The sequence below is a fragment of the Symphalangus syndactylus genome, chromosome 15, assembly GCF_028878055.3.
Source record: "Symphalangus syndactylus isolate Jambi chromosome 15, NHGRI_mSymSyn1-v2.1_pri, whole genome shotgun sequence".
NCBI lineage: Eukaryota > Metazoa > Chordata > Mammalia > Primates > Hylobatidae > Symphalangus > Symphalangus syndactylus.
In genome coordinates, this window is record NC_072437.2 from 68,907,908 (window position 1) to 68,968,855 (window position 60,948).

The 60,948-nt window shown below is 46.9% G+C and overlaps 1 protein-coding gene and 1 pseudogene across 1 annotated transcript; one reads left to right on the forward strand and one right to left on the reverse strand.

Annotated features, from left to right (window-relative positions):
* The first annotated feature begins 30,207 nt into the window (after positions 1–30,207).
* On the forward strand, positions 30,208–60,629 carry ATP12A (ATPase H+/K+ transporting non-gastric alpha2 subunit). Its single transcript, XM_055244323.2, has 23 exons — positions 30,208–30,556; positions 31,329–31,487; positions 34,631–34,690; positions 37,477–37,680; positions 38,421–38,534; positions 39,500–39,634; positions 39,766–39,883; positions 40,144–40,412; positions 41,592–41,790; positions 41,950–42,059; positions 43,924–44,058; positions 47,802–47,994; positions 49,893–50,068; positions 51,053–51,189; positions 55,238–55,388; positions 55,948–56,116; positions 56,205–56,359; positions 58,218–58,341; positions 58,542–58,687; positions 59,316–59,449; positions 59,648–59,749; positions 60,174–60,265; positions 60,350–60,629. The coding sequence occupies exons 1-23, from the start codon at positions 30,548–30,550 to the stop codon at positions 60,376–60,378; spliced, it is 3,120 nt and encodes a 1,039-aa protein (XP_055100298.2). The 5' UTR covers positions 30,208–30,547; the 3' UTR covers positions 60,379–60,629.
* LOC134732677 (UPF0764 protein C16orf89-like) lies at positions 35,017–36,597 on the reverse strand (annotated as a pseudogene).
* Positions 60,630–60,948: the final 319 nt, after the last annotated feature.

Here is a 60,948-nt window from a genome sequence, read left to right on the forward strand (position 1 = left end):
AAATAACATTTCCTAGAAGAGCAGATTTACATGCCCTCAGTTTTATAGTACTAGGGAAAGGAAAACGTTCCCCAGTTAGACATAGTACCCATTTTCATAAGACATTTAGGTAAAAGGGGTTACAACTACCTTACATAAAGCTTGTTTAAACATCATAAATTGTATAATTCCATTAAACTCTATGTTTTTATGTTCGGGTCCCAGGAACCCTTTTTCACCCCCAGTCTATTTTACCTTTCCTAGTGAAAAGAGTTTGGGTTCCCAGCAGGGAGTTGCGTCCTGTTTCTATTGATTGTTTGCAACCAGCTTTTGCTGCAACTGTTACTGCTGATTAATATCTTGCTAATCATAGGTTATGGATAGACTCTGTTTTAAGGCTCTGTTAGAAATTGCTGATGCACACACTATATTGTAAATTCTTATCGCTGTATACTGTACTTCTGCATACTGATGTTATGTTAAAGAATTACTTCATCCCCATGTGACCATCTCACCTCATAATCAAACAACCCTAAATCCCTCACTAACCGACCCCACCCTCACTAAACTTAGTAATAAATGCTGGTATATCCAGTGCATTGGCGGCATTGCAGGACCAGAAGGCAGTGACCCCCCTGGACCCAGCTTTCACTATCCCGTGTGTGTCTTTTATTTCTCAACCTGCCACTCTGCCTGGGAACAAAGAAACAGCCCCATTGCACTGTGGGCTGCTAGCCAGATCCTGCAATATCCTGTAGTTTTAATAAATGTATTTTAATGTTTTAGACTTTTTGTGCCCAAGTACATGAGTCTTCAAAGCTGGCACACTTTCCCAGGTCCGGAAAGTCTTGACAGTCCAGCTGTGGAAGTAGTTGTGGTACATCACCCTGGAAGCGCAAACCGTAAACTCCATCTGCTCCTGCAGCCCGCGTCAGCCCAAGCCTGACAGCTGACCTGGACACTCCATGCAGAAAGCTGCTAATGCAACCATAAAGAAACCAAATTTGAAGAAAATCCAGGTGATTTTTAACAATTTTTGGCTGGTCTTGAACTCCTGGCTTCAAGCGATCTGCCTGCCTCAGCCTCCCAAAGTGCTGGAATTACAGGTATGAGCCACCGTGTCCAGACAACCCAAGTGATTTTTATGAAAGGCTTCCATTTCCTCCTTCACTTGCTTAGCCCATTCCCAGCATTATGCCAGCCTAGCAAAGCCAACAGATCTGTGTTGCCTTCCACCTTCCGGCCGCTTCCACATTCTGCAGGAGACCCTATCAAAAGAAACAGCAGGAATCAAGGAGGAAACCCAGGAGGGAAACAAGGGCTGGATGGTCTGTGTGCTGGCATGTCAGCCCTGAAGACCAGGAAGCCACCACAGGCAAAGCCCTGGATGGAGCGCCTCTCCCCACAGCCTGCCCACCAACCAGGCGAGGGGGCATGGCTCCATGAGGAAACCAGGCGGGACTCACAGCTGCCATTTGGCAGCTTTCTGGTTCTTTATCCAGAGTTCTTTTCCCTATGCTGGACTACCCCTTGGGCAAGCATGCCTGATTCCAGGCAACTATTTTCCTAACTGAGCAGTATAAAGATGCCTATTGAGAGAGAGAGATTCCTCAGTCCCCATTCAACCACTGACACCAAGGCCATTGGAGGAAGTCACCATCCTACATTGTCCTTCTCATTGCCTATTTCTTGGGTGAAATGGGTCTCCATGAGCACGGATCCCAGGAGTCTGGGTCTCAGTCGATACAGGATGAGGTGCACCACCAAAATAAGGAGTTGGACAAAACACAGATAATTATAAATGGACTAAATCTACCTATTAAAACACTGAAACACCTGTAATCCCAGTGCTTTGGGAGGCCGAGGAGAGAGGATCACTTGAAGCCAAGAGTTTGAGACAAGCCTAGGCAACATAGCAAAACCCCATCTCAAAAAAAAAAAAAAAAAAAAAAAATTAGCTGGGTGTGGTGGCACACTCCTGTAGTCCCAGTAACTTGGAAGGATGGCTTGAGCCCAGGAGTTGGAGGCTGCAGTGAGCTATGATCACACTACTGCAATCTAGCCTGGATGACAGAGACTGTCTCAAAACAACAACAACAACAAAAACCCTTTGGTTTGTGTTGTTTTTCAAATCCACCTGTAAATTACTTACAAAAGGCAAACCTTAAAATAAACCATCATGGAAAGATTGAAAATAAATTAATGGAAAGCTATCACATACGAACCAAAAGAAAGTATATGTCACTATACCAATACCAGAAAAATAGAAGATAGGACAAAAAAAATTATTAAGAGAGTTAGAGAGACACTGCCTAATAATAACAGAAGAAACCCATCAGGGTGACCTAATGACATAATATATCAAATTATAGAGCCTCGAAACCAGAAAGCAAAAGCTAACATCAATTACAAGAAGAAATTCACAAATCCATGATTATAACGAGAGATTTTAAGATGCCCTAAATGAGAAACTAAAAGATCAAATGTATAATAATTAAATTATAGAATGATGGAACAATGGCATTCAGAGCCAATCCAAAGGTTCCCAAACTCTACACTGAGGCACCCCAGAGTGCCAAATTGGAGTCATGGGAAGCTGCCAGAGACTTCAGCTGCAGAAGACTTTAAGTTTCCAGGGAAAGAGCTGCACAAAACATCTGGTCAGGAACCACGCAAGCTTTGAGTTTGAGAGCTCATAGGTTCAACATCAGATCACACTACATTCTTTTCATAATTTCATATCTTTGTGAAGCTGGGTTTTCAGCCATTGCTGTGATAAACAGTAGCCTGGGAAAATCTCAATGGAACAAGAAACGAGTGTGGCAGGAGCCTCCAATCTGCTTCCAAGAGTTGAGAAGTGGTACAGTACCCAACACACACATACACCTCATGAAGAGGCAATTGTAGTTACGTAAGAAGCTAAAAATATTTTTTCTTTCAATTACTGTACATGTATTATTTTTTCAAACAGCTACAAGTTGTTAGGAGGCAAATACTAATTAAGTCACTTGGATCTAACTACTTAATAAACAAAACCATTAGGTATTTCTTTTGGTCTGGGGTACCACACAAATAATTGCTGGGTCACTAAGGGTGACGTGAGCAGAGAAAGTTTGGGAATCTCTGGCCTAATCGAATAATGTGTATAGAAACATACACTCCAAAACTGAAAATACCCAGCACTTTGGGAGCCAAGACCAGGGGATTGCTTCAGCCCAGGAGTTTGAGACCAGCCTGGGCAACATAGCAAGACCTTGCCTCTACCAAGAATTACAAAAAAAAAAAAAAAAAGCAAAAACACACACAAAAACTAGCCAGGCATGATGGTGTGCACCTATAGACCCAGCTACTTGGGATGGAGGGGGCTGAAGTGGGAGGATTGCTTGAGCCCAGGAGGTCGAGGCTGCAGTGAGCCATGACCACGCCACTGCACTCCAGCCTAGGTGACAGAGTGAGACCCTGGCTCAAAAAATAAAAAAAGAAAAAACAAAATTGGAAATACACATTATTTTCAAGCATACAGGAAACTTTTTAGAAAATTTTAGAAAAGGCCAGGCGTGGTGGCTCACGCCTGTAATCCCAGCACTTTGGGAGGCCGAAGCAGGCAGATCACGAGGTCAGGAGATCGAGACCATCTTGGCTAACACAGTGAAACCCCATCTCTACTAAAAATACAAAAAATTAGCTGGGTGTGGTGGCGGGCACCTGTAGTCCCAGCTACTCGGGAGGCTGAGGCAGGAGAATGCCATGAACCCAGGAGGCAGAGCTTGCAGTGCGAGATTGCGCCACTGCACTCCAGCGTGGGCGACAGAGCCAGACTCCGTCTCCAAAAAAAAAAAGAAAAAGAAAATTTTAGAAAATTTGATACCTAATAAGGTCACAAAGTCCTCACCTAGTTCAAAAAGAAATACAAACCATGACATCTGATCATAACATTTTAAAATTAGGAATCAATAATAAAGATTTGTTTTTGAAACACATATGTCTAGAAATGTAAACTCATACTGCTAAATATTATTGACTCAACAGAGACACACAATGAAAGTTTTGAAATATTTCTAACTTAACAACAAAAACTGCATCTTTTTTCTTTTTCAGCTTTTAGAATCAAGGGTTTGTTACAAAGGTGCATTGTGTGATGCTGAGGCTTGGCTTAGGCCTGCTCATCACCCCCGAAATAAGCATGGTACCCAGTAGTAGTTTTCAGCCCTTGCCCTCCTTCCTCTCTCTCCCCTCTAGCAGTCCCTAGTGTCTGTGGTTCCCATCTTTATGGCCAAGAGTACCCAAAGTTTAGCTGCCATTTGTAAATGAAAACATGCAGTATTTGGTTTTCTGTTTCTGCATTAGTTCACTTAGGATAATGGCCTCCAACTCCATCTGTGTTGCTGCAAAGGACATAATTCCATTCTTTTTATGGCTGCATAGTATTCCATGGTGTATATGTACCACATTTTCCTTATCCGGTGTAGTAAAGGATGGTGGGTTTGATAAAGAAAATGTGGTACACATACACCATGGAATGGGCTGAGTCAATGAAAAACTGCATTTTTTTAAACCTGTGGAAAACACTAATGGGATATAGAGGGAATTTATACTTTATGGAATTTATGTGAAAATATGAAACAGTGCAAGTAAACCCTATAAACTAGGGAAAGGACAACACAACAGAACAAACCCCAAAGAAAGTAGGAGGAATAAAATTAGATTAGAGCAAACAGTAATGAAATAAACAAACAATAGAGACAATCAACCAAACCAAAGCTAGTTCTTCACAGGAACTATTAAAATAAGCTAATCAGGCTGGGTGTAGTGGCTCATGCCTGTAATCCCAGCACTGTGGAAAGCTGAGGCAGGCAGATCACCTGAGGTCAGGAGTTCCAGGGTAGCATGGCCAACATGGCGAAACCCTGTCTCTACCAAAAATTAAAAAATTAGCCAGGAGTGGTGGTGGGCTCCTGTAGTCCCAGCTACTCTGGAGGCTGAGGCAGGAGAATCGCTTGAACCCAGGAGACTGAGGTTGCAGTGAGCTGAGATTGCACCACTGCACTCCAGCCTGGGCGACAGGGTAAGACTCTGTCGTAAATAAATAAATAGACAATAAAACAAAATAGATTAACCCCACTCCACCCTCCTACAAGATTGAGCAGCAAAAATGAAAGACAAGTTACAAATAAGCAAACAAGCAAATTTAGAATGAGAAGGGGGCATGTTTGCATACTCAGTAGAGATTTTTAGATTGGTAAGGGAATGCTACAAACAAGTTTTATGTCAATAAATTTGGAATCTTTAATGAAATAGAAAAATTCCTAGTAAAATATAACTTGCCAAATTTGGTCAAAGAATGAATAGAAAGAGTAGAAGAATAGAAAGAAATGGATTCCACACTGAAAAATATCCCACCTTAAAAAAAATCAGGGAATAACGAATAAATCAGGAAAATACATGAATCTCCCATGCAAAAGAATTCCAGATAATTTATGTAGCCCCTTTGCCCTCAGGAAAATGAAGCGTAACTTCCCACTCCATAGACGTGGCTTTCTTTCAAAGAGTGCAGTACAGATTAGAGCGACCTCACGGTGGAGAAACTGACAAACACTACCTCAGCCAGATGTTCAAGGCCAGCATTGATGGTGATAAGTCATATGGATACTACCTGCCCTGATATAGTGTGATGAGAACAGCACTTCACCTCTGTGGCCTTCTTCCCCAAAACCCATAAACCAGGTCTAATAATGAGGGAAGAAAACACCAATCCCAGTTGAGGGGCATTCTACAAAATACCTGATCAGTACTCCTTACAACTGCAGAGGTCATTAAAAACAAAGTTGGAGAAACTGTCACAGCCAAGAGGAGCCAAAGGGGACATGACAATGAAAGGTGATGTGGCATTCTGTAGAACACTCTGGGACAGAAAAAGGGCGTTAGGGAAAAACAAAGTAAATCCAATAAAGTATGGACTTTAGTGAATAATAATGTCTCAATATTCATTCATTAATTGTGACAAATGTACCCATGCTAATATAAAGTGTTAATAATAGGGGAAAGTGTATGTTGGGGGGAGGAGAAGATGGAAATGCTCTGTATTCTCTATCTGCTCACTTTCTCTGTAAATCTAAAACTTCTAAAAAATAGCCTAGTAATTAAAAAGCCATGATTGCTTCATGCAGATGCAAAAACTAATTAAAATCCAACAATTGTTCATTATTTGTAAAATAGTAGGTTCTATTGATTAACTTTATTATTGAATAAATACATTAATTATTTTTAAAAAGCTCTTGGCAGGCCGAGCACAGTGGCTCATGCTTGTAATCCCAGCACTTTGGAAGGCCAAGGCAGAGGGATTGCTTGAGCCCAGGAGTTCAAGACCAGCCTGGGCAAGAGAGTAAAACCCCACCTCTACAAAAAATACAAAAATTGGCCAGGTGTGGTGGTGCATGACTGTAGTCGCAGCTGCTGTGTAGGCTGAGGCCAGAGGATCACTGGAGCTCAGGAGGTCAAGGCTGCAGCGAGCTGAGATCACACCACTGCACCCCAGCCTGGGTGACACAGTGAGACCCTGTCTTAAAAAATAAATAAATAGGCCACGCGCGGTGGCTCACGCCTGTAATCCCAGCACTTTGGGAGGTCGAGGCAGGGGCATCACGAGGTCAGGAGATCGAGACCATCCTGGCTAACACGGTGAAACCCCATCTCTACTAAAAAATACAAAAAATCAGCTGGGCATGGTGGCAAGCACCTGTAGTCCCAGTTACTTGGGAGGCTGAGGCAGGAGAATGGCGTGAACCCGGGAGGCAGAGCTTGCAGTGAGCCGAGATTGCGCCACTGCACTCCAGCCTGGGCAATAGAGCGAGACTCCAACTCAAAAAAAATAAATAAAAATAAAAATAAATAAATAAGTAAATAAAATAAATAATAAAAGCTCTTAGCAAACATGGAATTAAAAAGAATTTCCCTAACCTGATAAAGGATATCTACCAAAACCATCAAACTTAATTGTGAAACATTGTAAGTATTCCATTTAAAGTCAGCAGCAAGACACGGGTGCCTGCTCTCACCACCTGATTCAACATTATACTGAAGGTTAACTCAGTGCAATAAGATAAAGAAGAAAAATATGTTAGGATTGGAGACAAGTGGGGAAAAGTCATTATTTACAAATGACACGCTTGTTTACCAACTAAAGCAAAGCGAACCCACAGAGTAGCTATGGATTGCAACTCCACTGCCTGCCTCTGGCCTCAAAAGAATAGAGGCTACGGCTCAGGTCCTTCTTTACAGTTTCTCAAGCCATCTCCTTCTACTGCTTTTCCTTCTCCTTTCTACCAAGGGGATCCTCCGCCTGCCTCTCCACTGTAGAGGAGAAGGGAAGCGGAGAATTCAGCAGGTCCTTCTGCAAGTTCCTTAGGATGCACTGGCTCCGCAGTTTGGAGAGAAGAACTGAAAGGTTTGTGTCATTCACAACCCAAACCAAACTTCATGACATACAGTACCAAACAATCCAGTAGTGCGATTGTGCCCGTCAGCTCTGTATTCCCCAAACCCCCAATGCCCCATGTCCTGTAGTTAGGGCTTCCTTCCCCCACATCACACCCACAGCAGCTTTGTCCCTCTGGGGGACAGAAAATTCTGGAAAAAGGTCTCTCCCAAGACACCTTGAATCCCATAACTCCCCCTGTACCACCCAGTCCCAATACTAAGGAAAGCTGCGGTGACACCCAATATACCAACCAATACAGACTTTCTACCATCTAGCAAATGGATTTTGAAATAGAAATTAAACATAGTTATTCAAAAAATAAAGAAAGTTCTACTTTTCACGCACCCAAGCTTGTGGTCTGAGTCTCATCCTTGCTACTTGAAGACTATAAACATTCAGGATTCATGACCCTTAACTTAAGCCCCGGGCTTCACAGCCTGGACGATCTCCATAAGTGATGACCCTCCCCAGCAAGCTGACGGCTTCTTAGAGCAAGGATGGTGGGAGGGGAGGTAGAAACTTTCATGTTTACATTATACAGTACTAGATTGCGTTTGTAATTTAAATTTTTATCAAAAAAAAAAACTCTTATCATCCCTGGCTTTTGACCCCAGATGAAAAGATTACATAAGGAAACCAAATCTTGTGTGCAACACACACACTTTAGACATCTGGCCTTGAAGATGTAAAAATTTACAACCTATATTAGAATCCATATTTATGCAGACTTTATGAGAAGACAAATAAAAATCTATTTTAAGGATATGGTAAACTCATAAAGAAAATACAAAGTTCAAATCTCAGTGGATATATTTCTGAGGAACTTTCTCTTCCTCCTTATACCCAGGAGTTTTATCTGGTTAGGGAGGAGCCATGCCTCCGACCTAGAAAGCTTTTTTAAATTGATACAGAATACTCACACATACTTATGGGATGTGTGCGATATTTTGATACATGCATACAATGTGTAATGATCAAAGCAACGTAATTAGGATCTCCCTATCACCACAAACTTTTAGTTCTTTGTGTTGGAAATATTTCAAATCTTCTCTTGTTGCTATTTAAAAATATACCATAAACTGTGGATAGCTATAGTCACTCTACTATGCTACCAGACACTAGAACTTATTCTTTCTATCTGTTTGTTTGTACCAATTAATCAAGCTCTCTCCATCCTCTACACCCTTCCCAGCCCCTAATAACCACCACTCTACTCTCTACCTCCATGAGGTGAACTTTTTTAGCTTCCACATATGAGTGAGAATATGTGATTTGTCTTTCTGTGCCTCGCTTATTTTACTTAACATACTGTCCTCTAAGCTCATCCACATTGCCACAAATGACAGGATTTCATTCTTTTTTTTATGGAGGAATAATATTCCTTTGTGTATATATATATAATGCACATACATATAAATATATATATATATGCACATATATATATATCACATTATATATATATTTTTTGAGACGGAGTCTTGCTCTTTTTCCCAGGCTGGGGTGCAGTGGTGTGATCTTGGCCCACTGCAAGCTCCACCTCCCAAGTTCATGCCATTCTCCTGCCTCAGCCTCCTGAGTAGCTGGGACTACAGGCACCTGCCACCATGCCCGGCTAATTTTTTGTATTTTTTTAGTAAAGACGGGGTTTCACCATGTTAGCCAGGATGGTCTCGATCTCCTGACCTTGTGATCTGCCTGCCTCGGCCTCCCAAAGTGCTGGGATTACAGGCGTGAGCCATTGCCCCCGGCCATATATCACATTTTCTTTATCCATTCATCCCTTCATGGGCACTTAGGTTGATTCCATACCTTAGTTATTGTGAATAGTGCTGGGATAAACATGGAAGTGCAGAGACTTCCTCAATATACTAGCTTCCTTTCTTTTGGATACATACTCAGTCATGGGATTGTTGGGTCATATGGTAGTTCTATTTTTCGTTTTTTGAGAAACACTCCTAGTGTTTTCCATAATGGCTGTACTACTTTGTATTCCTACCAACAGTGTAGAGAGTTCCTTTTTCTCTGCAATCTTGCCAGCATATGTTACTTTTTGTCTTTTTGAAAGCAGCCTGGGGTGAGCTATCTCACTGTGGTTTTGATTTGCATTTCCCCGATGAAGATTGATGTTAAGCATTTTTTCATATACCTGTTGGCCATTTGTATGTCTTCTTTTGAGAAATATCTATTCAGATCATTTGCCATTTTTAACTCAGATTATTTAGGTTCATTTGCTGTTGAGTTGTTTGAGTTCTGCTTATTAACTGTTTGTTGGATGAATCGTTTGTGAATGATTTCTTCTGTTCTGTAGGTTGTCTCTCACTCTGCCGGTTGTTTCCTTTGCTGTGCAGAAGCTCTTTAGCTTGATGTGATCTCATTTGTCTATTTTTTAGAATGACAAATTTTGTACTTCATTACTTACTAACTCATTTTTCCTGGAAGGAGCTTTCCAAGACCTTCTAATTCATCTCCCTATCTCCAGAGTTGATTAACTGAGTTTTCCAGGCTTCCAAGAAAAGCATGTTGCATGTCACCTGTCTGAAAGTGTTCTACCATCTACCTTCACCTTGTCTGCTTTGTTATCTCCAGCCCAGTCATACACTTGGACTGTGGGACTGAAATTTCCCTATAACTAGGAGATGGGAATTACGTTCACTCAGCTATAATTGCCACTTCCTGATAAACCCTTTCTCTCTCCTCTTCTTGGGGCACTGCCAGCCAAGTTTCCCATCCCTGAGCCCTCAGTGGGGCTACCTGCCATCTATCTTCAGCTCCAGGTCACCAACACCAGCACTTTATCTGTGAGCAGCAATAAAATGAATTCATCTCCTATAATGATTTTAAAGGGCCTGTGCTATTCTTGGAGTGTGGAGAAGGGAGAGGCTGGGCAAATAGTTCTTTAGGATCTCAAACAAAGGCTTCTTGCTTCTATTAGTTCTCATAAAAGTTTTCGTGGAACTTTATAAAGAATATTGAACAAATCCTCCCTTCCCTTTTGCCCAGAGTCAGGCTATGGAGCAGACTGAACTCCAGGTTGCAGGCCTGGAATTTGTCCTTGTGTTGTCACTCGCTTGTTCTGAGATATTGTATAAAGCCACTCCACCCCGCTGAATTTCCATTTTCCCATCTGTAAAGCACATAGAGCAATTGTATCTGTCAGAGTGCAACCAGAGAAAAGAACCAAGGGAGATAGACAGTTACGGACTGACTGCAAGGAATTGGCTAATACAGTTATGGGGGCTGCCAGGGGCAGGCTGGAGCTCAGGGCGTGAGCCCAGGCTGCCGTAACAGTGGCAGTTGTGCCGTCTTCATCAGGAAGCCTCAGCTCTGCTCTTACAGGTTTTCACCTGTTTGGATCAGGCCCACCCAGGTCAGCCAGGACAATCTCCTTTGCCTAAGGTCAACTGATTATGGACATTAGTCACATTGTCAAAATACCTCACAGCAACATCTATGACTATTTCGTTGAATAACCTGGGACTGTAGCCTCACCAGATGGATGCATCAAGGTTACCCTCACAACAATGTTTGTTCCTGCCAACCCCGAATAATGGGAAGTGATACTTGGGAGGTTTTAAACATGCGTTTTTAGAAGCTTCAGAAATTGATGAAAACAACCTAAGAATATTAATTTCTAAACTGAGAACATTCAAATGCTCCCATATTAGTTAGCATACATACACATAATTTCACATAGTTGCAATCAGTGTTCGCAGCACATAACTTTCTGCTCTTTTCCCCTAACTTTATTTGGTGTAAGCATGTCCTGGCATTGATATTTTCTACATATTGAGGTCACTTTTCCCAATTATTTTATAGCATTTATTCATGTTAATGTACTATAGTTTTAAGCACTCGCCCCTCTTTTGGCCATTTGAACAGTTCTAAATGTCTGCAATTTAAAAAGCACTATTGTGAACATATTTACACAATCAGTATTTAACTTTTGAGTCATTTCACTAACGTATAATTGGTCCCAAATGTGGAATTACTGGACCAAAAGCTGTAAAGAAGCTTGTAGCCACCATTATGTGCAGCTGGATTGCTTTACAGAAGGACAGGACTGATTGATGATGCACCTAAAAATGCATAAGAACATTTGTTATCCTAAAGCTCTGCTATCATTTCAATGGCTCTTTCCCTAAAATTTATTTAATTTGAAAAAGCACATGTTGATCTTAAAAGATGCAGCCCCTTAACCATCAGAAAGCATCTTTTCCCAAATACCGTCATGTGCCACATAATGTTTCAGTCAATGACGGTGGTCTCATGAGATTTTAATGGAGCTGAAAAATTCCTATTGTCTAGTGAGGTCACTCTCATAACATCATAGCATTAAAACACATCACTCGTGCCGGGCGCGGTGGCTCACACCTATAATCCCAGCACTTTGGGAGGCCAATGGGGGCGGATCACGAGGTCAGGAGATCGAGATCATCCTGGCTAACATGGTGAAACCCCATCTTTACTAAAAATACAAAAAATTAGCCGGGCTCAGTGGCGGGCGCCTGTAGTCCCAGCTACTCAGGAGGCTGAGGCAGGAGAATGGCATGAACCTGGGAGGCGAAGCTTGCAGTGAGCCGAGATTGTGCCACTGCACTCCAGCCTGGGTGACAGAGCGAGACTCCGTCTCCAAAAAAAAAAAAAAAAAAAATCACTCGTATGTTTGTGGTGATGCTGTTGTAAATAAAACTACTTTGCTGCCAGTCATTTAAAGAACAAAATAAATAAAATTTTAAAATAAGAGAAAAGCTTATAGATTATGGATATAAAGAAATAAAATATTTTTATACTGCTCTACAGTGTGTGTTTTAAGTGTTATTGCAAAAGAATCAAAAAGTTTTAAAAAGAGCCTGGCATGGTGGGCTTATGACTGTAATTCCAGCTACTGGGGAGGCTGAGGCTGGGGGATTGCTTGAGATGAGGAATTCAAGACCAGCCCAGGCAACATAGGGAGACCTTATCCCTTTTTTTGGGGGGGGGGGGGCAATTATTTATTTATTATTTATTTTTTATTTTTTTATATATGCTTTTATTTTTCCGTGATTACAAACACAACTAAATATCAAATGCACAAAGTAAGAATTATATGGGGAAAAAAAATCAGATACATTCATATATATATCACCTTTTCAAGGCTATTTCCATCCAGAATAACCTTGGTTTGCCAGGGCCAATAGAAAGAAGTCACAAAATCGCCTTTAGTCAAATTTGTGTGTTTGCTTTCTTCTATAATTCCAATACCTCCACCATCAACGACTTGAGATAGCTGCCAAGGTGTTATATAATCAGTGCCAGTGTCTTCATTCATTCTACAACGAAGGCTGTCACTTCACACTTGGAAGGTTGCACAGCGGCCAGGCAGAGGCGCTCCTCACATCCCAGACGATAGGTGGCCAGGCAGAGACACTCCTCACTTCCCAGACGGGGCGGCCGGGCAGAGGCGCTCCTCACTTCCCAGACGGGGCGGCCGGGCAGAGGCGCTCCTCACATCCCAGACGATGGGCGGCCAGGCAGAGGCTGTAATCTTAGCACTTTGGGAGGCCAAGGCAGGCAGCTGGGAGGTGGAGGTTGTAGCGAGCCGTGATCACGCCACTGCACTCCAGCCTTTCCAGCACCACTCTCTCCACTGACAACAATAGACTGGTTGACTGGTTCAGTCAGGCTCTTGACATTCCTGCAGGTCTGTTCACCCACAGTGAACACATGGGGCTTCAGTTTCTGGGGCTGAGGCGCAGCATGGTACTCTCTCATTAGCTCGGGCGAGTAGAGCTGAGGAACAGGCTTGAAGGGGTTCAAGGCTACCAGGGTGCAGCCAGCATTGGTGTAGAATGTGTCTGCCATGTACCGGGCCTGCAGGCACCTCAGGACTGTCTCTAGTGTCACAGGATTCACCCTGGTGAGGTCATCCAGCTTGTACAGCAGGACCTCGCCACTCAGGAACTCCTGCAGGTCTTCTCTGAGGTACTCCCTGGCTTGGCCATCAGACCTCGGATTGTGGCCATTGACCTGCTGGAGCATCCTCCTTCAAAGTGGCAGCTAGGGTTCTGGGTTGCAGGAGGTACAAGGAGTACTATCCACCTAGTCATGGGACCATAGCCTGGGGTATGGTTCCAACAAAGGGCCCAGTTCTGGAGGAATCTCAGACAAGTCACTCCAGAGCCTGTGAGAGCGCTCTGCAAATGTTATTACGATGCAGCATCAGCTCCCAGCTGGAGTCAAGTGAGATGAGAGCAGTTTTCTCCAGTTCTCCAAGCTCCTGCTCCAGTCGGTTTCGCGGTTACCAGCCAAGAATTTCTGGAAAGGGTGTGACCACGGTCCCACGACCCGAGCCGCCGTGCTTAAGGCCCCGCCCGGCCAGACTGGAAAGCGCCAGGTCAGGCGGCGGGAAGAACACCGGCAGGGGAGAAAACAGGAGGGGCAGGAGCCAGCAGTGTGGAGAGGAACCTGGGACCGCCAAACCGCACCCCTTCGGCTGCGGCACTGGCTAAGTCTTTATCTCTTAAAAAATATAGCTAAGTCTTTGCTATTGTGAATAGTGCCGCAATAAACATACGTGTGCATGTGTCTTTATAGCAGCATGATTTATAGTCCTTTGGGTATATACCCAGTAATGGGATGGCTGGGTCAAATGGTATTTCTAGTTCTAGATCCCTGAGGAATCGCCACACTGACTTCCACAATGGTTGAACTAGTTTACAGTCCCACCAACAGTGTAAAAGTGTTCCTATTTCTCCACATCCTCTCCAGCACCTGTTGTTTCCTGATTTTTTAATGATGGCCATTCTAACTGGTGTGAGATGGTATCTCACTGTGGTTTTGATTTGCATTTCTCTGATGGCCAGTGATGATGAGTATTTCTTCATGTGTTTTTTGGCTGCATAAATGTCTTCTTTTGAGAAGTGTCTGTTCATGTCCTCTAATGTCCAACAACGATAGACTGGATTAAGAAAATGTGGCACATATACACCATGGAATACTATGCAGCCATAAAAAATGATGAGTTCGTGTCCTTTGTAGGGACATGGATGAAACTGGAAAACATCATTCTCAGTAAACTATCGCAAGGACAAAAAACCAAACACCGCATGTTCTTACTCATAGGTGGGAATTGAACAATGAGAACTCATGGACACAGGAAGGGGAACATCACACTCCGGGGACTGTTGTGGGGTGGGGGGAGGGGGGAGGGACAGAATTAGGAGATACGCCTAATGCTAAATGATGAGTTAATGGGTGCGGGAAATCAACATGGCACATGGATACATATGTAACAAACCTGCACATTGTGCACATGTACCCTAAAACCCTAAAGTATAATAAAAAAAAAAAAAAAACACACACACACACACAAAAAAAATATATATATAGCTAAGGTTAATTTATTGAAGAAAGAAAAATATTTTGTATCAATTTAGTGTAGCCTAAGTGTACAGCTTTATTGAGTCTACAGGAGTGTACAGTAATGTCCTAGGCCTTCACATCCACCCACCACTTACTCACTGACTCGCCCAAAGCAACTTCCAGTCGTGCAAACTGCATTCATAGTAAGTGTGCTATGCAGGCATGCCACTTTTTATCTTTTACCCTCTATTTTTACTCTACCTTTTCTACCTTTAGATATGTTTAGATACAGAAATACTTATCGCTGTGTAGTGATTACCTACAATATTTAGTACAGTAACATGTGGTACAGGTTTGTAGCCTAGGAGCAACAGGCTATACAATATAGCCTGGTATGTAGTAGGCTATAGCACCTGGGTTTGTGTGAGGACATGCTATGGTATTCGCAGGACGACAAAATTGCCCAATGATGCATTTCTCAGACTATATCCCCGCCCTTAAGCAAGGCACGACTGCAGTGATGTTCTCTGTCCTGGTTTCATCCTGTGTAAACCCCCACAGCATGTCCCGCACTCACTATACGCTGCCTCTTAACTAGCATCTCTTCAGCTAGATCAGAAGCTACTTGAGAATAAAACCCATTCTTACCACTCCTTCAGAGCCTCCAAAGTATCAAGGCCGTTGCAGGCACTGCAATTACAGTGGGCCCTTGAAGAATACAGGGATCGGGGTGCTGATCCCCTGCACAGTTAAAAACCTATGTATAACTTTTGACTCTCCTAAAACTTAACTGCTAATAGCCTACAGTTGACTGGAAGATTTACTGATAACATAAACAGTCCATTCACACATATTGTGTATGTTATACGTATTATCTGCTGTATTCTCTTACAATATAGCAAGCTAGAGAAAAGAAAATGTTATTACGAAAATTATAAGGAAGAGAAAGTACATTTATAGTACTATACTGTATTTATCAATATTGTGAATTTGCATGGTCTGTTTACAAGATGAGTTGTCTGAAATGATGGCAACTGCAGCTGCAGACCTCAATCTATGGTACATAGCAAGCAATTCAACTGTTTCTTGTAATGTCATTATTTTTCTCTGCTTTTCAGGAGTACTTCCAGCATCACTAGTCACACTTTATATGGGTCCCACGGTGTTAACGAAGGTATTGCACTCAACACGATGAAAAATACACAGGAACCCTGAGAGATCACCTTTTACCAATGGTAATTTGCAATTTACTAGAGAGATGAACTGCTCATGTGGAGACGATGAGCGTCACACAGCGTTTTTTTTTGAGACGGAGTCTCGCTCTGTCAACCAGGCTGTAGTAGTGCAGTGGTGCGATCTCAGTTCACTGCAAGCTCCGCCTCCCGGGTTCATGCCATTCTCCTGCCTCAGCCTCCCCAGCAGCTGGGACTACAGGCACCCACCACCATGCCCGTCTGATTTTTTGTATTTTTAGTAGAGACGGGGTTTCACCGTGTTAGCCAGGATGGTCTTGATCTCCTGACCTCGTGATCCACCCACCTCTGTCTCCCAAAGTGCTGGGATTACAGGCATGAGCCACCGCGACCGGCCCCACACAGCGTTCTAAGCAGATACACACTTGAGCTCACCGCTAGCAATGAAATGATTACAGCATTACAGTAAGCACTGTAGTTGATTTTATGCAGTTATGATTTAACTGCATCTTTATGTTTGTTTACATTCTCCTGACTGCAAATGGCCCCAGATACTCTGTTATAAGTTTTGATAAATTTTAACTTTTTATTATAGATTTCTATATATTGTGTGTGAGTAAACGATAAAATAAACTAGTATCTACATATATTTTATGCATTCATGACATATCTAACTTTTTCTTAATTTTTTTTGATATTTCTAAGCTATGCAATTCATCAGTGAGTTTTTTCTTTTTTTTTTTTTTTTGAGACAGAGTCTCGCCGTTGCCCAGGCTGGAGTGCAGTGGCGCGATCTCGGCTCACTGCAAGCTCCGCCCCCCAGGGTTCATGTCATTCTCCTGCCTCAGCCTCCCGAGTAGCTGGGACTACAGGCGCCTGCCACCTCGCCTGGCTAATTTTTTGTATTTTTAGTAGAGTTGGGGTTTCACTGTGTTAGCCAGGATGGTCTCGATCTCCTGACCTCGTGATCCGCCCGCCTTGGCCTCCCAAAGTGCTGGGATTACAGGCGTGAGCCACCGTGCCCGGCCTGAGTTTTTTCTAATTGTCACAAACCTCAAAAAAAGTTTTCCAATATATTTATTGGAAAAAATTTCTGTATAAGTGGACCCAGGCAGTTCAAACTGATGTTGTTCAAGGGCCAACTGCATACCTGCCCGAGGGGCACGTGGCAAGAGTGAGATGAAGGTCCTCCTCGGCTTCCTGGCATGTGTGTAAGTAATAACAGGTCTCCACCGAGTTCCCAAAGCAGGCCATCTATGAAAGAACCTTCAGGCTTGAAAAGACAGAAAACGTTTTCATAATTTATTGGTTAGATTCTGTATATGCTAATGGTGTACTTACTGTTATTAATTATAGCTGGACTATTAACATCTTCTTTCGGATTTAACATGAATTTACCAAAGCCAAGCTTGATTTTCCAAATCAAAAACAAAGTGGTCTTCTAGAGTGGGCACTTCTGTTTGAGAAAATGCTCTTTTGAGGGAGAGTAGGGGGCCCTAGAAGGGCTAACAATAGCAGGCAACTCTCCAAGTAGGAGGAGAAGACCATCATATACAACTTTGTGGAATGTTTCTGTCTTTATGACCATGTTGCAGGACTAAGAATTCATGGCACACGGTTGCAGAATCATCGACAAGGTAAGCCGAAACCTCAAGAAATCACCTTTTTGTGTTTCTCTCTTCTTATGCATTAATAGTCCTAGTCAAATAATCTGATTCCATGTGGCTGAGACCAAAGAGGCCAAGAAAACAAAGGTGTTTAGATTTTTCCTGTTCCCCAACCTCCAAATCTAGGTGATCCCATGAGCTGCAGATGTCTTGTCTTTGCTGATCACATCCAGTAGAGAATTGCTGAATATCCTACTTTTATTTTACAGAAGGAGTTTACATGCTGCATTTAAAAACAGAGTTCATAACCAATAGGAAATTTAGTGGAAGTAACTTGACCTGATGGAGTTCGTGGGAAAACTCAGAATTCAAATCACTTCCTTGCAGCCTCTCAAGTGAGTCGAAAGCAGAGCCCCTACTCCATGCTTCTCTCGCCTGGAACTCACTGTCACTGTCTGCTGGTCCACCGCTCCCAGTCACTCCAACGTGAGGAAGCCGGCTTCAGAGCAAACCACGAGGAAATCTGGTTTATGAAAATGGAGCGATCTCCCGGTAACATCTGGCCGTTCATCAATAGCTTCTTCATGTAAACCCCACTCTAAAAAGAAGTGGATCCTACAGGTCTCCTACTGGATGCACACAAATGGCTGAAAAGTGCCATTTGATTTTATTTATTCTCTATATGCTAGAAGTTCTCTATGTGGTTTGTTGGGCTAATGAGCCTAAGAAGATTGTATTAGGGTTCTCCAGAGACAAAACCAATAGGATGTTGAGAGAGAGAGAAAAAAGAGAGAAAGATTTGAAGGAATTGGCTCATATGATTGTGAGACTGGCAAATCCAGTCTACAGGAGAGGCTGGAGACCCAGGCACAGTTGATGTAGCTCAAGGTCAAGGGCAGTCTGAAGGCAGAATTCCCTCCTCCTCAGGGGACCCCAATGTTTTAACTTCTTTAACTGATTGGGTAAAGCCCACCCCCATTATGGAGCGGACCCTGCTTTACTCACATCTACTGATTCAACTGCTAATCATATCTGAAAAACACCTCACAGAGACTTCTAGATTGGTATTTGGACAACTGGGTACCTTGAGTTAGCCACATTGACACATAAAATAAATCATCCCAGAGATTCATGTAGAATTCCCAGAGAAGGGAAAGGTTGCATCAAAAGTGAGTGGAGTGGCTGAGCCGAGACAAGTGTGTTCACTTCCGCAGGGCATGCCTTTTTCACTGCTTGCTGAGGCCAAGGCGATGATGCTCTTGGCAGAGGAGCCAGTATCCAGTCCCTCGGAAGGGGAAGGCTCAGGGCATAGCCCCCAGCCTGACTCCTCCTGACTAGCCTAAACCCTACCCACACTAGTCTTTCCCAGGCATGGAGGCAGGTAAAGGAGGAGAAAGATGCCCCTATGTTGCCACTCAAGTGCTGATAAGTTTCACAGGCATTTTGTGAGAAAATGTGTGTGATCTTGGAGATCTGAGCAACTGCGATTGTCTAGACTGGGACCAACGCTGGCCCTGCAGCTGAGCACAGCAGCCCTCCCACGTTGATGACAGCTTCAGGCCAAACAACCTGCCACAGAGGGTAGACAGCAATGGACAAAGCCCAGGATTCAGTGAACTGAACTGGAAAATCTTTCATAGAGATGACAGGTGCCCAGACCGGAGATGGGGGTCTCTGGAATTGGAAACTGACAAAGTGGATGTAAACTGTGTCCTGCTGGCCTCATTCTCCTCTGCTAATTCAGAATCCTGATGCCTACAAGGCCCCCAGCAGCCTCCAGACACCAGGAGAGGTGGAGTCTCTCTCTTTCCTCTCCTGGGATCCAGCCATGGCCACACCCCACAGCTCACTCCACATCACCAGACACAAGGGTTTGTGGCCACTCCCTGCAGGTTCCTGCTGAACAGCTCACTCTTCCACGCACCACCCAGAGCCTGCAGGTGCCAAAACCTCAGCACTGACAGAGTTCTGTGAAACAAGCATTGAAGCTTTCCTGTCAGCATCCCCAGGCCAGCGACATGTTCATGAGCCAGGCTGTGAGACCATACGCATTACAACACACTCTCCTGTCCTCCCAGGGACTAAGGATTTGGCCTGGACCAACCTTTGTGTGCCTGGCACCTTCTTCTCTGTGAGGGGGTGCCTCCACCGGCTGCCTTCCTTTTGGTTCGCTCTGGTAGTTAACCAGACATGCCTGGACAGTGCTTAATCCCAGTGCTGGACACAGTTAGGCTCAAGCTGGAAACCCTGCCATGCTGATAACGTGTTCCTCTGCCCTTGTGTAAAACACACACATGATAGTTACATTTAAGAATGTAGAAATGGCCAGGCATGGTGGCTCACACCTGTAATCCCAGCACTCTGGGAGGCCGAGGCGGGCAGATCATGAGGTCAGGAGTTCGAGACTAGCCCGGCCAATATGGTGAACCCCTATCTCTACTAAAAATACAAAAATTAGCCAGGTGTGGTGGCGCGAGCCTGCAGTCCCAGCTACTAGGGAGGCTGAGGCAGAAGAACCACTTGAATCCGGGAGGTGGAGGTTGCAGTGAGCCAGGATCGTGTCACTGCATTCTAGCCTGGGTGACAGGGCAAGACTCTGTCTCAAAAAAAAAAAAAAAGAATGTAGAAATAATTGGAACTGTGATGACTGTGGGGTCATCCTAATTCGATATATTGCTTATAGAATGAAATCTACGTCTTTATTTATGAAAAGTTTTCTGTGGATGCCAACAATACACAAGAACCAGAAGCCAGCACTCACTGGGACACTTGAACTTGCCCTTGGTGAGCCGTGCACCTCATCTCGGGCTGCCCCTGCTGGTGTAACTGGCTGTGCAGGCTCACCTACACTCCCACACCCCCCTTTTTCTTTAACAAGTGAGATCCTTTCTCGGGGGTGGCTATGAGATGTTTGCCCCTTAGTCCACAGGTAGGAGCTATAAGAGCACAGCACCCCATTTTAATTAAATGCAATAAAACTACCACATAAGTACATAAAGGCAAGGCAAAGTGACAGTGTCCAGACCAGCAAGTGCTAGAGTCAATAGAGATCTTAAAGGGCATCTAGTACAGGGCCCTCGACCTTAGAACACACCCCCAGGGAGCGGCCTCAGCTCCCTCTAACCACTGCAGTTAGATTCTTGGGGCCGCCCCGGCCTCCATACGGGCAGGCTGAGGACCAGTGATGTGATGTGGTCCGGGGGTTCTCAAGCCCACTGGTTCATAAGAAGCACCTGGGGAGCTTTATAAAGATAAACCTCGAGGGCTTGTCTCAGAATTACTTGGATGTGGGGTCTGAAAATCTGTATTTTTAAAGCTCCCCAGGAGATTGTTTCAGGTTTGGGACCCATTGATCTTCTCAGCTCCAACACTGTCTGAGGCCACAGAAAGGCGAAATGTTCATTCCGTTCCCAGCAAATTCAGTGAGCAAACAAGAAAGCAAGACTATAATTCAGGTCTACAGAACTCGCAGTTCAGCATCATTCATGAAAAATTATTATATCTCTCTCTCAAGCTAGAAAGAAATATATGTTAGTGGTCACAAAACACTAAAACATGTTTCTACTTCATCAAGAAACACCCCCTCATCTAGAAATAAACTCCAGCCCCAAATTGAGTGTTTTCATTTGCTTATAAGGAAGACCTTCCTAACTGCAAAAGTCAATTACTGGAATCAAGGGGGACATGGGAGGGCTCCTTGTAAAATGATATTTGTAAAACATTCTTTCACTTCCCCAAGAGAATTGAGATGCAGAAGCCACTTTGACACGCCTGTCACTGTGGCGGTGTCTTTGAAAGACCTGAAGGAGGTACTAGACGTGGCCTCCAGGAGCACACCTCCTTCCCAAATGATATGGAGCCCTCAGAGGGTGGCAGGGCAAACACGATGATGCCTCAGCCCTTGGGAGAGTGGGGAGAGCGTTGCTCAGACAATGCTGGTTTAGCACAACAAGCCTGAAAGGCAGAATACGGCTCCAAGCCCCATCCAACCCTAGAAGAAGGGAAACAGTCACCGTTTGATTTTTCTTTTAGATTTTCTAGTTCCTCGTTCCTTGGTGCTGTCATTGTTGGAGTGTTTTGTTGTTTCTTTTGATTTTCGTTAGTTTGCTTGGGGTTGTCTTTCACCCAAGCAATCCTTTGCTCAGTCAGAAATGAAGTATTTGACACATGGTTGCGAAGCCTGGGGCTGTTCTATAAATTCCTGGTGCTTGAGTGATTCCAGGTGTCCTGCGTGAATGAGGATCTCATCCCTGTGTCTGGGGCGCCGAGTGTTGTAGAATGTGCTCCCTCTGCTGGTTCCCTCTAAAAACGAAAACTTGGTTTCGAAATGGACTTGAATTTCCAAAGTGCTCTCTCCTCAGATCCAAGAATCTGACCTCTGCAGAGCGATTAGAATTTTCTGGCTAAAGTGATTTTTTGTTTAAAACAACAACAACCTGACTCCTAGACTCATTCAGGTTGACCACCTTAGACAAACCCGGCTCACATGGGCCCTTGGAAGAGAATGATACGGTGAAAAGAGAAAATCAGAATGTTTATTTTCACAGTTGGCCCAGCAACGAGCAGAGCAGTGCAGCTTGGGCAATGTCCCCAGATGTGCCCACGGACAAGCTGTAAAGGAATCACTCCTAAGGTATCTAGGAGGAGGAGGGCCACTGGAGTCAGCAAATAAAAACACCAGAGGGCCAGTTAAATGTGCATTTCAGTGTAGTCCTGGCTACTCATGAGGATAAGGCGAGAAGATCTCGTGAGCCCAGGAATTTGATGATTGCACCACCACACTCCAGCCTGGGCTGCAGAGCAAGACCGTCTCAAAAAAAAAAAAAGTGCATTTCAGTTAAACAACAAATAATGTGTAAAGTATACGTATGTCCCATTTAATACTTGAGCCATAGTCATAAATCTCACAAGCCTCCCTGTGTTTTATCAGGCAACCCTAAATGTGAGGAAATAGGAACTAGGAGGAGGAGAAAGCTCAGTCTAGAGGCTTAAAAGGCTCTTGGATGCAAACTGCTCAAACGTGCTGGTGCCTGGAAGCTGGTGACAGCTGAGCCACTAGACCAGAGATGACAGACTGCTCCACCGAGACCCCGGCATAAGTCTTCTGTGTTGGGTGCCATTGCAAGAGCTCAGACTGGGAAGAATATGTTCTCTGCCATCTTTGCAGGGCTGATTTAAATCTCACCATCTTGTCTTTTTTACACAAACTATTTATTACGAGACACTTTAAAGAACCTTAGTAAAATACTTTAGTCTTATCATCTTCAAAGCCTTGGTTTCAATCCCAGTGTTACGGAGTTCTTCCCTGCAGTTTTACCTCCTCCTGCGGCTGCAGGCAGCCAGGCCCTGCTCCTCCATTTATCAACTGATTAATCAAATGCCGCTGGTCCTGCTTGTCTGACTTTGCCTGTTTCCCAGGCTATACTCATGCTGGTTGCATATTAACACATACTGTGCTTCAGCAGCCAGTGGCTTTATTTCCTAAGGGGACATTTCACAGGCACGAAAGGATCACCCATAAATTTACCTTTTTTCCCTCGCATGAACTAGGAGAGGGTGTCCTGAGGTTAAGCTGGGCCTTTCCCACTTCCATCTCCCTGCACCCAAGTCCACTTTAGGAGCTGGCCTGGTACCACCCAACCTGCGTGAGTGGTGGATGACACCTCAGGGCCTCAGCCACCGCCACCTCTCAGGCAGACTTTCCAGGAGAACCTGCAGCCAAGCAGCTACCAGTTTTCTCCTGGTCGTCCCATGACAGCACAGTGGTTTTTTCATTCTCTTTACTTGTTTTTTTCATGCCTAAAGTCTCTAGGTGTGTTTTTAAACCCTTCACTGGCAGTGGCCAGCCCACTCTGTGTGCCTTTCTGGGTTAGCAAGGACTAAGTCAGGGCCTGGCGTGTGTGAGACTGGGATGTGGGCTGTGCTCCTTCTCTTTTTTTCCCACTTCTTCCAAGAGTAAATGTCTTGTCTTTGTGAAGAGCTGATCCCAAGATAGATGTGTTCACAGAGCTAGACCAGCTTGTTTCATGCTGACTTAGGTGTTGGGTTACCATAGACAATTATTTAAAGCACCTCAGAGAGAAAGAAAGGCGGCCAAGATAATGAAGTAATCATTATTATCTGCACCTGCCCTGGAGGGACACTGGCCCCAAAAGGACAAGGTCATTCTAATGCACCCCAAAACCCAGCCTGGCATCTCACAAGGGTCAGATCTGGCATGAAAATGTGGGGAGATGAACACAGCTCTATTAACTAGAAAAAGAACCATGCCGGGCACGGTGGCTCACACCTGTAATCTCAGCACTTTGGGAGGCCAAAGCGGGTGGATCACCTGAGGTCGCAAGTTCGAGACCAGCCTGACCAACATGGGGTGAAACCCCATCTCTACTAAATACAAAAAAATTGCCGGGTGTGGTGGCGGGTGCCTGTACTCCCAGCTACTTGGGAGGCTGAGGTAGGAGAATCGCTTGAACCAGAGAGGTGGAGGTTGCAGTGAGCTGAGATTGCGCCACTGCACTCCAGCCTGGACAACAAGAGTGAAAAAACTCTGTCTCAGAAACAAACAAACAAAAAAAGCCATGATCTCAAATCCTACTTTTTAAAAAATTAACTTAGATCATCGTTTAAGAATGACAGCCCCATCATTATTAGATTGAAGCTAATCTTTATGACCAAGGCAGACAGGTTGAAAGCTCTTTCAAGGGATGGGCCTGGTATGATGCTGCACACATATCACAAGCCTCCAATCAATAGTTCAGGAATAAATAAATGTTTGTGTGTCTGTGTTTGTCCCCCCAGCTCTGGAAAGCGTGGGAGCCAATGACCAAGAGGGCAGCCTCTCACTTATCAAAGAGCCACATTCCTCCTGAGTTAACGAGCATATTTGTGTGAATAATGTGTTTTTTGTTATATACAGCTTACATACATATATGTGTTGTGTATATGTTATATGTGTTACAACTTCTTTTTTTGAGATGGAGTCTCGCTCTGTCACCATGCTGGAGTGCAGTGGCACGATCTCGGCTCACTGCAACCTCTGCCTCCTGGGTTCAAGTGATTCTCCTGTCTCAGCCTCCTGAGTAGCTGGGACTACAGGTGTCCGCCACCACGGCCGGCTAATTTTTGTATTTTTAGTAGAGACGGGGTTTCACAATGTTGGCCAGGATGGTCTCCATCTCTTGTCCTCATGATCCACCTGCCTCGGCCTCCCAAAGTGCTGGGATTACAAGCGTGAGCCACCTCGCCGGGGCTTATATGTGTTACAACTTTTTATGATAAAAGTGGAGATGATTCACATGGGGTGAACCTGTTTTCATTCTAAGATTGAAAAACAAAAATCAAAAAACGCAGAATGAAGTTTTTCAATCACCTATTAAATGGAAAATGGTAATTTTCTTTTTTTTTTTTTTTTTTTTGAGACAGAGTCTCGCTGTCGCCCAGGCTGGAGCGCAGTGGCATGATCTCGGCTCACTGCAGGCTCCACCCCCCAGGGTTCACGCCATTCTCCTGCCTCAGCCTCCCAAGTAGCTGGGACTACAGGCGCCCGCCACCACGCCCGGCTAAATTTTTTTGTATTTTTAGTAGAGACAGGGTTTCACTGTGTTAGCCAGGATGGTCTCGATCTCCTGACCTCGTGATCCGCCCGCCTCGGCCTCCCAAAGTGCTGGGATTACAGGCCTGAGCCACCGCGCCAGGCCGGAAAATGGTAATTTTCTGAAAAAGCATCTCATTATGGGGGACTTGGGGGAATGGAGAGATGTAGGGCAAAGGACCCAAAGCCGCAGATATGTGGGGTGAGGAGTCTAGAGATCCGAAAGCCAGCATTAGCCCATAGTGGCAACATTGTATTAGATCCAGGAAATGTGCACAGAGTAGATTTTCCATGCTCCTATCACACAGGCCCTCTTCCCCACCCCCCACACACACAAGATAACTGTGGGAGGGGATGGATATGTGAATTTGCTTGATAATCATAACTATCTCACTGTGCATAAGTATATCAAAACATCACATTGTACACTTTAAATACAATAAAAAGCATCTTATTACCCAACATAAGAATGAGCACTGTGGGAACCTAAAGTACCCCAGCCATTGTGACATTTCGGGGGAGCTGTACCTATGGGAGGAGAAGGTGTGCCTGTCTGAGCCCCTCACAGGCCCGCACCTGCTTCTGGAAACGCCACTGCTGATTTCCATCAGTCATGGTGTTTACAGCTCCAGGCAGGATCATCGCTGGAGCTGACTTGCTAATTTCTGAAAAGCCAGTATTTCTTTTCTAGAGATGTGCATATGCCAATCTCAGGATTTCCTGTGCATGAAGAAATGAGGACACAGTGTGGAAGCATGCTTGCCTGAAGCTTTGTTTTGTTTTTTCATCCTGGCTCCAACCCCAGGCGGCCCTCCTCTCGTTGGGAAAGGAACACTGGCCGAGTCACAGCCAGGCGTGCTGAGTGGATACAGGTGCGTAGGGAGGGCTCCAGGTGGTGACTGTCCCATGTGTAGGAGAGGAATCCAGGGACAGGGAGAGGCCGAGTGGGCAGCAGAGGGACAGGCCAGTTGGACGCAAAGCAGGAAGTGGAGCTTCCTCTTCCCATTGTCATCTGGATCCTCCTCCTCCGTGTGGGGATCTCACAGTCACACCTCGTTGAGCCAGCTGGTGGCCAGCATGCGCACAGGAGGGACCTCCTGGGGCCCCCAAGGGAAGCCACACACACAAGGCCCCAACTCAGCTGCTCCCCCAGACTCTCTCCCCACTTTCTTGGCGGATGCAAAGGGATGGAAAAAAATCTGAATAATCCTAAGTAGTACAAGTTATGCCATCTCCCCCAGAGAAACCTCTTTCCTCTAAACTCTGAAGGCACTTAGAGCCCATACCAGTTAGTGCTAAATTATTTTCCCTTTTGGCCCGTTTACTATTGGTTCTTCACTAATTTGGTCTCTCCTACTCAAGTCCAACTTCCTAGAGGGCAGAGGATGGCATGATTTTAGTACCATATCTCCCCACCACCCCATATATCTAGTACAGCTTAAATACATGGAGTATATAATTTAATTAAAACAAGCTGAAAATACCTATATCATGACATCCTATCCCAAATATATAATGTTTGTCAATATGAGCAGGTATAATAGAGAACCTTGGCCCACGATAGGCTTGTTTTGAAAAGCAGCAAAACCTCAAGCAGAAGCTGCTACTAGCACATGTGGGCTTAGGAAGTCTCCCGGCTGCAGCCTGGCCTCTATGGCCAACCCTCTAGGAGACATTTGCACTAGGTGTGATCAGGGTACATTGCTCAGAACATTGTGGGTGATGGCCCTGGAACTGAACGTGTCTCAGGAGAAATCCAATTCCTGGTTCTACAGGCGAGTGCCTCCAGGTGCCTGCATCACAGTTACCCAGGGCCTGCTCACCTCAAGGCAGAGTGGGGTATCCAGATGACTAGCAGCAGCAAAGGACATAATTCTGGAGTTAGGGTTGGGGGATGGCCCCATTTTCCCTCTTTGATAGAAGTCAACAGTCCAGGACACCTGAATGGCACCAGAGGCTGCCACAAGGGCCACAGCAGTGACAGCTGAGACTGGCCCCTGGCAGAAGCCAAGAACTCTGCAGGATCAGAGAGATGCCAGAGAACCTGACCATGGAAACGTTTTTGTCCAGGCTGGTAGTAATAAACCCTCTTCCACCCTTGAAACCAACAGGAATAAGCAGCAATCTTGGGCTCAATGGCTTACACCTGTAATCCCAGCATTTCTGGGGCAGAGGTGAGCGGATCACTTGAGCCCAGGAGTTGGAGGCCAGCCTGGGCAACATGGTGAAACCCCTTCTGTACCAAAAAAACCCACAAAAATTAGCTGTGCCTGTAGTCCCAGCTACTCAGGAGGCTGAGGTGGGAGAATGGCTTGAGCCCAGGAGGTGGAAGTTGCAGTGAGCTGTAATCACACTGCACTCCATCCTCGGCAACAGAGCAAGAACGTCGTAAGGAAAAAAAAAAAAAGAAGCGGCAATCTTCTCCAAGGATCAAGGGAAGGTGCCATCAATTAGTACTTTCTAAAGCTGTGTCATCATCTCTTTTTAGCCCACTTCCCCTCCCCCCTCCCCATCCCTCAGTCAAGTCCCTAGGATCTGGGTTTGCTTTTGGAGCTTGAACTGGCCTTGAGCTCAGAGACATCTCTCTGGGGACCCTGCTTCTCTATTCTACATCTGTCCCAACAGTTGGAATAGGGGCTGGAACAGCTTAAGGTGAGCAGCAGCCACCTGTTCCCAAAAAACCCTTAGCTTAGATTATCAGCAGACAGTGGAACATCAGTTTCATACACATTTTGTATTTCTCACCCCATCTGCAAACCTTTCCTTTGAAGAGTATTCCAAGAATGGAATGCAGAGCTCCCCGGAAGCAACTGTTGCTTGGGTTTGGACTAGAATTTAATGTTCCCTCCAACTCTAGAGAATCCATGATATGTATCTTTACACCAGATGCCACTAGGAGTCTTCCTGTCCCTTATCATTTTAGTTAAGAAGTGACTCATTGATGTCATCCTTGCTTCACAGAGGGAGGAACCCAGGCTTCAGATTCTGCCCTTTTGGAAAGGAAGGAGGGAGAGCCGGGAAAGACCTGTGTGCGCAGTACTATGGAGACAGTTCACTATGTCGAGTACAACACATTCCCTTAGTCTCATTTGAAAGCTGTGATGAACAGAGAGGTGTGGAAAATCTAAGATCACAAATATGCCATGAGAAAGTATCTTTGTTTCTACTGCTACTTTACAAAACCACATCTCTAACTACTAACACTTCCAATTCCCTCAAAATAAGCTTCTTTTCCCAATTGTCCCTCACTGCCAACTATAGTCATGCTCTGGAATTATTATGGAAATTTGGCATCTGAAAGAAACAGGAAGTTATAATTAATCCCTAATTAGAATTGGGCACAAGCTTTTTTTTTTTAATTTTTTTTATTGTGACGGAGTCTCGCTCTGTCGCCCAGGCTGGAGTGCAGTGGCGCGATCTCCGCTCACTGCAAGCTCCGCCGCCTCCCCGGTTCACACCATTCTCCTGCCTCAGCCTCCCGAGCAGCTGGGACTACAGGCTCCCGCCACCACACCCAGCTAATTTTTTTGTATTTTTAGTAGAGACGGGTTTCACCGTGTTAGCCAGGATGGTCTCAATCTCCTGACCTCGAGATCCGCTCGCCTCGGCCTCCCAACGCGTTGGGATTACAAGCGTGAGCCACCACGCCCGGCTGGGCACAAGCTTATTGTTTTTCTTCTACCTTTTCTAAATGTACCCAATGCTCTTCATGTTTTCTGCCTGATGTTCTCGTCACTGCATGATTGGATTGTTAACCTTGCCGCTTCACTGGACTCCTCACTCTTAGTCATTTTAAACATGGTCAAAATGACAGTCTTTCTTACCATATTTGATATATAACTTTCAAAAAGAATAAAACTTAGCACCCTCCTATTAGTCCGTATCTAAATGGAAACTTATTAGCAGGGCATCAAGGGCCCAATAAAGTGCCCCCTGTTTTGAAACTTCTCTCTACTCCCTTTCATATATTTCAATCATGTCAATTTCTTATTGTTCTTCTAAATAGGTGCTGATTACTAAACTCTATTCGTGGGTTTTATTTTTTATGTTCCTCTCCATTAATTAATATTCTTCACTGACTTTAAGACTTCACGATTTATTCTTTTAAAAGAACGTGCTTGATTTCCTCCACTGTTAACTGTTAAATATCTCTCTGATAATATTGTTTTCAGGCTATCTTTCTCATCCGGAGTAATTATGTTTCAAGTGTCAGGGGGAAAATACCTTTTCTATCCTGTGCAAAAACTCATGCTAGGCACTAAGAGCATGGGGCATGTCCCAGTTATCTATTGCTGCATAACAAACCAACCCAAACTTAGCAGTATAAAACAACCACTGTTTTAGTATGCACATCAACTTTCAGGGTCAGAAATTCTTTTCTCCTTCATGTATAGAGTCTCAGCTGGGAGTGACATAAATGAGTGGAGACAGACATCTCCAGCTCAGTCCAGCCAACAGCCTCCGCTCCTGCGCACCCGCAGCCTGGGGCCCTAGGTTCCTGTGGTCTCACCGGCCCTAATCCTCCCATCTCTCCTCCCCACTCCCTCTCCAAATTGTTTCAGAATTCCAAATTCTTATCTGGATCCTGCGAATTAATTCAGCTACTCGTCAGTCTCTCAGTTATTCCCAAATTCGCTCGGAAGCTTGAATTTACCTATCTAAATCCATTCTCAAAAACACATTGGCCTTTTCTAGCCGGGACATCTCCAACAGTAGTTGCTGTTAGAAACTGCAATTTCCCCTTCTCTGCGTACACATTTTTATAAACTGATTTATTGGTAGGCAAATTACATTTAAAAAAAAAGGCGTGTGTGAGTTTTCAGGGAAGCTTGGACAGGACGTGGGCGCGCTGGGAGCTCGCCGGAGAAGCGCGTCTGGCTCTGGGCGCCCAGCGGGCACCAGGGCTGTACTCATCTGGACACCGGACCCGCCCCCTGGAGACCCCGCCGGACCCACTCCCTGGAGACCCTGTCCCCTGGCGTTTGGCTCCTAAAGGGAAGGGGATGCCCAGGGGGTCCCCAACCCTGGACTCTCCCGACCCCTAGCTGTCGGTCCCCCTCCCTGCGCGCGCGCTGGCGGGTTTCCTACCCTCCGAGGCGTCCGCCGGCCTGCGCCCTGGCGGGGAAGTGGGCGGGCCGGGCGACATTTAAGGCTGGTGCCGCCTCCCCAGTGCAGCGGCTGGCGATCGGTCGCGGAGGTGCTTGCAGGGCCCGCGCCGCCGCCGGTATCTCCACCGCCAACATCCCAGCCACCGCCACTGCCACTGCCACAGCCACACGAGGCCCCCCACCGTGCGCTCCGCCGCTGCGGTCCGGGATCCGCGCTCCATGCCCGCAGCCCGCGGCGCCACCAGCCCAGCATGCACCAGGTGCGTGCAGCCCCCGCGCCCACCGAGGACGCGAGACGCGGGGCCAAGGCCCCGGGGGACCGGAGCAGGCTGACGGGAAGCGAGGAAAAGGCTAAAAGAAGAAACGCCCCCTCTCGGGGAATGGGGAGGCCGCCTTTCCTCTGAGCGCCCCCCGGCCTGGGCACCGCTTCTCTGACTCCCTGCTACGGCTCCCTGCGGCCGCTGGGGCTAGCTGGGGAAAGAAGCCAGTCCAGATGTGCGAGGAGGGGCTAAGGGGTCCTAGGCCAGCTCCATAGCACCTGCGGGCTCCGACTCGGAGGATGGGGTGACATGGATGCGTTGTGGTCTGAAAAGCCCTCCGGTTAGGGCCCCCTGATCAGGACTGAGGGTCGTAAGCTTAGTGGGTGGCCCCTCCCCAAGAAACAGGACGCACAGCTGGTGTGTCCTCTGGGAAGGACACCTCAGAGGAAACCTCGCAGCTCCTTGGAGGCATCAGTCAGGAGTTGGGGGGGTAACTTCCCACCTGCTCCACCCAGAGAAGGGTCACCCTGAGGAGCTGCTGGCTGTCCTGTGCCCACCCCGCCTCCCCTCTACACGGGCGGAGAGGAAGCCAAGGTCGGCGGGAGGTGGGGGAGAGACTCCACTGTCCGACCCCCTCCGGCCTCCCCAGAGGAGGGAAGGAAAGGGAGAAGGGGCTCCTGACTCCTGCAGGTCCTGACCCCGCAGAGGGGCGCTCAGCACCTCTTCGGAAATCCCATTTGGGGCCAATATTGCACCTGGGCTTCTCTTTCAGAAAACCCCAGAAATTTACTCCGTGGAGCTCAGCGGAACTAAGGACATCGTAAAAACAGACAAGGGGGATGGCAAAGAGAAGTACAGGGGTCTGAAGAACAACTGCCTGGAACTCAAAAAGAAAAATCACAAAGAGGAGATTCAGAAAGAACTCCATCTGGTCAGTAGCCTTAAGCCACAGGGGTCCTGCCGGCTATGGCCTTTCCCCACAAGAGCTTGCCCCTAGAACCCACCTCTTACCACAGACATTCAGTCTGAGGGATTTGAAATCCCCTTGAGATTGGTTTCCTTGTGTGTGGTGTGTGCGTGGTGTGTGTGTGGTGTGTGTGTATGGTGTGTGTATGTGTGGTGTGTGTGTGTGGTGTGTGCGTGGTGTGTGTGTGTGTGTGTGTGTGTGTGTTTTGAATGGTGTCCACCCGGAGGTCAGGGCCTCTGCAGGATTCCTGCAGTCTGGTTGGAGGCAGTCCCTGTAGAACTCAGAAGGAAGAGCCTCTGATTCCAGGCCCCACAGGCATGGCCAGACCTCTCTCCCTCCAGCTGCTTCAGTGAGACGTAAGTAACCACTTGCCAGTTTTCAATTGATTAATAAAACTATTTGAGCTGGAACTTCCGAGGAGGAAAACCGAAGCTCCTAGGCCATGCTAGATTGCAGGTGCAAAACCGCATGGAAAAGCAGTTTCAGTGGTAAGTGGAGCTTGGACTGGGAGGACTTCAGGCCCTATCAGAGCCCCACTTCTCCACTGAGCTGAAACGCAACAAATGACTGACCCTCACTGAAGGTCCATTTTCTTTATGTAAAATGAGAAATAAATAATTTGCTGGGGTTTATGAGGGGAATAAATGAGATGAGGATTTTGTAATTCATGTGCTTTAGGGGAGTACAATATTATTATTATTGTTAAGGAAGAGCTCTGGAGTTATTAAAACTAGCCTTTTTTTTTTTTTTTTTTTGAGACAGAGTTTCGCTCTTTTTGCCCAGGCTGGAGTGCAATGGCGCTATCTCGGCTCACTACAACCTCCACCTCCTGGGTTCAAGCGATTCTCCTACCTCAGCCTCCCGAGTCACTGGGATTACAGGCGCCCGCCATCATACCCAGCTAATTTTTGTTGTTTTTAGTAGAGACGGGGTTTCCCCATGTTGGCCAGGCTGCTCTCGAACTCCTGACCTCAGATGATCCACCCGCCTCGGCCTCCCAAAGTGCTGGGATTACAGGCGTGAGCCACTGTGTCCAGCCCAAACTGGCCACTTTAATAATAAAACTGCCTTGGGTCTGAAATGTGACAGATTTTATCTTGGGAACACCGAAGGGGAAACTTCTACACGGAGCTTGAGATGGGCTGGATTGTCCCCACTGTCCTTGGCAGATCTTAAAGCTCTGTGACTCCTGAGGGGAGTCTCTTTTGTGCTAGAGAGCCATTTGTTAAGTATTCAGAAACTTGGCAGGCTGACTGACATCCTGTTAGCAGCTTCAAATTTGGTTCTAGTGAGAAATCAGCAAACTCTACAAATCTGAGCTTTGTATTTATCTTTCCTAGAGAGTCTGTTAAACATTTAACAGCACACCACTGGGCATTTGTCTGTATCTATCATGATAGACATTTAAGAACACATCCCTGAAACTAGACTGACCTCAATTCAAATCCCAGTGTAACTGAAGTTCAGTTTCCTATTTTGAAAAACATGAAAAAATTTTTTCTACCTCTTAGGGTTACTAGGAAGATTAAATGAGATAAAATGGGGAAAAGACAGCACAGCACCAGACGATACATAGTTCTTCTTATTTCCCATTATCTCTAGCATTTAAGATTGAAGACATATCTGTTTTTCCCTTGACATTACAAGGGTCCTGTAATTTTCAGCAGCATATCGAATGCTTTTGCCTCCTAACCTTTCTTGACAAATTAGTGCCTAATGACAACTAAAGTATCCCGGCCTTTGAATAAAAGGGCCAGGCAATGACCCGAGGGGTAGGTGGGGTGCTGCCCTGTGCTAGTCCAGTGCTGGCCAGCAGAGGGCACCCCAGATACCCACCACCACCTTGCCCCACCCCTCTCCCATGTTCTCATCCCCAAGCCCAGGGTGAAGGGACCTTAAAGTCTGAGGTCGATGCATGCAAACGCTGGCTCGGATCATCTACTACTTGTATCTGCCCAAAACCTAGTGGGTTGTGCTGTGCTCTGTGCAGAACACAGCCTTAATCTTCTGAATCCCCAGCAATATCACACTCAGTCAGTATTAGTAGAAGGGATGAAGGAGCAAAACAGAATCTGGCCGAGAAGAGGGCTAGAAGCAAGGGAACAATGATAATAACGAATTCTGTTTTATTGAAAAGCTGAGTCTCTTACTGCAACATGGAACTATTTTTTGCATATACTTAAGAAAAGAGATGATGTGAGCACCAGTCAACAGTATCAATCTTTGTTTCAGACAATCAGGGTTTAAAAAATCCTGAGTGCTGGACGTTCTAGGGGGAGGGAGGAAGACTTACCCTAGGTTTTCTGCTACAGGAAGAGACTTCTTGTCCTTTAGCCCAGTGGTTCTCAAAGGGAGAGGAGAAGAGGATTCCCCCACCCCTCTCCCAGGGGAAAAATGGAAACATTTTTGGTTACCACAACTGAGGGGAGGATGTTAGTGGGTGGAGCCCACAACAAAGAATTATTCGTCCAAAATGGCAGCAGGGCCACGGGTGAGAAACCCTGCTGTAGTCTAATGATTCTGTAGCAGAATTCACAAGTGGCAGCCACAATGGTGTGGGTTTATTCAGCAGAACTTTTACCTGCAGGATTTCTCTGCCCAGTGAGCTCCCTAAGCATCACAGCTTGAGTGAGGGAAGCTGCTTTTCCCTGCCAGAGCCCACACAGCGAAGGAGGAGGAGTTGTGCCAGCCCAAGAAGCGGTTCTAGTGTGGTTTTGCCATCAGCCCCAGCCAATCCCACGGTTCAGGCCTGAGGGAAGCCTCCAGCTCACTAGCACCTGGAAGACGAGGGTGCCAGAACCTGTATGCACTGGAGTTCAGATTGAAGCGAGGTGCATGGCTTTGTTCAGAAAAGCTGCAGGCAGCTTCTGGGTAGTAACCGCAAGTGCAGGATTGTGCCGACTCAGGGACAGTCACTCCTGAGGCAGTGCCATCCTTCACTGGGCAGCTGCCTGGCACAGGGGTTCTTTCTCTCCCGTCCCCCACACTCCTTGATCCCCTCCCATCCTCAGGGCTGCTACTCTCAGCTTCCATAGCTGGTCAAAGCTTGGGGCTTGAGTCTTTTGGAATTATCTAATTCACTGTGTTCTTCCTTTCATGGACTTCAGGATGACCACAAACTCAGCAATAGGGAATTGGAAGAGAAATATGGCACAGACATCAATACGGTGAGTCATGGGAACCAGGGATTTGGAAGAGAAGCCTCCCAACTCTACAGAGGGAAGGCGTGTGTGGCAGTGAGGGGGACCAAGAGGGACAGATGATCCTTGGCCTCAAGGAGAAAGTGGCCGGGTAGGGGATGCAAATGTGTACGGAAGTGTCCTGAGATTCACTCTATCCCCCTGGGATGGCCACAAAAAGTAGAAACGCTATGCTGAGAGAAAGGTGGATTTTGACGGAAGGGGCCAGAGCCGGCTCTCGGGCTGTTGCCATGTTTGTGCTGGGACTCAAAATGCTTCGGATTTAAGCTGGTGGGGGACCCCAGGGCCAGTAATCACAGAGCCTGCTTGGAGAGAATCTGGGCTTGCCGTAAGCTGTTCTGTGTGGAGAGGGGACAGGTGCAGCCGGAATGAAGCCAGGAAGGTCATCTGGGTGAAGCTATCAAAGCATTCACATTAAACTAATAAGTAGGAGCTGTCTTAGAGGCAGAAGGGACATGGTTTCCACACATGGAGGTGATTTCATTGGTTTTCAAAAGGCAGTTCTCGTAGAAGATTCTTTTTTTAAAGTGAGAAATGGAAGAGTCTAGAAGAACGGAACAACAGCCCAGGACTGTGAAATGAGGACCTGAAATAATGTAGAAAGACATTACAGGGGCCGGGCGTGGTGGTTCACGCCTGTAATCTCAGCACTTTGGGAGACTGAGGTGGGCAGATCACCTGAGGTCGGGAGTTTGAGACCAGCCTGACCAACATGGTGAAACCTCGTTTCTGCTAAAAATACAAACAATTGGCAGGGCGTGGTGGCACATGCCTGTAATCTCAGCTACTCGGGTGGCTGAGGCAGGAGAATCACTGAAACCCAGGAGGTGGAGGTTGCAGTGAGCCGAGATCACACCATTGCACTCCAGCCTGGGCAACAAGAGCAAAACTCCATCTCAAAAAAAAAAAAAAGGGCCGGGTGCGGTGGCTCACGCCTGTAATCCCAACACTTTGGGAGGCCTAGACGGGCAGATTATGAGGTCAGAAGATCGAGACCATCCTGGCTAACACGGTGAAACCCCGTCTCTACTAAAAATACAAAAATTAGCTGGGCGTGGTGGCGGGAGCCTGTAGTCCCAGCTGCTCGGGAGGCTGAGGCAGGAGAATGGTGTGAATCGGGGAGGCGGTGGAGCTTGCAGTGAGCGGAGATCACGCTACTGCACTCCAGCCTGGGCAACAGAGCGAGACTGTCTCAAAAAAAAAAAAGAAAGAAAGAAAGAAAGATATTGCAGAGAGACACAACCAGCAGGACTTGCGGGGATTTTTATTGAGTCCCTCATCTCGCTAGCCACGTCACAGCAGCAGGAGGAGGAGAGCCACTCAGGTGATGGGCTGGGGTGTGGGCTGGGAGGTGACAGCAGGGAAGGCAGGAAGGAGGAGGCGATGATGAACTTATTGTGAGTTATACCAGGAGAAGTCTTTCCAGAACACCCCTGAGGATATGTTCCGCAGTTATTCAGAAAGATGAGTCTGGGGTTCTGGAAAAGGAATTGAAGTGGAGGGACATGGGATCGAGGTGGTGAGCCTGAATCTAGCCATTCGACAGATATCTGAATCACTACCACAGAAAAATCACTGGACCCAAGAGAGAACACAAAAATGACCAAGACTGGCCTGTCATGGTGACTCAGACCTGTACTCATAGCACTTTGGGAGGCCAAGGTGGGCAGATCACTTGAGGTCAGGAGTTCGAAACCAGCCTGGCCAACATGGTGAAACCCTGTCTCTACTAAAAATATTTTAAAAATTAGCCAAAGTGTGGTGGCGGCTGCCTGTAATCCCAGCTATTTGGGAGGCTGAGGCAGGAGAATCGCTTGAACCCAGGAGGAGGAGGTTGTAGTGAGCCAAGATCGCACCATTGCACTCCAGCTTGGGCAACAGAGCGAGACTGTGTATCAAAAAAAAACAGACCAAGACAGAGTCCTGCCCTTTAAGTAGCTCACAACATAATTAGGAAGAAGAGTTATCTACAGACTTGTCCACCAAAGATCGTTTGTGGGGGAAATTCCTGTGAACATGTAGGGTTACAAAGGTGAGGGTGCCTCATGGATGGCAGGCCCCCCAGGGCAGGGGCTGCTCACATGGGCTGAGGGCTTGGGTAGGATTTATGCCTGTCAAGATGAATGAGAACTTAGGCTGGATGTGTAGAAAGGTAGAAAAGGAGCAGGCATAAGGATGGAAACTAAAGCCACATGCTCTCTATGTAGCATCCCAGAAGCTTCCCTGTTTCCTGGGGAGTTACTGCATTGCCCTTAGCCCTGGTGACCAGCTTCTTCATTCCAAGTCCTCCTTCATCAAATTACTCCTCTCGTCAGATAAACCTCTAAGAAACTAAAACCCCTTAGCAGAGCAGAGTGCACTGGCTCTGGACCCAGTCACCACGTTGAACCCGGTTGCTACCACTGACAGGCCAGATCCCTCCGGCAGGTTACGTAGTTTCTCTGTGCCTCAAATTCCACCTCTGCGAATGACGAGACCGAAGAATAATGGCCCCTGCCTCAAGGGTTATTTTAAAGACTAAATGAGTGAATATACAGAGCACAGTGCCTGGCTGGTATTAAGCATTACATAGTCTTTCAAACTAACTGGGCAGCTGGAGAAGTGAGGCACGGTTCGCTTTTCTCGGGACCTTCTTTGGGCACATTAATGCCTCACCCCAAGCTGCAAAAATATGCAGCCCAACCCCTGAGGGAGGAGGAATGGCTAATTCGTATTTGTTTTGGTTGTGCAAGTGCTTTGTTTGGCTTTCCCAGGGTCTCTCCAGCACCAGAGCTGCCAAGCTCCTGGCCCGGGATGGGCCCAACTCCCTCACCCCTCCCAAGCAGACGCCTGAGATCATCAAGTTCCTCAAGCAGATGGTGGGAGGGTTCTCTATCCTCCTGTGGGTGGGCGCCTTTCTCTGTTGGATTGCATATGGGATTCAGTACTCCAGCGACAAGTCTGCATCCCTGAACAACGTAAGGCTCTGGGGTGTCCCCTCCTGGTTTTGCTGGCAGAGGCATCCAGTGAGGCCTCGGGGGCACAGCTTGGGGCTGGATGCCAGTGCTTAGGTGTGGGAAAGTGAGGCATTTTCCCAGCTGTAAAACAGAAATTCTGTCTGGCTTTCTGATGTTCCAGAGGCAGTGTGGGCATGAAGGAGGGATACACAAAACACCTTGAATTTTTAAGGGGGAGAAAATCTGCATCCATGTGAAGTAGTTTGGGACTCTGTCTCCCCCAAGCTAACCTCTTCCTTTAACACGGAGAGTGACTGTGCCTGCCAAGACATGGGTACCAAATCCACAAAACTGAATTGGCCAACTTGATGCCAAGAGACAGAAGCCAGAGGCAACAGGCTACATGTCATAGGATTGGATTGACATGAAATGTGCAGAACAGGCACATCCTTGGAAGCAGGAACCAGATCGGTGATGCCAGGGCACTGGACAGGAGCAGGGAGTGATGGCAGAGGGGCCAGGGGGATCTCCAGGCAGGATGGAGATGCTCTGAGGCTGCAGTGGAGGGTGGTTTCACGGCTCTGTAAACTTAAAAAAAAAAATTAATAAGTTGCTCACTTAACATGGGCGAATTCCATGGCCTGTAAATTATACCAGGGCATAACTGCCAGCATTGCATCCTCCCGTGGAGAGCTCTAGCCCCGGGGCCTGGCTGCTTCCCGCTGCCGGTTTCTCTGACTGACGCCCTCCTTCTCACCCAGGTGTACTTGGGCTGTGTGCTTGGCCTGGTGGTCATTTTAACGGGGATCTTTGCTTATTACCAAGAGGCAAAAAGCACCAACATCATGTCCACTTTCAATAAGATGATCCCTCAGGTGAGTGGCAGCCACCTATCCTCTGGCCTCTGGTGACTCCCAGGTGAGGAAGCCTCAGCTGGGAGGGGCACAGGGCCCTGAGGACTACAGGTTCTCACTTCCTTCCCTACCGGAGCAATCGTGGGTGAATTAACGCATTTGTCAGAACCCCAGTTCCTCACAGGATTTTGATGGTCAAATGAGGCACCACCCAGGGCAGTGCTGGTTAGCACAAGGCATCTTCTGTTCCTGCTCCTCAGTGTTTGTGGACAGTCCTTCTGGGTTCTGGAAGGGACCTGTGGAAGGTCAGGGAGTGTTCTTTCACTGGCAGCCAAGGAGACCAGCCTGCAATTGTTTATCTGTGACCGTATTTGCTCTTGAGCCCCAGAATGCACTTGGCAGGGACGCCCGGTGCTCCTTTCTTCCCCAAAAACCCCTGTCAGTTGTCCACACTGTCCCTGGCCCAGGGAACTGTGGGCTGGAGGAGAGATTCTGGGTGGAAAAGACACCTCCTGCCAAGCTTGAAGCAGGAGATCACCTCGTTAAAGTTTTCCCGACACTCACAGATTATCAGCCTCCCCAGCCCCACCTTCAGTGTTCTGCCCAGATGCCCAGCCAGGATTGCTCACCCTTAGTGGTCTCCTTTTCTAGGAGGCCCAGGGCTCTGGCTTGGCCAGATCTGGCCAACAGCAACTCTTCTGTTCCAAGAACTCTCCATGAGCTCAAGAAAAAGTAGTTCTTAGAGTCTTCGGGCCTCGGGTGAAGCAGTCTTCTGTTTCATTCTTGCTATGCTGACAGCCTCACGCTCCAGCAGCAATGCTGTGTCCACAGGGCCAGGTGCAGGCTGCCAAACAGCATGGACTCAACGGTGACAGTGACCAGGAAGTTCCAAGGCCTCTATCCTGGGGTTCGGTGCGGTACAGACTTGGGAGGAGGGCCGGTGTCCTTCCAGGGTCTGAGGCATCTGTCCTGGTTTTCTTCGGCAGCAAGCTCTCGTCATCCGAGATTCTGAGAAGAAGACCATCCCTTCAGAGCAGCTGGTGGTGGGGGACATTGTGGAGGTCAAAGGAGGAGACCAGATCCCCGCAGACATCAGGGTGCTGTCTTCTCAGGGATGTCGGGTAAGCGGCAGGGGGCATCCACCCCAAGGACCATGTTCCAAACCCGCTGGCTCTGTGGTCTTTCCCAGCATCAGTATAAGAGGCAGGGAATGAGGTACCCAGCTGTGAACCATTTTCAACATTTCTTCTAGGTGGATAACTCATCTCTCACGGGGGAGTCTGAGCCCCAGCCCCGCTCCTCTGAGTTTACCCATGAAAACCCCCTGGAAACGAAGAACATCTGCTTCTATTCCACAACGTGTCTGGAAGGTAAAAGGCCTCTGGCTCTCAGCCCACATGTCCACCTGTGTCCCTTCTCCCTCCTGGGCTCTCAGGTCTGTCCTTTGCCACACCCTGTTACAAAGCTTATCCCAGAGGAAGCGTGGAACTGAAGGGCCTAGAGGACAATGCTTGGCCTCTGGAATGTGGTGTGCCTATTGATTGTGCCAGCCCCCAGAGAGGGCTGCAAGCTGGCTGCACACCCCTCCTAGCTGAGGACCCCTGGAATAAAACGTCTACTTCCCCTGTAGGCACTGTCACCGGCATGGTCATCAACACGGGTGACCACACCATCATTGGCCATATTGCCTCCTTGGCCTCAGGAGTTGGAAATGAGAAGACGCCCATTGCCACTGAGATCGAGCACTTTGTTCATATTGTGGCAGGAGTGGCTGTCTCCATCGGCATCCTTTTCTTCACCATCGCTGTGTCCCTGAAGTATCGAGTCCTGGACTCCATCATCTTCCTCACTGGCATCATTGTGGCCAATGTGCCTGAGGGCCTCCTGGCCACTGTCACTGTGAGTCCATGCTGTTAGACAGCCTGCACCCGGCCCTGTGGACACAGTATTGGTGCTAGGGAGGCGCCCACACAAACTGCAATCTCCCCTAAGTCCAGAGCACCGTGCCCTCCCCATCAGGGACAACCATGGAACATTCTGCATAGACTGTTCCTTACAGAGACAAAAAAAAAAAATTGTCGTATTTTTAATATTTGACTGGGTTTTCCTTGAAAACGTTATGCTTTCAATTGGCAATTCACACAGCTTACTCTGCCCCTTAAGATCTAGGTAAGACAGACTCCACCATTCACAGATTTTCTAGAAGGCTGATGCCTTGCCCACATTTCTTTGGCAGTTTCTACAACTTAGGCATTTAGGCACATTGACACACTCTACTTACCTCTCTCAGGAAAAAAAAAATTCCTCCCATTTTTCCTGCCGAGGACTCCAGCCCTTTCCTGGCCAACCCTAGACCCAGCTGTTTGTATAGGCCCATGTCAGTCAGTCCCTAGACAAGAGCCCCCTCCTCCTCAGTCTGTCCTGTGGGGGTCCCAAGGGGTAGGAGAGGAGGGGGTTTATGTTTCCAGTTTTGTGGCTACATGATCATTGGCCTGCTGTTGTCCTGACCAAAAAAAGAGAAGTTTTTGAAGTCCAGATCTCTTCTGACCCCAGGAGATAATAATTTGGGGAAATTGGAGCCAAAAGAATCCTTTGAGGTCTGGGGCTTTAAAAGAATCTTTAAAATATGGAGCTTTTAAAATGAAACAACATAAAGGCTGCTGAATTCCCCAAAGCAACAAGTGTGTCCTCTGGGACAACCTCTTTGGCATGCACTGTTCAGTCTCTCTTACACACTCCTGCTTAGGGACCACAGGAGGTGTCGTGATTGTACGTGAGCACCAGCCACAGCAGCGTGTCCGTGTTTGCTGCCCGTGGTTCCCTTGTTTTCTTCAAGTCATGAAGGAACAAGAGAAGTGTCTCATATTTAATCTTTAAAAAGGGATTGTGGCATAGAGGGCTCTTGGTGGCCTATAAGCCACCAGGTCAGCTTAGCTGTGCCGACAACCACACCTCTCCCCTAAAACTAGTCCAGCTGTCTCCTAAAATTCAATCACAGCTCACATTGGCTATTTTGGTATTATTGGACCTGAGTTCAAATGAGGATTTTTCCCAAAGCGTCCTTCCCTCTCCTGCTAGGTGACCCTGTCGCTGACAGCAAAACGCATGGCCAAGAAGAACTGCCTGGTGAAGAACCTGGAGGCTGTGGAGACCCTCGGCTCCACCTCCATCATCTGCGCGGACAAGACTGGGACACTGACCCAGAACAGGATGACAGTGGCCCATCTATGGTTCGACAATCAGATCTTTGTGGCTGACACCAGTGAAGACCATTCAAGTAAGTCTTATGGAGAGCTCGGTCTGGCCAAAGCTGTGGACTCCATCCTGGGGCTGAGCTGAGCACACAGCAGGGTCTGCAGCTGGAGGATTGCTGGACAGTGACTCATGGATGGCCAGCCCAACCCATAGCAGCCACCGTTCTTTCTCTGTCTTCCAGACCAAGTCTTTGACCAAAGCTCTAGGACTTGGGCCTCCTTATCCAAGATAATAACATTGTGTAACCGAGCAGAGTTCAAGCCAGGACAGGATAATGTCCCCATCATGAAGGTAATGCTTCTGCAGCACTCGGTCTTAAATCACAGCCAGTTTGTAGTCACTTGCTGGGGTCTGATCGGGTGCTTGATTTCTTTCTTTCTTTTTTTTTTTTTTTTTGAGACAGAGTCTTGCTCTGTCACCCAGGCTGGAGTGCAGTGGCGCGATCTCGGCTCACTGCAAGCTCCACCTCCCGGGTTCACGCCATTCTCCTCCCTCAGCCTCTCCGAGTAGCTGGGACTACAGGCGCTCGCCACCACGCCCAGCTAATTTTTTTGTATTTTTAGTAGAGACGGGGTTTCACCGTGGTCTCGATCTCTTGACCTCGTCATCCACCCGCTTCGGCCTTCCAAAGTGCTGGGATTACAAGCGTGAGCCACCGCCCCCGGCCCGGGTGCTTGATTTCATCTCTCCAGTTGCTTAAAGTTTGTTCAGTGCTTGCAAGAGCAAGTCGGACTCACAAGACATACAGAAAGTTTTCTTTATGCACACTAGCTTTGAGAATACAAAGATGCTTGAAAGGTTTCAGAATATTGCTTTAGCGTCTTTAGAAAATTCTGGAAATGAATGCACCTCTAAGTTACTTTCTTGACTTTTCTGCCAGCTAAGTGGATGTAATCAAAGTTCCTTTTAATATACATGCCATTCATGGAAACTTAAAATGTGATTGGATAAAAATAAAAGGACTCCTGTTAACTAGAATATGGCTGCAGACGAAGCTCTAAGGGGTCCTGGAATATCGGAGCATACAATAAACTTTCCCCCTCCCTCCCTCCCTCCCTCTCCTCCTTCCCTTTCTCCCTTTTCCTCTCCATCTCAATGAGTCACTGAATCTCTGTTCTCCTGGCTTTTCTATTTGCCATCTGTTTCCATCCCTGACTCTTTTTCTTTATTATTTTTTTGTTTGTTTGTTTGCTTTTCTCTCCCTCAGGCAGCTCATGAATGCTCTTTTTGGCCAATTGCTTCTTTGTCAATATCTTCCAAATCTTTATGTCCAATTCTAATTTCTTACCTAAACTCCAACCTGAATCTCCGGCTGGCTGTGTGCTTCTACTAGGAAGTTGCACGAATCATGCTTGTTAACTTCCACCCATACCCAGCCTGGCTGCACATCAGTGCCTTGCCCCAATTTTCTAATTTTCTATGATATAGCCATCCTATTTGTCATTGGAACAGAACATTTGAAAGTTATCTTTGACTTATCCTTTCCTTATATCCAATGAGTCACCAAGTTCTATCATTCTTGCTTCAAAATATACATAACTTTACTATTTATCAGCAGTACCTTGCATCTAAATAGCTGATTACTGGTTGATTGGAATTAAACCTCCTTGATTCCAGTTTATCCTTCCTGGAGTCTTTCTCGAATGCCACTAATTTTCCTTAATGGTGCTTTTATATTCACTTAACTTTACTCAAAATCTTTCTGTACTTCCCTGTTTTCTGCTTCTCAAGTCTAGACCTCAGGCTACCTTTCAGGGCCCACCAGGTCTTGCCACACCCTCCACCTCCACTTGTACCTTGAACACTCACAGACGAGCCTGCCCCTCATGCCCCTGCACCCGCATCCTGGTTTCTGGAAGGCTTTGTTCTCTGTGTATTGGTAACCCACCTATCTATCAAGATCTAGTTCATAGCTGCTTTTTTCCACGAAATCTTCAGTCCTCGTAGAGGTCCAGCTTCTCCAAACATCCCTAATGCCAGTAGGTGGCACTATTGTTTACACGCTTACCACTGTCTTGCGGCCCTACCTGATCACGTGATAATGTCTCTCCAACTAGATGGTAATGGGATCAGGAGGTGTGTTTTGGGTCCTATGCTGAGGGCATGTTGGTTCATTAAATATGTGCTGCAAATATTTTTCTTCTTTGATTCCCAGAAAGCTGTGATTGGAGATGCCTCAGAAACTGCTCTTTTAAAATTCTCAGAGATCATTTTGGGTGATGTGATGGAAATTAGAAAAAGAAACCGCAAAGTAGCTGAAATCCCTTTTAACTCTACTAATAAATTTCAGGTGAGTTTTTCCTCACAGCCGGTAATCTCTGTCATCGGCAGGAAGACCTTTCTACTTGCATGTATCCTTTGCTTACCTCATACTTTGAAGGATACCTGACTTCAAAGACAGTCGTCAGGGATACAGCACCCAGGCGTCTGGTCCCCTAGGTCAAGCTCGCTTGCTGGCCTCCTTCCTAGCCCTGAAGCAGGGCAGAGAAAGAAAGAAAGGCAAGGACCTCATCAGGGCCTGGCTGCTCCTGTGTATGAGCCATCTCTGTCACAGGCACACAGTCTCCCCCTCACACACACACACACACACACACTCACACCACCACTATCAGGTACCTTCTGCCGTGAGGAGCAGCAGCCACATTCCAAAGCATAAATGCCAGGTGGGCAGCAAGGAGGCTGAACACCTGCTCCTCTCATCTCTAGTGCATCAGGCCCTTGATCTACGTGGCCTCGTTCCATGTTCGCATCCAGCCTGTGAGGTAAGACTGACGAATCCTGACTCATAGAGGAGGAAGCAGGCCCTTAGAAAGTGTGGAGAGACCAGAGTCACACAGCACCCGGTGTTCCCAAGCCTGACACCAAGTCCACGATTCTTCCACCGTCACACAGTGGGACTGCAGTGCAGTTCAGGCCATGGGAGCAAGCCCTGCCCTTTGGGGAGACCGGTGAGCGGCGCCTCAGGTGACAGCCCCGTCGTTTTCCTGGGCCAGCCCCTGTGCTGTGGGTGGGGGTCTCCTTTCCGTCCCCTGCTCAGGTAGAAGACGGCCCTCCTTGCCTGGTTGTCTCAGCAAGCAGGGCTGGCCGACAGTCAGCTGCCACAGCCTCCCCATGTTAAGACAAATGACAGTTGGGAGCCCCAGGTCCCCATGCAGATGGGATTTTCCACAGAGCCCACAATGGATCTGGACTTGGGCTTTGCACAACAGTAAAGTATAGAAATAGAATAACCACAACTGTATGTGTGGAGTTTTCTGGTGATTATCCACCCATCTTATTTCGGATGGAATTTAGGGGTTAGAGAAGAACTCTTTTTTTTTTTGAGAAGGAGTTTCACTCTTGTCACCCAGGCTGGAGTGCAGTGGCACGATCTCGGCTCACTGCAACCTCCGCCTCCCAGGTATAAGCAATTCTCTTGCCTCAGCCTCCTGAGTAGCTGGGACTACAGGAATGCACCCCCATGCCCAGCTAATTTTTTTGTATTTTTAGTAGAGACAGGGTTTCACTTTGTTGGCCGGGCTGGTCTCAAACTCCTGACCTCCGGTGATCTATCTGCCTTGGCCTCCCAAAGTGCTGGGATTACAGGCATGAGCCACCAAGCCCAGCCTAGAGAAGAACTCTTGTGTTGCAAATGTCTTCTTTGTGGACAGTGAGCCAACAGAGAATCACAGTTAGCTAAGTAGACAACTAACCAGAAACATATGATGTAAAATACTCAAGCCAAGAAATCACATCTCTTACGTAAAACCTCAGTGAAAATAGAGTGGGCAACAGTCCTAAAAGACTGTTTTAGGACGAGTATTATTATACTAATAATACTAGTAATAATAGGAGCTGTTCTGTGCTAATTTCCACACGTATCAAATCATTCATTCTCACGACAACGCTGTGGGGTGGCTAGAGGATGAGGAGGTTGGGGTGCCGTGCATCAATGCACAGTGTGAAGATGGGGTTAGATGATGCCTCCATCAGCAGCAGGACTTGGAGCCCTGCTGAAGCTCCGTCTCCCAGGGTAAAGGCATGTCCTGTTGCAAAAGGGAGACAAAGCAGGTTCCTTGAGGCCTCATGTACAAGTTGGAGGAGAAAGTGGCTACATAGAGTGGGACTAGAAAGGGGAGAGGGGCCTGTGTGAGTTCCTGCTGAAGATGTCGGAGGTGCTGTCTGGATGCTGTTAGGGTCATTTTATATCTACACATGAGCAGTGCTCAGCCTCACCAGGGCTTTAGATGTCATGGCCTTAGAAGGAGACGTCTCTGCGGGAAGGAAATAAAATGGAAAGCCTACGTCTTATTGATTAGAATGGTGATGCCCCAAACACACTGGTCTGTTAAGACATTTAAAACAGTTTAGGGCAAATTGGAAAATGTTTTATAAAGTTTTATATAAAGATGAATGTATTTAATTTAAAAGATTATCCTTTGTAGCCTCCATGATTAAGGGCAGGGGCTCTGGAGCCTGCCAGCCTGGGCTCAAATCCCAACTCAGCCACCAGATAGGCACCTATTGCTCAGTGACCTTGAGTGAAGCATTGAACCTCTGTGCCTCAGTTTCCTCCTTTGTAAAAGGGAATAATAATAGTACCCATGGCCTTAAAGTTGTTTTGAGTATAACTAAGTCGACGTGGACAGCACTTAGAACAGTGCCTGGCACGTGGTACACACCATAAAAGTGTTTCATATTATCCCTATGTTTTAAATGTAAAAAGCTTTATCTTGGCCAGGTACAGTGGCTCACACCTGTAATCACAGCACTTTGGGGGACCGAGGAAGGCAGATTGCTTGAGCCCAGGCATTCAAGACCAGCCTGGGCAATATACCAAGACCTTATCTCTACAAAAAAACAAAAAACGAAATTAGCTGGGCATGGTGGCACATGCCTGTAGTCCCAGCTACTTGGGAGGCTGAGGTGGGAGGATTGCTCGAGCCTGGGAGGTCTAGGCTGCAGTGAGCTGTGATTGTGCCACTGCATTCCAGCCTGGGGGACAGAGTGGGACCCCGTCTCAAAAAAAAAAAAAAATTAAGAAAGAAAGAGAGAAAGAAAAAGAAAAGGCCTATGTTTTAGAAAGCTATAGGGATAAGAAATGGGAGGTTTTTTGTTTGGTTTGGTTTTTGTTGGTTGGTTGGTTTTCTCAGTGTCTTTACTTGATCATTAAAAAAAGCAGTAGCAGCAGCAGCTGGTAACCCTATTTGCCCTATACTTCTTTTTGTACTCATCTTTGATACCCAAAAGTCTAAGAAATACTGATTTGTAAAGAACTGTTATACCCAAAATTGTAGCGCTTTTCTTTACAACTTATTTTCTCCCAAACACTCCAGCTTCCTGAGATTCCTCTTGAGTGCTTAGAAGAGTACCTGGCTTATCAGAAGGGCTACATTAGAGTTAGTCCTTTTATTCTTGTATATCGATTTTTTTTGCATATCTTATTAGGATGGATCTAGAAGTAGAATTGCTGGGTCAAGAGCATTCCTATTAAAATGGAGACTCCTGTGACTCAGCTCTCTTCCTGGAACACTATACATGGAAGTGTCCACTTCCTCACACCCCGCCATTTTCTATGACATCCAAGCAGGAAAACTGGGTGGACAATGAGGTGAAGAGGTGCAGAAATTCCTGTTGCCTCCTACCCTCCTGAGCTCAGAATAGTTTGGGTCTGAAAGATGGCTGCTCCCCACAGGGAAGTAGAGGAGGGGAGATGCAGAGGCTCACAGCCCCCTAACTCTCATGGGCACCCTGGGAGATCTTGTTCAACGCACAAGATTTCACATGCTGACAGCCACATCTAGCCTGCCTAAAGCAGCCAGTTTTGCTTGAAAGATGAGCTCCACTTATTGCAGATTCCAACCCAGGGTACCCCCCTCTGGGCTGGGGCCAAGTCTAGAGCTCTTCGTCTTACTTGGCCACAGAAAGAAAAAGGGCGGAACATGCTGAGGATGCCATTGTTCCTCTTCCTCCTTTACATTTAATGGACCAGTAGAGAAGAAGGAATGCGTTTCACCTTTCTGTAAGTAACACGCTCAGTTCATTCCTTCCCAGCTCTCCATCCACGAGACGGATGACCCCCACGACAAGCGCTTCCTCATGGTGATGAAGGGGGCCCCTGAGCGCATCTTAGAGAAATGCAGCACCATCATGATCAATGGCGAGGAGCACCCACTGGACAAGAGCACCGCCAAGACCTTCCACACGGCCTACATGGAGCTGGGCGGGTTGGGCGAGCGTGTGCTGGGTGAGTGCGGTGGCAGGGCCCTGCCCATCACCTGGTAGGGTCAGAGATGAGGCAGGCGCCTTGAGGACCTGTGACCTAGCCGAGTGGCCATGGCATCCACATGAAGGGTGTAAAGGAGAACATGATAAGCAGGATGGGAACAAGGAGAGGACGCTGTGAGACAGCACCAAGCAGGGTGGGGTGGCCTCCAGAGAGGCAAGCTCAGGGAAGACTTTATGGACCGAGTTAAATTTCAAATTGGGCCTTAAGTGACTGCATTTGAGGGGAGATGGGGGAAAGTATCCAGGGCCCAGGGAACAGCACAGGCCAATCACAGAGGCAGAACGGCATGGGGCATATTGGGTGCTGCCAGCAGGTGAGATGGCACGGTCACAGAAACAGGGTTCAAGGGCTAGATTGGAGGTCATGAGATGGAGGTCTTAAATATGTGGGTGAGGAGCCAGGTTTCATCCTGCAGTCAGAGGAGAGCACCAAGGGCTGTGCCACTAGAGTGAGCTGGGCAGTCACAGCACTGGGGAAGACTTTATGGAAGGAGCTAAATTTCTTTAACTCCTTTAAATGTCTTTGGTGGCAGCAGAGAGAGGAGAGACACGCATCTCCATAGGAGGCAGCTGCCCTTGCTCAGGCAAAAGGGATGGGAATTTGATCAGGGTGATGGGAATGGGAAGGAGCGATCAGGGACAAGAGACTTCATAGAGGTAGAGTTGGTAAGATTTAGAACTGATTAGAGGGGAATAGTCAGTTTAAAAATGATTAAGCTTCCCATTTAATGACTAGGAAGAAAGTGATGCCAGTGATGCAGACGAAGTGTCAGGAAGGAAGGAACCTTAGAAATGCAACAGGAGGAGGACCCAATGGGGGTGCGTGTGGTGTTGTCAAAGGGGACAGTGTGTCCTGTTGTCAGCACCAGGGCTGGCGGAATGGTGCCCCATCAGGACCACAGAATGACAAATTCAAGGAAACAGAAGTGTACGGTTGATGATCTGGCTCATTAAACACCATGGAAGTCCTCACCAATATAGATGCAATCTGTGGAATGTGTGTTTCTAAAGGCTATTGGAGTTGGCAAAGCAGATAAAGCATATAAATGAGATGGTAATGCTGTAGGCATCCAATAACCCACAGCACCGGGTATTCTACAAAGGATCCATGCCCACTTGTGTATGATTTCTCAAAGCCTGCTCCACTGACATTTGCAAAGCAGTGGGCCAGGCTGAAAATAAATTGGATGTGAAAGCTGATCACACAATCTTGGAGGTCCCACCAGGCACAAGAGTCCCTTCCACCTCAGCCTATGAGAGGCTGATGCCTTCTGAGAAAAGGACGACTTGGCCCCGTTCCTGCTGGCCTTTCTCTTGGGCTTATCTTGATCTAACACTGAACTTTGTGCCCCTCCACTGAAGCCCCTTGTTCCTTCACATGCTGTTTTCTCTTCTGAAAATGGCCTTCCCACCTCCACCCTCCCTTTTTCCCCTAGAAATCATCTGTGCCCCTCTCAAGCTTCAGCTCACATGTGACCTCCTTGGGGAAGTCTCTCTTGACCCTCCAGGCAGCTGAAGTGTGTCTCTGCCCTGAGATGTACCCTGTGCTTGATCCCTTTAACTCTGTGCCCCGCTAAGCTTCAGAAGTCGAGACTGTGTATGCCCTAGAACTCGGCAATATAGCAAGATATATTTCTAGAACACAGAGCCTAGTGAGCACACAGTGAATTATATTCGGATGAAATATGCCTTTTCTAAAAAAAATGCATTATGGAGTTGAAGAAATTAAACAATTCTGGCTTATTCTGATGTATTGGTAAAACAGTAGAGGACCGAGGTGTATCAGCATGTTCTCCTCTTATTTTTTTTCGTTTCCTATTCTAGTTTCACTGACTCCCTAATTCATCTGTATTACAGGTTTCTGCCATCTCTACCTGCCAGCAGACAAGTTTCCAGAAACCTACTCATTTGACATAGATGCTATGAACTTTCCGACCTCCAACCTCTGTTTTGTGGGACTCTTGTCAATGATCGATCCCCCTCGGTCCACCGTGCCAGATGCAGTCACCAAATGCCGGAGTGCAGGGATCAAGGTGGGAGTTATTTTCTTGACTCAAGAAGTTCTCTCTTTATGTCATTTTCCTTTCTAATCATGTTTTTCATAGCAGACGGTCAGTATTTAGGTGTCTTCAAGTGAATATCATAATTCCTATTTTATTTCTAGTTTCACTGTGCTAAGTTTACTGAAACTGTCCCACAAAAACGAAATGATTGTGTCTATGTGGAATGAACCACATAAACAGTAAATGCAATGAGAGGAATCTCCTAGTGCCTTGAAGTGACCATATCTCGCCCTAGTCCATGGTAGATACTAAAAGACTTTATTGGCTGGGCACGGTGGCTCATGCCTGTAATCCCAGCACTTTGGGAGGCAGAGGCAGGCGGATCATCTGGGGTCAGGAGTTCCAGACCAGCCATGGCCAACAAGGCGAAACCCCGTTTCTACTAAAAATACAAAAAAATTAGCCAGGCGTGGTGGCACATACCTGTAATCCCAGCTACTCGGGAGGCTGAGGCAGAAGAATCGCTTGAACCCAGGAGGCGGAGGTTGCAGTGAGCCGATATCATGCCGTTGCACTGCAGCCTGGGCAACAAGAGTGAAACTCTGTCTCAAAAAAAAAAAAAAAAAGAAAGAAAAAAGGCTTTATTACTCAATCTTGAGGCTCAGCCCCCATAATCCATGTTCATCATTACTAGGTTAGTATTAAGACTGTTGAAGTAACATGGGGCTACCCCCAAGTAAACACTCACCAGCCCTTTCACAAATAAAGTGGCATCAAAGGAGAAGGGCTTCCTTTCATGTCAGAGGAGGAAGCGCATGAAGCTTAGGAGCAAGGGTAGACACAATGGGATTAGTGTTTACTCCAAAGACAGTTGTCTCGTAGATCCAGAGCTGCCACTGTAATCACCAACCACATTCTCCCAGGGCACTACGGAGTAGGTAACACTGAACCATCCCCACTTTGGCCAACCGAGTTCTTCGTTACCCATGGGCCTTCTCGTTGTCTGTGCTCTAGGTTATTATGGTTACTGGTGATCATCCCATCACAGCCAAAGCTATCGCCAAGAGTGTGGGGATCATTTCAGCCAACAGTGAAACAGTGGAAGACATTGCACATCGCCTCAACATTGCTGTGGAGCAAGTTAACAAATGGTAAGCACAGTAGCAGCATAGCAAAAATTCCAGTTCATACCCATGGGGCCCCACTGGCTCTAAAGAGCTGCACTACTTGGAACAAATCAGCTTTTTGCTCTCAGAGTGATGCTAGGCTGGTTTGAGCTATAATTTGCATATCCATGTATTCACTGTAATTTCACTGAGCAGCTAATATGTTCCAGGCACAGTACTGATACCATGAAATGACCCTTTATGTGTTCCTTGTTTGAAATTTCAAAATCCAGTGTGCCCTAGGCACAAAACCTTTGTACCCAATTTAGAATAAGAAAAACTGAAACAAAGGGTTTATGTGAAATTACTTGCCATAGATGCAGTTGCACAATTTGGAATCGTAAGAACCCTGTGGGTTGTTTCATGCACCCTCCTTGGTAAGCATCTTGGGTATTTATCCACCCGGTTTCATAATATGTAGCTATGTAAACACACCCTTCTTTTTTATTTGGTAATAAATAGATTGGAAGCTTCCTAAGGAAAGTTTTTTTCCTTGTTTCTCCTAATTCTTTTAGTCATGTTTATCCTTATTATTTTAATCATGTTCATCCAACTGTACATTCACTCATGTATTTATTCTTTCAACAAGTATTTATTGCGTGCCAACTATATACCAGGCAAGACCTGGAACTACAGTAGCAAACTGAACAATACTATCCACACTGTTGGGGATCTTTCCGTCGAGCCCAGGAGACAGAAACAAAGCTAACAATGATGTGGTCAGTGTAATGAGGGAGACACACAGGGCTAGGGAGCTGGGCATGCGGGAGAGTGGCCTGGACTGTGCCTGGTCTCCATGAGTCAAAGACTCCAAATTCTCAGGTTGAGAAGAAATGTTCATTAGCTGGGTTATGCTTTCACGCATGCAGGAGATGAGGGAAAGACCAGTGCACCTCTTCAGTTTCCCCAAGCACTTAGGTCTTTTAGGGACACACAGCTGTCGGGTCATAACAAATTACCAAGTTAGACAACCAACCAGAGTTCCGGCCTCTGGGCACAGCAACAGTACCTGAAGTCTAAGAGTCTTGCAGTGCCCTTTAGTATATATAACATCCCTCTATGAAAACAAGTTTGAGGCTTGTTTATTTGTTTGGTTTTGTAAAGTAATCGGCTTATACTTTTTTTCACTTTAGAATTTTAAACAAATTTTTTTTTTTTTTTTTTTTTTAGACAGAGTCTCTCTCTGTCACCCAGGCTGGAGTGCAGTGGTGTGATCTCAGCTCACTGCAATCTCCACCTCCTGGGTTCAAGCGATTCTCCCGCCTCAGCCTCCTGAATAGCTGGGATTACAGGCACCCACCGCCATGCCTGGCTAATTTTGTAATTTTAGTAGAGACGGGGCTTTGCCATGTTGGCCAGGCTGGTCTCGAACTCCTGACCTCAAGTGATCCACTCACCTTAGCCTCCCAAAGTGCTGGGCTTACAGGCATGAGCCACCACACCCGGCCTAAAAGAAATTTTTTTAAGAGTAGTCAAACGCAGTAGTGAGAAGAGGGGAAAGAGTAGAAGAGTTTGATCTGTAACTGTGAACAATCAGTTGAGATAATTCACTGCTACCTTCAGACCAGCCAAGTCTTCTTTTTTAGATACAAGGTGTCCTGTCAGATCACCCAGGCTGGAGTGCAATGGTGTGATCATAGCTCACTGCAGCCTTGACCTCCCGGGTTCAAGGAATCCTCCCCTCTCAGCCTCCCAAGTAGCTGGGACTACAGGCTTGTGCCACTGCACCCAGCTTCATTTTAGCAGATTTTTTTTTTTTTGAGATGGAGTCTTTCTGTGTTGCCTAGCCTGGAGTGTGGAGTGCAGCGGTGAAATCTCAGCTCATTGCAGCCTCCACCTCCTGGGTTCAAGCAATTCTCCTGCCTCAGCCTCCTGAGTAGCTGGGATTAGTTTTTGTACTTTTAGTAGAGACGGGGTTTCACCATGTTGGCCAGGCTGGTCTTGAACTCCTGACCTCAAGCGATCTGTCACCTTGGCCTCCCAGAGTGTAGGGATTACAGGCGTGAGCCACTGCACCCGGCCCATTTTAGCAATTTTTAATGAAAGTTGTATATAAGATACCTTACTCCTGCATCTTCTCAATTGCTTCTTTTTTATATTTGCCTTTCCTTCCCTGCTTAGGAAGATTTGTTTGCCCTTCCATTCAAGGATCTTTTGTGGTCTTTGTCCAGTTTTAGCCTGGTGATGGCCACCTGCTGGGTGATGTGCACACGACTGTCCTGCCCTTAGCCTCCTCCTGTGCTCCTGTTCAGTATAGATGGCACATTTATTCCTATAAACCTGGACTGCTTTGCCAATTTGCTGACCTGTATAGTGTCCTTGTGCAACCTCAACTTCCTCATCCTTTGGGATAGGCATGGATGGGTCTGTGCTTGGAGCAGACCCCAGAATGTGCTTCTATCTCAGCTTTTTGGAACGAGAGAAAGACATAATCTTCCTACGAATGTGGGAAGGTGCATTGAAATGCCTTTTATGATCCTTGCCTCAGTCAAAAGTCACAAAGGGACTGAACTTCCTCTTGGCCACTGCCACTCTGCTCATGGCCACAAAAGGGAAGAGTGGATTACACATTTTTATACAAATCACCACACTGAGTGAAGTGGATGCTTTTGTGAATGTTTTCAGTTATTCACTTCATCAGCTCTAGTTTCACGACCATATAAAAATTGCATCTTGGCAGGTGTAAGGGGAAAGAAACACCCCTTCTTTCTTCTCTTACTTTTTTTTTTTTTTGCCAGCAGTTAAGAAGACCTGTAGTTTGAGTCAAGTGCTAGAATTCCAATATTTAGCACCAAGAGGTAAAACAGATCTAGAAAGCTCAAAACTTGCAAATTGTAAAGAAAAAGACCTGCAGTGGTTTGTACCTACATTGTTTAGGCTGAGATTTGAGGGCCAAAATGTGTTAGCCACGAGAAGCTGAGGTGGCTGAGATGGCCATTCCTGGTCAGGGAGCAAGACCTATGAAGGCCTTAGGGTACAGGGGATGGAGGATGTCAGAACTGAGAGCATCCAGCGGGCAGGAAGGAGAGCCCAAGGCGAGGGGAAGCTTGACAATGCAGGCCTCACCTGGGCTCGCTGGCTAAAGTTAGGGATTCTGGGGTCTGCTCCAAGCACAGTGGGAGGCCCTTGAAGAGTTTTAGCAGGGGAGTAGCTCAGACAGCTCTGCATAATCAATAGGCCCTAGAACCTTACTTTTATAGTCAGCAGGCAATAGTGCTGCTCAAAGACTTCAGTAAACTTCTGCCTCCATAGCACATTGCACAAAGATGACACTCTGTAAATCCGAAATAAACAACAGCAAGTAATTATTACCCCTTGTTTGGGCATAAAAGAATTCTAGGACCAAAATATATGAACAGGCAGTTTGGGGGTTTTATTTCTATTTTTGTTTTTGAGGCAGGGTCTCACTTCGTCACCCAGGCTTGAGTGTAGTGGCATGATCTTGGCTCACTGCAGCCTCAACCCCCCCAGGCTCAAGCAATCCTCCTGCCTCAGCCTGCTGAGTAGCTGGGACCACAGGCACATGCCACCATACCTGGCTAATTTTTAAAAATTTTTTGTAGAGACAGGGGCTCTCACTATGTTGCCCAGGCTGGTCCTGAACTCTTGGCCTCAAGTGATCCTCCTACTTGGCCTCCCACAGTGCTGGGATTACACGCATGAGCCACTGCATTTGGCCATGAATGGGCAGTGTTTTAACTTCCTTTTACTTCTGAAGTAAGTGTTGCTCTAGGAAGTAGCACTCTCACCTGTTCTAGTAGGGATAAGGCTACCTGGTTTTTTATTCCTATTGTTATATGGTACCTATTGTTATATGGTACCAAGAAATGGTGTTATATTTAGCCTCAGTTTGCCTCTTGAAATGGAGACTAAAGTGTTCCCAGGACTCCTGTTACCTCACTAGAGCATTAGGTATCAAGGACACTGGGTTCCAGGTCAAGTCAGAGAGGCTTCAGCCAGCATCCTTCCTGGAACAGTGTTTCAAGCTAAGATCTGCCCTTGGGCCTCACCCAGTTTCTTCTGGCCCTTCTAGGGATGCTAAGGCCGCTGTGGTGACTGGCATGGAGCTGAAGGACATGAGCTCGGAACAGCTGGATGAGATCTTAGCCAACTACCAGGAGATTGTCTTTGCCCGGACATCCCCCCAGCAGAAGCTGATCATTGTGGAGGGTTGTCAGAGGCAGGTGGGTGGACAGCAGTGTCCAGAGGACTGACAGGCCCATCACTGTCCATGGGCAAGTGCAGAGGTCTGGATCTCACATCAGGCTGTGGTGCCTTTGAAACCTCAAGAGAGAGTTCTTGGCTCATCCTCATCACCTGACCTCTCCACCCTCTCAGGTGGGCTGGCCCCTGTCCTCCTTTGAGACCCCCACCACACGTTCCCCGAAAGGCTCACCCCAGCTCTCTGCATTTTGTCATGAGAGCCCGGTGAAGCATTTGCCACTGTGGTAGGTGTGAGTAAAGAAAGATTTAAAATGCAAAGATTTAAAACAAAAAATGTGAAGACATAAGATATAAAACACCTGAGCATTAGGTTTTCCTCATTTGCACACATCTTGTTTCGAGATCCTTGTTCCTCCTTCTAAGATTTCTCATCTTTATCTTTTCCTCTAAATGGGCCCTTCCGTTCAGCCATAATCATCCTCGCAACCTCAAGGGAAAGGGAGGTTGCCTTGCTCTTGCCAGGTCTGCAACCCACCGGGCCTGCTCACTCCCACTTTCTCCCTGGGTCCCCCGCCACAGGATGCTGTTGTTGCTGTGACAGGGGATGGAGTCAATGACTCTCCGGCTCTAAAGAAGGCAGACATTGGGATTGCCATGGGGATAGCAGGTTCTGATGCAGCCAAAAATGCAGCCGACATGGTCTTGCTGGACGACAACTTCGCATCCATCGTTACAGGGGTGGAGGAAGGTGAGTGAGTCTCAGGGGGGTCTTCCCAAGGGCCGGGGTGGTCTGGGGGACTAGAAGTAAGTTCTGAAGGAGAAACCTTTCTGCCTAGGTCGCCTGATCTTTGACAACCTCAAGAAGACTATTGCTTACACCCTGACCAAGAACATTGCCGAGCTGTGCCCCTTTCTGATCTACATCATTGTCGGGCTCCCCCTGCCCATTGGCACCATCACCCTTCTGTTCATTGACTTAGGGACAGACATTGTAAGTGACACTGAAGGGAACAGGGTGTGATGCCTGCCCCAGGGGAGATCAAGTTCAGGGTTGATACCTTCAAGGGCAGAGGATGGACTAACTCAATGCTTCTCAGCTTCCATGTGATGGGGCCTGTAGCTCTGCATTTCTCACAGGTTCTCAGGTGGTGCCCATTCTACCAGTCCACATGCCACACCTCAAAGCAAGGGACCAGAGGCATCAGCCAAATGTTTGGAAATTAAAAATACTCTATAGTGAGCTTTTTTTTTTTTTTCTTGAAACAGTTTCACTCTCATCGCCCAGGCTAGTGTGCAGTGGTGCTATCTTGGCTCACTGCAACCTCCGCCTCCCAGGCTCAAGCGATTCTCCCACCTCAGCCTCCCAAGTAGTTGGGACTATAGGCTTGTGCCACCACACCTGGCTAATTTTTGTATTTTTAGTAGAGTTGGGGTTTCCTGGCCTCAAGTGATCCACCTGCCTCGGCCTCCCAAAGTGCTGGGATTACAGGCGTGAGTCACTGCACCTGAGCTATAGCAAACTTTTCAAGACATGAGTCTTCATCCTCAAAAAAAGAAAAAGAAATGCCATTGGTCAATTTCAGCCTATGTGCCTCCCTTTTCTTTTGGGAAGATGAAGCTGTCACTCAAATTAATCACCCAAATAACCACTGGGGGCTCAGTGACTAAAGTGATAATCTCACAGCCACCCCTTGTTAAGTAAGAGAGTCTGACATGGAAGACCTTTACCTAAACATAATAAGAAGCAGCAGTTATGAAGACTTTATAAAGCCGTGCCCTACAGTAATGTCACCTAAACCTTCCCCTTTTCCGGTATCCATTTAAAGAAAGCCCCGTCTAAGGTGCCCATGTGGCTGTGGCTTACGTGGGCAAGCAGGGAAAGCAACAGACAGCAAGCTGAATTCTTAGCAGGAAACTGGCCCTTCAAATTGCCCTTTTCCCCTCTCTTGTTTTCTACAACACCCAGGTAATCCCTAATTCCTAGAGAGACTGGAGATGTCTTTCCCTTTGAGGGGTATTGAGCTCCCCAAAGTTGATGGAGCATTTTCCAAGCCCTTCACACTTGCCTGCTTTGCTCTGCTGCAGTGCTTCTCTGGACCTGGTGCGGGAGTCACCTGGGAACTTGTTAGACATGCACACTCTGGGCACTGGTGGACACCTGTAGCCCCAGCTACTCAGGAGGCCAATGCAGGAGGATTGCTTCAGCTCAGGAGTTTGAGTCCAGCCTGGTCAACACAGAGAGACCTAGTCTCTTAAAAAATAAAAATTAAGAACAAATAAAATAAAAATGTTATTCCAGATAACTGGGCTGGGAATGGAAATAGGTTGTACACCCATTGTCTTTTAAAAAAAGAGAAAGAAGGAAAGAAAAGAAAGAGGAAGAAAGAGAGAGAGAGAAAGAGAGAGAAAAAGAAGAGAGAGAGAAAGAGAGAAAGGGAGAGAAAGAGGAAGGAAGGAAGGAAGGAATGAAATGCAAATTCTCTGGCCCCAGCCCAGTCCTCCTGATTCGGGAAGTCTGGAGGTGGGGCGCAATGATCTGTCTTTTAGCAGGTCCTCCCACCTGGAGGGAGAGGACGGCACAAGAAATCCTTCCTGTAGGGGAAGAGTGTTTTCTAACCAGCATCCTTCAGAACTGCCAGCACAGGGTGATAAAAAGCAGCTGATTTCTAAAGGCACTATTTTTAAATTCCTGTACAGACAGCATACCCTCTACTGCCTATAACGTGGATGGGCCAGCTCCATGCCCCCACCCCATCCAGCCAGTGCCCCACCCACCCCAGCCCCCCTCCCCTACTGTGGGTAGAGCAGAGCATCCTGGGGTTAGACCTCACCAGCCTCTTCCCCTCTAGATCCCCTCCATTGCCTTGGCATACGAGAAAGCTGAAAGTGACATCATGAACAGGAAGCCTCGCCACAAGAAGAAGGACAGGCTGGTGAACCAGCCGCTCACTGTGTATTCATACCTGCACATTGGTACGATGAGGGCGCGTCTTCCCCATCACACCAGCGCCTGCCCTGAGAATTGAATTCACTGGCGTCGGGGGCACAGCCAGAAAGTGTGGTTTTCCTGTGGGGCCTGGGTTGGGGAGGGAGGGGCAACCGAGAGCAGACAGGATGAGGCAGTTCCCTGAGGCCATCATAGAACCTGTGTCCTATCTCTCTTGTTCTTTCAGGCCTCATGCAAGCCCTGGGAGCTTTCCTTGTGTATTTCACCATCTATGCACAGGAGGGCTTTCTGCCCCGCACTCTCATTAACCTGCGGGTAGAATGGGAGACGGACTACGTGAATGACTTGGAAGACAGCTATGGGCAGGAATGGGTTAGTGGCGGGAATTGCCGCAGAGTCCACCTGATTCTCTCCATGCTCATTGCCCTGCCCAGACTTAGATAGAACCTCCATGTCCCTGAACAGCCTTGGAAAGCTTCAATTAATAGGGCTCAGGGCCCCCTTGCTGACACATGTTTGGCCTTCGCTGGGTCTCATGGCGCAGCCTCCTTTCTCAGACTAGACGCCAAGTGGTCCCTTTTTTTACTTTAGCTTTGCCATTGGTATAGAAGAGTGACCAGCCCAGCCACACCCACAGTGGGGCCAAATAAATTTACATCTTTCAGGCCAGGTGCAGTGGCTCATGCCTGTAACCCCAGCACTTTGGGAGGCTGAGGAGGGAGGATCACTTGAGCCCAGGAGTTTGAGACCAGCCTGGCCAACATAGTGAGACCCTGCCTGTATTAAAAATAATAGTAATGATAATGTTTTTAAAATTAACATTTTTCCCTACTCAGCTGGTTCAAGAAAGAAAAATGTTTCTTTCCAAACACTAGGAGGTGGTCCACTCTCAGTCTGGGTGAGGTGCGGAGAGAGCATGAAGCTATAGAGAACTAAACTGCAATTTCCTAGAAGTTTTCTTTTAGCCTTCACGGTCTCTTCCTTCTCTGCCCGTTAACAGACAAGGTACCAGAGGGAATACCTAGAATGGATGGGCTACACAGCTTTCTTTGTTGGCATCCTAGTCCAGCAAATAGCAGATCTGATCATCAGGAAAACCCGGAGGAATTCCATCTTCCAGCAGGGTCTCTTCAGGTACTGCCTGTGCCCAGCCTCCTGGGGCAGCCCTGGGCCTGCCGTGCAAGGATGATGATGATTTGTTTTTCACAAGACCGAGTTCTGGCCACACCTGTAACCCCAGAGGCATTGACTCTTCTGGTGGCATGGTCTTCTGGGTGTATGATCATGAAGCCACAAGAATCCCAAGTCTGTCTGCTTTTGTGTGTCTTGCAGAAATAAAGTCATCTGGGTGGGGATCGCCTCACAGATCATCATTGGTCTGATCCTCTCCTACGGCCTCGGAAGTGTCACAGCCTTGAGATTCACCATGCTTAGGTGAGTTCACCCTCAACAGCATGGAGGAAAGAGCCAGACTCTGCTTTGAGCTGTTGCAGCCTAAATAAACCTGAGGATTCCCAGGGTTCCTCCCCAAGTCTTTCAAAAGATGTCAAACTGATCCCATGCTCTATGAGCCCAAAACTTTGTTCTGCATTTTCCAGAAGTGGAAATGGGTTTTCTAGACCTCACCAACCCGCCTTCATCCTCATCCAACAGATTGCTTCAAAGGCAGACATTGCTTCTAGCAGTCACAGTGAAGGTTAAACAAGGAGCTTTCCACCTTTATTTTGTGGGGCCTCGTGGATTTGTCGTTGTTTGCAGTAAAGCAGGACAAATGAACGAGAAGCCCCATTCCCATTGGGCAGGGTTGGGCTATCCCTGTGGATGAGTCAGGGCTCACCCTCCACCCCTCTGCTTCCAGGGCTCAGTACTGGTTTGTGGCTGTGCCGCACGCCATCCTGATCTGGGTGTATGATGAGATGCGGAAGCTCTTCATCAGGCTCTACCCTGGAAGTGAGTAGCCTGTGATTTTGGAGGCTCTGTTTACCCCCTTCAACAGACTCTCCATTTCTGATGTACTTTTTTCTCTCTCTACAGGCTGGTGGGATAAGAACATGTATTATTAAGACCACCTCACTTCCTTCGTCTCTCAGCGGCACGTTGGGGCACACTTGTTCATCTTCTGACCATTTGCTGGGAGATTCCCCTGCAGGGCAGACATCGTCAAAATTCCTACAAGAGGAAATTTTCATGCAGCAAGCTGTATGCAGGATATTCACTGACGTCTTGCACTTTAAAACTGAAATTCAACTCTTTATGTAGGATTTTCTTTTCTATCTCCATCTCCTCATTAAAAAATACGTACATTTCAAGGTAATGGTATAGGGAAGGATGTGTTTATATGTATTTGAAACTCCTTGATGTTAATAGTCTTGTGTAACCCAGGCATCTACTGGGGCCTGCCTTAAGCTCTAGCTAGGATTGCTCAGAACTCCTTTCCACACCCTATTAAAGGCCCCATGACCTCCCTAAGATTTCTGCAAATCCCTTGAGAAGGTATGTTTTCACGGTCTCCTTGCTCAAAAAAGGCCAACTCACCCGAGGGTCTGCAGGAGATGGAAGTGGCGGCAGGTTTACATCACAGCAGCACGCATGACCTCAGCTTTCACTCGTTTAACTCTGAGATGTCCTTCTTG

Excerpts from the sequence above, each read along its gene's own strand:
- ATP12A (XM_055244323.2), top strand. Across the intron at positions 39,884-40,143 it reads TTCCACAACGTGTCTGGAAG|GCACTGTCACCGGCATGGTC; the intron begins GTAAAAGGCCTC and ends CTTCCCCTGTAG. Across the intron at positions 59,450-59,647 it reads TTCCAGCAGGGTCTCTTCAG|AAATAAAGTCATCTGGGTGG; the intron begins GTACTGCCTGTG and ends TGTGTCTTGCAG.